Raw genomic sequence first — 72,089 nt, forward strand, 5'->3', positions numbered from 1 at the left:
AAAGTATTCCCCAACTCTTCACCTCCCAAGCATGCTTTTGACTTGGGCTTGTAACAATTACAAGGCCCATGGACTTTTATTTAAATGTCCAAAAATATTTGAGTCCATTTAAAGTTTACTTGATTTTACTCAAGCCCACTAGTTTAATTATTATTTCTAATTGGGCTCTACAAGGCACAATGTTATTTAATTAATCCAACACTTGAATTAATTTAATTATTTGGACTCTACTAGATTCACTAGTGTTTAATTAATTCAACACTTGAATTAATTTAATTTAGTCCATAATAATGTTTATGAAAATCACAATTTTCAAATACATTACTCGTTTGGCCAACTTTTAATTTAGGAACATTTCCTCAAATTAAAAGTTACATTCTCCTTATAGAAGTCATACTTCTATTTTTCCTTATGCTTATAAACTCCTTTATAAGCCGTTCAACACATTGAACTATTTTACTTCTCAACGGGATCTAGAAAGCTAGTACTTGTGTGGCCCTCAATGGTTCATTGATACAACTAACCGTGGGTTCGCATCTCCATGTGATTCGGACTAAACATGTCCTTATACGAGCATACCCCAATTGCTTCATTCTTAATTATCAACTTCTTGATAACAAGAATGTCAGAACTCAAGTCTGATAGTACCCAACCAATCATGTTAAACGCCTAGCAGCATCGCTTACATGATTTCCTAGGTATCAAATGATAGTGCCAGCAAGAACCATTCAATTATGGTTAGCGTACAGTACGGTCCCTTCATCTCATATATCCCGACCGATTCGACAATCATTGATATATCGAGAGTTGTCAATGAATCGATACTATGTGTCATATCGTAGTTGCATCGATGATGTAATATATAAACCCCTTTCATAATTACCACCATATTCTGATCAGAGATTTCATACTACATATACGTGAGATCACATAGGATATCCATACCCGAAGGTAAGCGGTGAATCCCCGACTACAATGCATCGACTCCTATATGTTTCGACAAAACACCCAACCTTGCCACATGATGACCCCATGAGAGTCGGTAAACAAGTCAAAGTGTAATGCTAGCACATAGAGTCTCAATGTTGTACCGGGTCATAAGGACTAATGGTGTACAACCATAAACTAGGACGTTTCCACTCGATAAGTGAGAACCACTTGGAAAGTCCTTTATGGAGAGCTGTTCAGTGCACTCTACAAGGATCACCTATCTGCATGTTCGGACATCACAATGTCCCCTGCCAATGAAACATCGTACTCACATCGCAGATACTAGTCTCGAACTCGAGCGGCCTATATCCTTCTTAGCGGCGGCTGAATCGACTAGGAACTATTTAGAATATACAGTATTACAAATATGAGTTTCATGATACTCATCATATGAGCATCTCATATTCTTTCTACTATTTGTATATTCAAGAACTTTATCTATGCAACTAGCATAGGTATACAGATAAAGAAGTGCCAAAAAAATAATTTCAAATATTATTAAAATAAAGATTGTTTTTACATAGAGTTTAAACATGAACCCTAGGCCAACACTTGGCTCGACGGGCACCTACTCTAACAATCTCCAACTTGCACTAGAGCCAACTACCCATATGCTTCAAACCCATCGATTCGCGATGTTTCTCGAATAATGGTCCAGGTAAAGACTTAGTTAGCGGATCAGCAACATTAACTGCGGAGCCGACTTTGTCAATCTAAACTTCTCCTCTTTCCACAATCTCTCGGAGGATGTGGTACTTTCTCAATACATGTTTGGACTTCTGATAAGACCTTGGCTCCTTTGCTTGAGCAATGGCTCCCGTGTTGTCACAAAACACCGGGACAGGAGCAACTCCATTAGGAATGATGCCCAATTCTTGGAAGAAATTCCTTATCCAAACAGCCTCATTTGCTGCAGCTGATACAGCAATCTATTCTGCCTCAGTGGTTGAATCCGTTGTACGGTCTTGCTTGGAACTCTTCCAAGAGACAACAGCACCATTGAGCATGAATATGAACCCAGAGGTTGACTTCGAGTCATCGATATCGCTTTGGAAGCTAGAGTCGGTATAGCCTTCCAATTTCAGTTCTCCACCCCCATAGACCAAGAACAATTTATTGGTGTAAGGCTTGAGATTATTAGTCTTCATTGATGTGAGACTCGGAAGATATGAGTATGCATGATATAAAATGAGAAGCACTAAGTGAGATGGGAATAGGAAAGACATGGAAAAAGATGAGAAAATATTCAAATAGTTGTGAAGGGCCGAAGCTATGACGCACATGCGCGAAGAAATGCGCGCATATGCGCGACGCGTCCAGAAACATTGGCGCACATGCGCGAGATAAGGCGCGCATATGCGCGACACCTCCAGAGACTTTGGCGCACATGCGCGAGATGAAGCGCGCATATGCGCGAGGTGTTAAGATTTGCATTGCCGAGACCAGTAGGTCTCGCGCATATGCGCGAGACGTGTTGCTTGAAAATGATAACACTTGTCCTTGCCATGATAAGGGATATGTGTCTTCTTTCCTTCCCATTTCAGCTGAGGAATACCGAGAAGCTCCAGAGAAATTCCTCAAAGCTTCAACTCTTTTAGGACTTTGATTTTACAAGATTCAATCATCCAAACGTTAATCCGATTTCGGTTTTGAGCTCCTCTCTTCAAGGGCTACAAGAGGATGTAAGTTTCATTCAATTCCTGCATGATTTGAGATATTGTTATTGAGGAAATTGTGAATTACACTAGATTATGTGTTCTTGTGAGGTTGGTGATCGTATACTCGTAGTCGGATCGAAGAAATATTATTGTATGCAATTATTATGATTTTCAGCATGTCTTGATTTGGAAATATGGAGGTTTCAGAATTGATATGAGTTTATGATGTATAGAGTATGAGGGATATGAGTTGATGATATTGATTCTTGTTGTGTGAGTTGATCGGTATCGAAATAATACGTCGTTATGCCGTCCAAAATGTACCGGGAATGAATATTGTTACGTACATGTATGGATTAAATAGAATGTTGATCTTGTATCTATTGAACATTACCATTTCAGATTTATTGTGCCTCACTTCGACTTCGAGACCTCAACATCGATAAAGGTTCAACAAGAAAGGTATAATTCATGTTACTTTGGGGAGACACAACTCAAATGAGATTCAATTTGAGTTTCCCAACAAAATCACATACTAGATTATGTTTATATTTTGAATGTTTATGCCTTGTTTATAGATTATATTCAAGCCTTGAGATAGGAGTCATTGACAGATTTGTCAAACTAGATGTTCGGTAGTATCGTCGCATTGGAGCAGTTCGACTCCATGTGTAGACACTCGATACAGACATGACCGAAATCTAGGAATGAGACGTACCGTTACCCCGATTGGGAGGGTAGGTAACAGACAGCGACGTCTTATTCACACCGGGATCCCTAGAGTAAAGTCGAATTGAGTCAGAACATGATTTGATTGATATTGCATGGTTATATTGATTTGGTTTCATAGATATTGGAACCTATTGCTTTTGATATTATTCATGATAGTTGTTTCATGATTTATATTTTGTTTATGCATGCATACCATGTTTTATACTGGGATTGGTTCTCACCGGAGTATCCGGCTGTTGTTATGTCTGTATGTGTTCATAACAACAGGTGGGGCAGGATCAGGGTCACGACCGAGATGAGATCGAGATAGAGTGGTGGCTTCGGGCACAGAGGACTGCTAGTAGTTATTGTACTAGACTTGTACTACTTATGATTTGGAGATTGTATGGTATGGAACTTTAGTTTGGTATGGATGTATTAGAACAAACCATGTATTTATGTTTGTTGTAATTAAATAAAGAGAATTCTTATGCTTGGTTTATATACATTTGATTTAAAGTTAAAAGCAAAAATTTGACCCACGTTTTCTAACAACGATCTGATTAATCCCGTAAAGAACTGAGTTAGAGCCCGGGTCCCCACAATTGGTCCTTCTCGAAATACTTGAGGATGTCTTTCACAGCTTTCCAATGTGGAAGACCAGGGTTCGATTGATATCTACTCACTACACTTAGTGCGAAAGCCACGTCAGGACGTGTAGATATCATCCCATACATGATGCTACCAATTGCAGATGCATATGAAATGCGTGTCATCGCCTCTATCTCTGCATCAGTCTTCGGAGACATAGACTTGGATAGGGACACGCCATGACACATTGGTAGATGTCCTCTCTTGGACTCATACATCGAGCACCTCTTCACGATGGTATCAATGTATGTGGACTGGGTGAGACCAAGCAATCTTCTTGATCTATCTCTATAGATCTATATTCCCAATACAAAAGATGCTTCACCCAAGTCCTGCATCGAGAACTTACTCGCTAACCATATCTTAGTTGATTGCAACATTCCTACATCATTACCAATGAGTAGAATGTCATCAACATAAAGCACCAGGAATGTCACAGCACTCCCACTGACCTTCTTATACACGCAGGGTTCCTCAGGATTCTTAGTAAAACCAAACTCTTTGATTGTACTGTCGAATCTAAAGTTTCAACTCCTAGATGCCTGCTTTAGACCATAAATAGATCTTTGAAGTTTGCATACCATATGCTCATTCTGACAGTTGTCAACCCTTTAGGTTGAGACATGTAAATCTCTTCCTTAATATCCCCATTAAGAAAGACTGTCTTGACATCCATGTAAGACTCGAGATTTATTAGTCTTCATTGATGTGATATTCGGAAGATATGAGTATGCATGCCATGTAATATGAGGCACTAAATGAGATTATGAAGTGTTGCATGAGATATAGACCGCACCCGCGCCTAAAGAAGGACTGCACCCGCGGTGCATGGACAGAAAGTTGAATAGAATTACAGTAGCAACACCGCACCCGCAGTTCCAGAGGCAGCGCACCCGCGGTGCAGCTACAGTGAGGTCAGCGCACACGCGTTACAGGATTGAGCGCACCCGCGGTCGAAGCTTTCGGAAAAGTTGATGTATATCATTACACTGAGCGCACCCGCGGTTATGGAATGAGCGCACCCGCGGTGCAACGTGCAGCATGAAAAATAAGCCACGTTTCCTGGTGTTGCATGCAGTATATATATAAGAATTGCACGCCTTTCCTTCACAAAATTCAGAAAAGGGTCGAAGCTTTTGAGAGAAAATCCTTACGCCTTTGTAGATTTGTGATTGTGAAAGATCAGACCGTTAGAATTTTAATCCGATTTCAGTACTGTGTTCCTATCGACGCAGGCTACAACTGGACGTAAGTTTTGTTACATTTAGACATGATTTGAACTTATGATATTGTCAGAATTGAATATGAATCAGATATGATGTTTCTGCTACAGTAGACATTGTATAACCGAAGTCAGATTAAAGAATAGACTGTTTATGAAATTGTTATGAATTTCAGAGTTGATTTAGTTGAGATTTTATATCAGAGTTGTGTTATTATTCAGATTATGAGTTGTACTGATACTGGTTATGAATTCTGGTATTATATCAGTGATGTTGAGATAGACGGGGTTATCGTGACTGTATTGTTATGCCATCGAAACATCAGTAGATTGATATTGATCAGATTCAGTAATGATTTCGATTGTATCGGGATATCATTGATATGATTTAGATTGTACCTTGTTCAGATATGGATCAGATTATATACCGATTTGAGTATTGATCAGAACAGGTCTTGAATTGAGTTATATGCTGATATGGTATTTATATGATTGTCATTATCAGATTTGGATATGGACAGATTGAAATACAAGACTTCGTCTTCATCAGACCGAGAAGAGAAAGGTATAAATCGATGTTAATTGGGAGATCGACTCGAGTTAGATTTTACTCGAGTTTCCCTGAACCACATACTTGCATGGTATTGTTTCTGTTGTACCTTTATGTTTCTTTAAATGATTGTGCTTATTCGATTGAATTAGAAGTAGAGAGCAGATAGCTATTAAGTGAGAGTCACTGACAGAGGGGTGAGATTATGACAGACTTGTCACTGACCCATTGCACATTGTCAGAATAGGTTTAGTCTTGGTAGATACGCCAAGGCACTGGACTTTTGGTGTATCGATGTGCTTAAGATACAGATATTGTTCTTATTGTAGATTATTCGATACAGCTAGACCAAAGTCCAGAAATAAGAACGTACCGCCACTGCGACTGGTGGTAGTAGGTGGGAGACTTGTTACGTTCTTATTCACCGGGATCCCTAGACTAGATTAGAATGAGAGATGAGTCGAGTCTTAGATATTGAGACTAGAATTTGATTTACAGATCCGTATTGATTTATGTTTCGTAGATTACGATTCATGTTTTATTTACAGACTGGTATTGATACATGTTGTTTGATTATGCTACATGTGATAAGATATAATTCATGCTTTTATGTTAATTCAGTTAACTGCATGTATACATTATTTATACTGAGATTTATTCTCACCGGAGTATCCGGCTGTTGTCTTGTTTGTATGTGTGCATGACAACAGGTGGGACAAGATCGGGGTCAAGAAGATGATGAGAGATCGAGATTAGAGTAGTGATTCCGGACTTGGATGTAGACTTGGTTTAATACTTGAAATTTATTAGTTAAACCTTAGACTAGTTTGAACTAGAAGCATGTTGTACAAGATTTGTATTATTATACTGGTTTGGATAATAGATTGATTCCATTACCTACGCATTTTAAAGAAAAAATTTTTAGACCCTGTTTATCTTAATTGATAATTAAATCCCAAAGATGATTAAGATGATGATTAGCGTCTGGATCCCCACAATCCATCTAGCATATCTCAAGTCATACCATGCAGCTATGGCTAGCAATATCCTTATCGACTTGAACATTGCAACTGGAGAAAAGGTTTCCTCAAATTCAACTCCTTGTCTTTGAGTATATCCTTTTGCCACCAATCGCGCCTTGAAGGTCAATACCTTCCCATCCGCCCCAAGTTTCCTCTTGTAAATCCATTTACACCCTATGGGAACAATTCCCTCAGGCAGATCCACGAGATTCTACACTTGGTTCGAATGCATGGAATTCACCTCAGATTCCATTGCTTCAAGTCACTTGGATGAATCTGCATCAGATAACGCTTCCTTGAAGGTCCCTGGATCACATCCATAGTTAGGCTCATCATGGTCCTCTTCAAGAAGCAGACCATACCTCATAGGTGGTCTCGAGACTCTCTCGGATCTTCTAGGAGCTTGTATCTCCTCTCTTGGCTCATCAGGTGTGGGTTCTACAATTGTGGGTGTTTCTCGAACCTCTTCGAGTTCTATCATCTCCCCTTTTCTATCCACTAGAAATTCTTTTTCCAAAAAGAATGCATTCCTAGAAACAAACACCTTTGTTTCTTGGGGATGATAGATATAATATCCAACTGAATTCCTTGGATGTCCCACAAAGTAACATAAAATGGATCGACTATCCAATTTATCTCCCATTACCTGCTTCACATAAGCTGGGCACCCCCATATTCTAAGATAAGAATATTTGGGAGGTTTACCCATCCATATCTCATATGGTGTCTTATCAACTGCCTTTTAATGGACATTGTTCAACAACAGTGTCTCTGTCTCAAGCGCATATCCCCAAAAGGATGACGGCAACTCCGTGAACCCCATCATAGACCGAACCATGTCCATCAACGTCCGATTATGACGCCCCGTAACACCATTCAACTGCGGTGTAGCGGGAGGAGTCCACTGCGGGAGAATCCCATTCTCCCTAAGATACTCTGTGAACTCGGCACTAAAGTACTCACCACCTCGATCCGATCGAAGTGTCTTGATGCTTCGTCCCAACTGTTTCTCTACTACTCTTCTGAATTCTTTGAACCTTTCAAAGGCTTCAGAGTTGTATTTCATCAAATACACATACCCATACCTCGAAAAGTCATCGGTAAAGGTGATGAAGTAGGCATGTCCATGCTTAGTAGTGTGATGCTAAGCGGACCGCACACATTGGTATGGATCAAATCCAATAACCCTTTGGCTCGCTCCACATGGCCCTTAAAGGGAATTTTGGTCATCTTTCTTTTTAGACAGGATTCACAAGTCGTGAGAGCATTAATATCAGACATATCAAACATGTCAACTCCCACTAGCTTGTTCATCTTTCTTAGGAAAAAATGTCCTAATTGAGCATGCCATAATTGTGCCGTATTAGGAGTAACTTGCTTTGGCTTGTATTGTTGTTGTTATTGTTAGGACATTGTTTAGTGAAATATCTTTCAATTTTAAGTTATAGAGATCGTTTTCAAGTTCTCCAGTACCAATTAAACATTCATTCTTGTAAATGTTGCAAACAGCTTTACTAAATAAACAAGAATATCCATCTTTATCAAGCATAGAAATGGAAACAATGTTTTTCACCAAATCAGGTACAAACAAAACATCTCTTAAAACCAACTTAAAATCATTGTTCAACAATAGATAAACATTTCCTATGGCCTTGGCAGCAACTCTTGTTCCATTGTCCATCCTCAAGAAGGTCTCATCTTCTCTAAGTCTCCTACTTCTTCCCATCCTCTGTAAATCATTACAGAGATGTGAGCCACTGCCGGTATCCAATACCCAAGAAGTAGAGTTAATTGAAATGTTTAATTCAATGTAGAACATACCATTTCCAGAACTCTTCTAGGCAAGATATTCCCTGCAGTTACGCCTCCAATGTCCAGGCTTCTTGCAGTAATGACATATGTCAACAGTTGTAACGCTCTGACCAGTTTTGATAAAATAGCAGCGGAATACTAAAATTTTACTTGAAGGGAGGAAGGATTAAAAATTTCTTGACATAAAAACATTTACAATCAAAAGTATATACATGATCAATGAAATGATACAACAAAATACAAAATATCATTTTTGTGATCATGTCCAAAATGCTAGCTAAAGTAGCCTTCTTCCTTCCCTCTCTTATGAATATGACTCCGGCCCCAATCAATGTCCTGGCCCGTCACTCTTATCTGCATCACATTAAATAACTGGAATGAGTATAAAACTCAGCAACTGAAACTCTTACATAGCAATGGACATATATATATATATCATACTCTGTAAAACATGGCTTTGAAATCATTAAATACGATCAACTCTTGAAACATGAATAACAGAGCATAATATAACAATAAGATGATATTTCTCTTTTCTCTGTTGGATTGATACCTATATAGTATCTCTGTCTCTTTACCTATATCCCATCGATATACATCGATAACTCTGAGGGATATAAGCCTATGGTCGTTGATCAACTAATTGCATGCAATATCTGACTATGTATCTATCAATCCAATAAATCATTTATACTCTCTCTTTGGCATTAAATCAAACACTTTGAATACTCTTTTCTCTTGTATTCCCTTTTTCACAATTGAGACATAAAATGCCTCCATAATATACAACAAAGTGTATCAATATATATCACGAATCAAATGAAGGGAATAGCACATTAAAACCATTGAAACACCATACATATATTCTCATGTGAGCACAAGTAATGAAATTCCACTTACAACCAATAGAACCCTTGAATATAATCTCTTGGTACACAACCTACAACAATAAACCATGTATTGCACTATTATCATCTCAATAATCACAAACTCATACCATTAAATCCATAAAACCAACACAATCCACAAACCCAATACTTCTCCCAACACCAAAACCAAGAAATAAACAAACCCATAAGCTTACCTTAACTCTTAGAACCCACAATAACTATGCTCACACTACAAAACTCTAACAAGATGCAAGAATCAAAGAGATGAAGTGAAAGGAAATGGAACCCTAGCCTTCACTTGAGCTGCAAACCGAGAGAATGGAGAGAAATGAGAGTAACTCTACCATTTATAACACTTAAATCTCGAAAACACGCTTCTACTGTTCACCGACCGCGGGTGCGCTAGCCCTTGTGTAAAGCTCGAGATTTATTAGTCTTCACTGATGTGATATTCGGAAGATATGAGTATGCATGACATGTAATGAGAGGCACTGAATGAGATTATGAAGGGTTGCATAAAGTCTAGACCGCACCCGCGTTACGAACAAGACCGCACCCGCGGTTATGGTTCAAGAAATATGGAAGAGTTACAGTAGCATGAGCGCACCCGCGCCTAGAGAAGCACCGCACCCGCGCTGCATGGACAGAAAGATGGCCATTTTTACAGTATAGTCACCGCACCCGCGGTCCAAGAAGCAGTGTACCCGCGGTTGATGGACAGAGAGTTGGAGATTATTTACAGAAGTGACACTGCACCGGCGGTGAAGAAGTACCGCACCCGCGGTGCATGGCCAGTAGGGCATGAAAGTTGCTACTGGAGATTGAGCGCACCCGCGGTGCTAGACAGATCGCACCCGCGGTGTTGTACCAGTAGGGTCAGTGCACCCGCGTTAAAAGACAGAGCGCACCCGCGGTCCAAGCTTCGGGGAAAGTTGATGCATATCAATACATGGAGCGCACCCGCGCTGCAAAAGTGAGCGCACCCGCGGTGCGACGTGCAGTATGAAAATTAAGCCACTTGCCTCCTACCTAAGGAACGTGTATATAGATATATATACCTACACGCAATCCAGGAGAATGAAGGAAAGAGCCGAGGGAAGTGCAAGAAAGAATTGAAATATTCTTACGCCTTTTGTGAAAAAAATACCACAACTAGACAACTCAATTATCCACATGTTTCTTTTTACGTTAAGAAGCAAATTCGGAGAAGAAGATTTTCAAAAGTGATGTGTAATATAATATATCATCGATGATGTCTTGTTTATAGATTTATATTCAAGCCTTTGAGATAGGAGAGTCATTGGCAGACTTTCCAAACTAGATGTTCGGTGGTATCGACGCTTCGGATCAGATTCACTCCGATTGTAGACATTCGATACAGACATGACCGAAGTCTAGGAATAAGACGTACAGTTACCCCGATTGGGAGGGTAGGTGACAGACAGTGACGTCTTATTCACACCGGGATCCCTAGAGTAGAGTCGAGTCGAGTCAAGACATGATTTGATTTGAATTGTATGTTTACATAGATTGGTTTCATAGACTATGGAGCCCATTATTATTGCTTTGATTCATGATTTATGATTATGTATCAGCATGTATACATGTTTTATACTGGGATTTGTTCTCACCGGAGTTTTCGGCTGTTGTTATGTCTGTATGTGTGCATAACAACAGGTGGGGCAGGATCAGGGTCGCGACAGAGATGAGAGATGGACATAGCGTGGTGATCACGGGCGTAGCAGATGAACTAGTAGTTGTACTTTTGATATGTACTGTATTTAATCACTGGTTTGTAGAATATGAATAAAACGAGGCATGTATATTATGTTTGTTGTAATGAAATGAATATAGAATTATCTTGTGCCTGAGTTAAAAACATTTGATTTAATGTTAAAAGAAAAATTTTGACCCGTATTTTTGAACAATGATCCGACTAATCCCGAAAAGAATTGAGTTAGAGCCCGGGTCCCCACAACAGGTGGTATCAGAGCTGTAGGTTCTGTAGACTGAGATAGAATAGAATGAGCGAGGTAGATCGAGTCTTCTTCCTTACTTTTGCTGTGCTAGCATGATTTATTGCTTTCCTTATTATATGTTGTGTTGTATCTGAGTTGATTTACAACATATAATTGCCAAGATTGAATCAGAACCGATTCTGAATCAAAGGTATATGATCAGAGGAGGGCTGAGAAAGATTGTATAGCCTGTGTACTAATTTGTTTGATAACCAGATATGCCGCCTAGAAGGATACCGCAACCAGCTGCAAGACAAGTGCCAGAACAAGGGAGTACGTCAAGTACCCAGATGGACGTAACCGCTACCCCGATGGAGACTCTGTTGAAGCGGTTTCAGTCATTCCGACCCCCGACTTTGAAAGGCAGTGAGAATGCAGCGGATTGCGAAAGCTGGTTGGATGATATAGAGATGTTATTTGAATCACTTGCCTATACAGATGAACGTAGAGTGAAGCTGATTGGGCATCAATTGCAAGAAGTGGCCAAGAGTTGGTGGATAACGGCGAAATGAGCCTTAGAACATCGAGGTATTGATATTACTTGGAAAGTCTTTAAAGATGAATTTTATCAACGTTTCTTTCCAGTGTCGTATCGAAAAGACAAAGGGGCAGAGTTCGCCAACTTGAGACAGGGGCAATGGAACATATAGGAGTATGTTGCCAAATTCTCGTCCTTGCTTCGATTTGCACCTCATGTAGCAGGGAATGATGAGGCAGTTGCCGATCAGTTCATAAATGGTTTGAATCCGGATATCTTCACCCTAGTGAACACGGGGCGACCCAACACTTTTTCTGAGGCGCTGAATCGAGCGAAGGGAGCAGAGGCTAGTTTGATTAGGCAGCGAGGAGCTTCCTATAGTGTTCAGGGTCATAGACCGCCACAGCCTACCGCACAGTTTCCACCACCTCCTCCTCGATTTGATAGTGGAAGCAGTAGTAGTGGCAAGAAAGATTCTTTGAAAGCTAAGGGTAAGCAGTTCAAGAGATCAGGGAGCAGTTCGTCGAGCTCCAGTGGATCCCGACAGAGAGGTCAGGGTCAGAGTTCAGAGTATAGTGGTGTTTATTGCAGTTCGTGTGGAGGCAGGCATGCCACAGAGAAGTGTCGGGGAGTGATAGGCAGATGTAACATATGTAGGCAACAGGGACATTTCACCAGAGTCTGTCCACAGAGAGGTGCACAGAGATTTCAGAGTGCAGGGTCATCAGCATCAGTGACTCAGCCTGAGAGGCAAGCTTCGTCTGTCCATTCCTTCCAGCCCACGCCTACACAGTCCCAACCTAGAGCCAGAGGTGGCCAGACAGTGAGCCAACCTCCCAGACAGCAAGCTAGAGTGTTCGCACTGACAGAGGAGCAGGCCCAGGATGCACCAGACGATGTGATTGCAGGTAACTGTTTTCTTTGCGGGTATCCTGCATATGTATTGATAGATACAGGTGCATCACATACATTCATATCAGAACGTTTTGCATTGACACATACATTGCCTGTAGAGTCATTGTCTACTGTAGTGTCTATTTCTTCTCCGTTGGGAAGTGGTCTGATATCTGTGACTTCAGTTAGACATTGCTTACTACAGTTTGAAGGGCATGAGATCGATTTAGAATGTGTTGTACTTGGTTTATATGATTTTGATTGTATTGTCGGGATTGACATGTTGACCAAGTACAGAGCTATCGTAGATTGTTTCCACAAGATCGTCAAATTCAAACCTGAAATGGCAGAGGAGTGGAAATTCTATGGGAAGGGTTCCAGATCTCGGATTCCCTTAGTATCTGCTTTGACTATGAGGAGATTGTTGCAACAAGGAGCAGAAGGGTTCCTTATTTATTCAGTAGATTTACTGAAATCGAGCCCGGCATTGGCAGATTTGCCAGTAGTACGGGAGTTTGCAGATGTATTTCCTGACGAGATTCCAGGGTTACCTCCAGCTCGAGAGGTAGATTTTAGTATTGATCTTATTCCAGGTACCGTTCCTATTTCGAGAGCTCCGTATAGGATGGCGCCGATAGAACTGAAAGAATTGAAAGCACAACTAGAAGATCTTCTAGCCAAAGGATATATCAGACCCAGTGTATCTCCTTGGGGCGCACCAGTGCTATTTGTGCGAAAGAAAGACGGTTCTATGAGATTGAGTATAGATTACAGGCAACTGAACAAGGCAACGATAAAGAACAAATATCCTTTGCCTCGTATCGACGACTTATTTGATCAGTTGCAGGGATCATCTATCTATTCCAAGATCGATCTGAGATCTGGATATCACCAGCTGCGAGTACGAGATATTGATATATCAAAGACAGCATTCCGAACCAGGTATGGACATTACGAATTTATTGTCATGCCTTTTGGTTTAACGAATGCTCGAGCGGTGTTCATGGGACTAATGAACCGTGTCTTTCAGAGGTATTTAGATGAATTTGTGATTGTTTTTATTGATGATATTTTGGTGTATTCTAAGAATCTGAATGAGCATGCCAATCATTTGAGAATTGTGTTGCAAACACTAAGAAATGAAAGATTATATGTGAAACTGTCAAAGTGTGAGTTTTGGCTGAGACAGGTTGTCTTCTTGGGTCATATCATATCTGGAGATGGTATTTCTGTGGATCCGAGTAAAGTGGAAGCTGTGATCAGTTGGCCGAGACCGACTTCGGTGCCTGAGATACGCAGTTTCATGGGTCTAGCAGGGTACTATAGACGATTCATCAAAGATTTCTCCAGCATTGCGAAGCCGATTACCCAGTTGACGCAAAAGAATACACCATTTGTGTGGTCGGAGGATTGCGAGTCTAGCTTCCTAGAGTTGAAGAAGAGGCTGACAAGTGCACCTGTCTTGATGATTCCTTCAGGTACTGGCGATTTCGTTGTATATTGTGATGCATCTCACAGAGGGCTGGGATGTGTTCTTATGCAGCGGGGTCATGTGATCGCATATGCCTCTAGACAGCTGAAGCCACACGAGATTCGATACCCCATTCATGATCTTGAATTGGCGGCTATCGTATTTGCATTAAAGATTTGGCGTCATTATCTTTATGGTGAGAAATTTGAGATTTACTCTGACCATAAAAGCATGAAGTATCTGTTTTCTCAGTCAGAGTTGAACATGAGGCAGCGTAGATGGCTTGATCTACTGAAAGATTTTGATTGCGAGATCAAGTACTATCCAGGGAAGTCAAATGCAGCAGCAGATGCCTTGAGTCGAAAGGTTTGTGCCCTATCCTTATCGACGATAGGTGTTTCGAATTTAGTTGAAGATTGTTGTTTGTCTGGTTTGGCATTTGACACAGATAGTAGACCATTAAGACTTGCCACGATTCAAGTTGAGCCAGATTTGATTATGAAAATCAAAGAGGCACAAAGAACTGATCAGAATGTGCAGAAGTCGATTCAGATGGTCAGATCAGGACATCAGTCTGAATATCAGGTACATGATTTTGTTCTGTATGTGAATAACCGTCTTGTAGTGCCAGATGTTTCAGACTTGAAACAACAGATTATGTCAGAAGCGCACTGTAGTCGGTTTAGTATTCATCCTGGAGGCCGTAAAATGTACAACGATCTGAAGACACAATTCTGGTGGAAACAGATGAAATCAGATATTTCATAATTTGTGTCTAAGTGTTTAAATTGCCAACAGGTGAAGGCTGAAAGAAAGAAGCCCGGAGGTTTACTTCAGAGCCTATCTATTCCAGAATGGAAATGGGATCACATTTCCATGGATTTCGTGACGAAGTTACCTCGATCATCCCGGGGCTGTGACGCGATTTGGGTCATTATTGACAGATTGACCAAATCGGCTTGTTTTATTCCATACAGAATGACATACAGACACGATCAGATGGCCGAGATCTATATCAGAGAAGTAGTCAGATTGCATGGTGTGCCGAAGTCTATCGTATCAGATCGTGATCCACGATTCACTTCACACTTTTGGCACAGTTTGCAGCAGGCTTTAGGTACGACATTGCACCTGAGTACTGCCTATCATCCCCAGACCGATGGACAGTCAGAACGGACTATCCAGACTTTAGAGGACATGTTGAGAGCTGTAGTGCTAGACTTTGGCACTAGTTGGCAGGATTCACTACCATTGTGTGAATTCTCGTACAACAACAGCTATCAAACGAGCATAGAGATGGCACCGTTTGAAGCATTGTATGGCAAGAAGTGCAGATCTCCGTTATACTGGGATGATATATCTGAGGTACCAGAACTTGGGCCTGATATGATTCGAGAGATGATTGAGAAGATGAAGATAATCCAGAAGAGAATGAAAACAGCACAGGATAGGCAAGCCAAATATGCCAATATCAGACGTAGACCACTTGTATTTGAAAAAGGGGACAGAGTATTCTTGAAGATTTCTCCTTTCAGAGGCATTGTCAGATTTGGCAAGCGTGGGAAATTGTCTCCTAGATACATCGGTCCATACGAGATTCTTGAGAAGATTGGAGATCGAGCATATCGACTGGCTCTTCCTCCTTCTCTATCCGGGATACATGACGTTTTTCATGTATCGATGCTGCGTAGATACATGCCAAATTATTCTCATGTCATTCGGCCTGACGAAGGTAAGCTGGATCAGACGTTGAGTTATGTTGAACAACCGATACAGATTCTCGATCGGAAAGAGAAACAGCTCAGAACGAAGACTATTCCACTAGTGAAAGTCCAGTGGAGTCGTCATGGCACCGAGGAAGCGACTTGGGAGACAGAAGCAGATATGAGACAGAGATATCCCGAGTTATGCTCATGATGTGAGTATTTATTCAGCTTTTGGATTTTAATGCTACTATTACTCGCTTTGATTAATTGATTTCAAGTTCGAGGACAAACTAATATCTAAGAGGGGGAGAAATGTAATGCCCTAGATTGTATGTGGATAAAATGAAAAGATGAAGTGTTGCTTGAAGAAAGAGACCGCACCCGCGCCCCTTTTGATACCGCACCCGCGGTGCATGGACAGAAAGTTGGCCAATTTTACAGTAGGGTCACCACACCCGCGGTCCAAGAAAGAGTGCACCCGCGGTTGATGGACAGAGAGTTGGAAAGTATTTACAGAAATGACACCGCACCCGCGGTGCAGAACTGACCGCACCCGCGGTCGACGTTTATGCAAATGTGGATGGATCGCCGAAGCTTGAGCGCAGCCGCGGTTCATGAACTACCGCACCCGCGGTCATACGTGTTACTTGAAAAATATGACACTTGCCCCTCAACATGCAAGATATATATATGATTTGTACTTCATTCCTTCATTTTTCAGCTGCAAGGAACGAGAGCAAGGTTCAGAACTCCTCAACTCTCATTATAGCTTAGATTTTGAATTGTGAAAGATCGAGCCATCCAAACTTTAATCCGATTTCGGTTTTGAGCTCCTCTCTTCAAGGGCTAAAAGAGGATGTAAGTATCTTTAAATTTCAACATGTTCTGAAATGTAAAAGTTGAGGAAAGATTGATATGATTGAAATTATATGTTCTTGAGATTATTGACATCGTAGAAACGCAACCGGATCGAAGAACGGACGTTGTATGCTATTGTAACTATTTTCCAGCATGTTTAGAGTTAAGTTATGCAGATTTTGAGTACTATCATATGCTTATGATGATGATTATGAGTTGAGACTTATGAATTGTTGATATATGTGAGAGTTGGATTGATCGGTATTGAGAAATTACGTCGTTATGCCGTCAAATGGTACCGAGGTCAAGTATTGAATTGGATATGTGTTGATTGAGATTAGAGATTGATAGAATATGTATCAACATTTCCATTTCAGATTTGATATTGACAGATTCGTCTTCGAGACTTCGACTACGACGACGATTATACTACGACGAAAGGTATAATGCATGTTTTGTTTGGGGAAGACACAACTCAAATAAGATTCAATTTGAGTTTCCCAATCAAATCACATACTAGAATTGTTGTTTATCTTTTGATATGAATTTGATTTGTTTATAGATTTATATTCAAATCTCTTGATATGATGATGTCTTGTTTATAGATTTATATTCAAGCCTTTGAGATAGGAGAGTCATTGGCAGATTTGCCAAACTAGATGTTCGGTGGTATCGACGCTTCGGATCAGATTCACTCCGATTGTAGACATTCGATACAGACATGACCGAAGTCTAGGAATAAGACGTACAGTTACCCCGATTGGGAGGGTAGGTGACAGACAGTGACGTCTTATTCACACCGGGATCCCTAGAGTAGAGTCGAGTCCCCAAGCACGCAGACTTCTCAAAGATTGCTCCAGAAACGTCTCTTCCCTTCGTAATTTGAAAATGTGGTAAACTTAAAAGTTGTAGCCCTATGTCTTGGCTTGAATCTTCAACTGGTTTCATGTAATTTAGAGGTCTGAGTAAAACGTTATGCTTATTCTCCCAACATGTGTCAGTGAAGGAATGACGATACACACGACACACTTCGGGGCACTTTTGGCTTGTCTTCCACAATGATTTTGACAAAACCCAAACATGAATATTGTAGCATTATATCTTAGCTTCCTAAGGGTGGTGGCCTCACATAATTTGGATAAATATTCTAATCATTATGCTAAAACCCGTAAAAACGGCCATATTTTCATCTCATTTCCTACCAATTTCATTACACTACTCTACCTACACATCTTACTTTCACTATTTAGACACATATTCATTCTCAATACACCATGGACAATATAAAAATCATGTTCAAGCTCAATATTGATATCTCAATCATCACGAAAAATCTAATGAGCTAAATAACTACATAATAAATGACATAAGCGCATTATTATCATTTCTACGAGTAATCGGGCATTAGAATTCTCCCTTCCTTCAAATAATTTCGTCCTCGAAATTTGACGTATCATATAGTTCAGGATATCTCTATTGAATCTTGTCTTCTCGCTCCCAAGTTGCTTCTTCGCTTGTATGATTGCGCTATAAAAGTTTTACTAAGGGTATTTCCTTGCCTCGTAACACTTTTGATTTTCTGTCGAGGATTTGGACCGGTCGTTCTTCATATGAGAGATTCGATGCAAGCTCTAATGGTTCGTAATGAAGAACGTGAGAAGGATTGGCCAAATACTTTCGTAGCAAGGAAACGTGAAAAACATTATGAACATTTGATAAACTCGGTGGTAATGCAACTCGGAAGGCTCTGTCTCCTATTCTTTCCAAGATTTCAAATGGACCGATATATCTTGGACTTAATTTTCCCTTCTTACCAAAACGTAAAATGCCCTTCAATGGTGATATCTTTACAAATACATGGTCACCAGCCTGAAATTCCAATCGACGACGTCGCACATCAGCATAGCTTTTCTGTCGGCTCTGGGCAATATGCATTCTTTCTCTAATCTTGGTTACTAATTCTGCTGTTTGTTGTACCAATTCAGGGCCTAATAATTTTCTTTCTCCTATTTCATCCCAATGTACTGGGGAGCGACATTTTCTACCATATAATGCAGTATATGGTGTCATTCCAATACTTGACTGATAGCTATTGTTATATGTAAACTCAGCCAATGGTAGTTTACTGTCCCAACTTCCTGGGAAGTCAATAGTACACATATCTTCTAAGATCTGATTCACTCGTTCTGATTGTCCATCAGTTTGAGGGTGGAATGCTGTACTAAATGCCAATCGAGTTCCTATAGCATGATGTAAACTCTTCCAAAATGCAGACGTAAATTTGGGATCTCTATCAGATACAATGGACACTGGGATGCCATGAAGTCTCACTATCTCTTTGATGTATTCTTCTGCATATTGATTCATCGTGTATGTGGTTTTCACTGGAAGAAAGTGAGCTGATTTCGTAAGTCGATCCACAATAACCCATATAGCATTGAATCCTCTTTGTGTTATTGACAAACCAAGGATGGAATCCATTGTGATATGTTCTCATTTCCATTCAGGAATGGGTAGTGGTTTAAGAAGTCCTGCTGGTCTTTGATGTTTAGTCTTGACATGTTGACAAGTTAGACATTGTGCAACAAATTGAGCAATGTCCTTTTTCATACCTGACCACCAAATTAAGGGTTTCAAATCCTTGTACATTTTTGTGCCTCCTGGATGGATCGAATATGGAGTAGCATGAGCATCAATAAGAATGTCAGTTCTGATCGTTCCTTGCTTTGGCACACACAATCTCCCTCGATATGTCAATATTCCTTCCCCATTCAATTCCAAGTTCATATTTCCTTTTTCTTCATCGCGCTGCCTCAGTTGTTGTAATTCATTATCTGTACTTTGTTCGGCCTTAATTTTGTCTGCAAGTGTTGGTCGAACCATGAGAGATGATAATTGGATTGCAGTGCCCTTTGGCATAACATCAATCTTCAAATTCTGTAAATCCCATAAAATTTGTTCTTGTACTTGCATTGCAGCAATAGAACTGGACTTTCGACTTAATGCATCTGCAACAATATTGGCTTTACCTGGATGATAGTTAATAACACAATCATAATCTTTCACTAATTTCAACCAACGTCGTTGACGCATATTCAATTCTTTTTGTGTGAATAAATATTTCAAACTCTTGTGGTCCGTATATATTTCACACCATTCGCCATACAGATAATGGCGCCATATTTTCAATGCAAATACTACTGCTGCCAGTTCTAAATCATGTGTGGGATAATTCTTTTCATATTCCTTCAATTGTCTTGAGGTATAAGCGATCACATTCCCGTGCTGCATTAAAAATGCTCCTAACTTGTTTCGAAGCATCACTGTATACCACAAAATCTCCTGGTCCTTCTGGTATCGCAAGGACCGGTGCTGATGTCAATTTTGTTCTTAACTCTTGGAAACTGCGATCACATGCCTCGTTCCATAAAAATTTCACATTCTTTCGTGTTAACGCAGTCAAAGGTAATGCTATCTTAGAAAATCCAGCTATAAACCGACGGTAATAACTAGCTAGCCCAAGAAAACTACGTACTTTGGTAACAGTAGTTGGTCGTAGCCAGTTATTAACAGCTTTAATCTTGATTGGATCCACAGATATGTCTTCTTTTGAGATGATATGGCCCAAGAATGCTACTTGTTCAAGCCAAAATTCACATTTCTTCCATTTAGCATATAAATTTTTATCTTTCAAAGTCTGCAAAACTAATTGCAAATTTTCTTGATGCTCCTCTACAGTTCGTGAGTAGTTGAGCTGTTCATCAAATCCATAAAAGCAACTGGTGCATTTGTTAGTCCAAATGGCATTACAAGAAATTCATAATGTCCGTACCTTGTTCGGAAGGCAGTCTTTGAGATATCATCTGATTTCATTTTTAGTTGATGATAGCCTGATTGTAAATCAATCTTCGAAAAGATAGCAGCTCCTTGTAATTTATCAAACAAATCATCAATTCTGGGGAGTGGATATTTATTTTTGATTGTCATCTTGTTCAACTTCCTATAATCAATACACAGACGAAGGGTACCGTCTTTCTTCTTCACAAATAAAACAGGTGCACCCCACGGTGAAAAACTCGGTCTAAAAAACCCTTTATCATGTAACTCCTGCAATTGTTATTTCAATTCTTTCATTTCTGTAGGAGCTAATCGATAAGGAGCTTTTGAGATCGAATGAGTTCCTGTCACAATATCAATAACAAATTTGATCTCCCTATCTGGGGGTAAGCCTGTTACATCATCAGGAAATACCTCTGGAAATTCACAAACAACATCTGTATCTCTTAATTCACGAACAGGTGGGTCAATAGTTAAGATAGATGCTAAATATCCTTGACACCCCTTCTGGTCGAGTACCCTTAATATCGGTCTTTTTGCCTTGTCCTGTTGCTTGGTTCCTTTGAAAGTACTGCTGCTTTCGTCGTTGTCTGTCTCTATCAATGTCTTGTTCATCCTGTTCAGCCATAAGTGCTCTTTCCACTATCTCCCCATAGGTAACAACTTTCGACATCCGTACATCTCGTTTAATTTCAGAGCGAAGTCCCCGCATGAAGTGTTCGCCCTTACTTGTGTCATCATGTGCAATATATGGTACATATTGGACTCCATCCTCGGATTGTTGTATGTATTCCGCCATTGACATGGTTCCTTGCTTCAGATTAAGGAAATCACTGGCTTTCTTGGCTCGTACATCTTTACTGAAATACTTGCTGTAAGACACAGTTTTGAAAGTTTCTCATGTCAATGGTATCACAGATAATGTCACCCTTGCACTCTCCCACCATATTCTTCCATGTTTTGTTAATAAAAAGATGGCATCTTCCATATGAAGGTAGGAGAAGAAGGACTCCAACGACTTAATCCATTCTTCTGCTACTGCTGGATCGGTGCATCCCATGAATTCCGGAGGATTCAGACGTCGAAAACGATCATACACATCTGTTTGAACTGGCCCTTGTCTGGGTATCATGGCTTGTGTGTGTGCCTGCTCATGAGTAGTCCGTTGCATCTCCATAATTGTTGTATCTGCTCCCCATGGACTTTCGTTTGTTGTTGGAGCAGTTGAGCAAAATCATCTGTAGGCCGTGGCGCGCTGCACTCACCTTCAACAGTTGGGGACTTGCCCTTAGATGACTCTCCTTCATGTACCTTGCGTTTAGGTGGCATCGTCTTTTATCTTAACCTACATATAGGTCACGTAGAAACATATAACTTAGCATAAACTATGGGATACAAAGATACTTACTTGCCGAGTTCCCCATGTGTGGATGAAGTGCAGTGTCTTCACTGTCGAAGAACCGTGGGCTCTGATACCACTCTAAAATGTCACATCCTTGCACTATACTTGACATGATTATCATAATAAAAATAGGATTTAAATGATATACCTATAGTATATCAATTTGAGGGTTTTTAAAATTTTTGGCATTATGTCCCTATATTTTGTAAAATCTAAACTCAAGCAACAATATCTATACATACATATAATTATACTCAAACATACACTGTATCGTTATACATATAATCATAAACGTCGTGAAACTTGTTTCAAACCCTGCCCTGACATATAATACACTATAATATATATGCGGAAACTACACAATAAGACGTCCAGGTTCTTGTCGAGGTGAGGCACGTCACAAGCATCCATTGGCGAACCGGCATCCTATGTATCTTTATTACCTGATCCTGTAATACATGAGCTACGTGAATTTATAAAACTCAATAAGTTGGCACTTATACGTATCAATATGCTTAGAAGGAACATACATATCAAGTCGTGAACAACAATGAATCTTTAAACCATGTCATATCATAGCATATATTCATGTTCATTTTTGTACTTGAGCCTCATTAATTGGCCTGTACTACTGTGCTTGCTTTATTATATAGCTACTACTGTGTTGGACGTCAGGGAGCAACCTTTGGCAACCTCACACCCCATGAACATATATTGGCCAATAGGTTTGGTGGACTTAAAATTACCTATGATGTCAACAAGTTTTATATCATGTAAAAATAAGTCATTTTCTTTTCATGTTCATGTTCATGCATAGCACCCATCTTCAATATTCATGAGTTTTTTTCATATTAAATACATAACAATGAAATATGGTGCTATGTTTTCATCAATGAGCATACTAACAATGTACATATAGCAATAATCAATGGAAGACATTTGAAATCATAATATTACTCATGTATTACTTCAAGAACATGCCAACTTACAGTCCAAGCGTAAGAACACTGGTTTGAGACGATGTTTCTCGCTCCTATACTGTCAAATATATCAAAATCCAATCACTATGTCTATATGGTCTTCTACATATATAACAACCATATAAAACGGTGAATACTTACAACCCTATGATGCTTTTGTGGTGAAGAGTTCAATTATATCTTCAATTTGAGGAAGAAGAAAAGATGGAGGATCACTTGAGGGAAGAACTTGGCAAACCCTTCTTTTCTCTCTTGGTTTCTCCTTAAGATTTGATGGTGAAATGGTAAAAATGGTGGAAACCCTCGACCCTTATCTATGTAAGTCACAAATATCAAGCTTCTAACTCAAACTTTTGTCCATGGGCGCTATGGCGGTGAAGTTTGGCCGCCCCAGCGCGAGCCCTACTGTAAAAACGCCTAAAAATTGGTACAGGGGCGCTAGGGCGGTCAAAATTGGCCGCCCCAGCGCGAGCGCTTCTGCCCCATGCAAGCAGACTTCTCAAAGATTGCTCCATAAACGTCTCTTCCCTTCGTAATTTGAAAAAGTGGTAAACATAAAAGTTGTAGCCCTATGTTTTGGTTTGAATCTTCAACTAGATTCATGTAATTTGGAGGTCTGAGTAAAAAGTTATGCTTATTCTCCCAACATGTGTCAGTGAAAGAATGACGATACACACGACACACTTCGGGGCACTTTTGGCTTGTCTTCCACAATGATTTGGACAAAACCCAAAAACATGAATATTGTAGCATTATATCTTAGCTTCCTAATGGTGGTGGCCTCACATAATTTGGATAAATATTCTAATCATTATGCTAAAACCCGTAAAAACGGCCATATTTTCATCTCGTTTTCTACCAATTTCATTACACTACTTCTACCTACACATCTTACTATCACTATTTAGTCACATATTCATTCTCAATACACCATGGACAATATAAAAATCATGTTCAATCTCAATATTGATACCTCAATCATCATGTGAAATCTAATGAACTAAATAACTACATAATAAATAACATAAGCGCATTATTATCATTTGTACGAGTAATCGGGCATTACATATACGTTGGGATTTAAGGTGTCAAGGGGCTAGATTCACAAGTTAGTTAGGTTTTGGTGAGAGCCGATCGGCTTTAACAAGGGAGATATGATTTATATTGTAGAACTGCAAATTTCTGTGTCACAAAACCCATCACCCTCTGTTATTTCGAATTATGCGACTTATAGGTTGGTTTCTGCAAATGTGTTCAATATATGATTTGTAGAAATCTGTGTTATCTTCGATTCAATAGCAAATTCGTAATTTTCTGATAAGAAACGAGGGAGATGTGATTTTTATCGTAAAACTCCACATGCTGTGAAATTTCTATATCACAAAAACTGTCACCCTCTGTTATTGTGAACTCTGCGACTTATATGTTGGTTTTCTTGAAATATGTTCAACGTATGAGTTGTATCACTCTATGTTATCTTCGATTTCATAGTAAATTTGTAATTTTCTGATAATAAACGAGGAAGATATGATTTTTATCGTAAAACCGCACAAATGTGAAATTTCTGTGTCACAAAACTCGTCACCTTCTGTTATTTCGAATTATGAGACTTATAGGTTGATTTTCTGGAAATGTGTTCAACATATGAATTGTATCACTCTGTGCTATCTTCGATTCAATAGAAAATTTGTAATTTTCTGTTAAGAAATGAGAGAGATATGATTTTTATCGTAAAATTGCTCAAGCTGTGAAAATTTGTGTGCATACGGTGTAGATTTCCAGCAACCTTTGGTCTTGTTTCGTGTGTCATAAGTGGTCTAGAACGGGTGTTTTAGAGGTTGGTCATGTAGGTTTAATTCACAGTTTAAGTTGGAAAAAATTTGGTTAAGTTTCAGGTTGATTCAGGCTAAAACGGGACCCCGGTCCAAGTTTTAAAATGAATCGATTAAGTTTTGAAACGGACTCGAGTTTACGTCTAAGAAACACTTTAAATTATGTTTTGGGATGTTTTAAGGAGTTTGGTAAGCTTCGGGTGAAAATTTAGAGGTCTAGGGGTAAAAACGGTCATTTTGGGTTTCCAGTGCCAAAATGGTCATTTTGCACCCGGGGTGACAGCTTTCAGCAGAAGAAGCAGGAGAAAGGTGTCAATTGGATTTTAACAAAATTTTTACTGCGATTTATTTTAAGAACCATTACAAATCTCTTGATATATACCATTAAATCCGTCTAACGGCACCTAGTCTCCGCCTAGGCAACCTATGCTCTTCATACCAGCCCTAGCGAATTTTAGAACCTCGATTAAAATCCTTAACCATCACCAAATAAAGAAGAAAACGTAAAAGCATCAACAACATGGAATTATTTTCGTACCATTAAAAAATCTCTAGGAAATAAGAAATAGACATTTATACCAATTAAGTAATCTTCAAATACTTTAAGGGTCACTAATCTTCTCATAAACTTGCCCTTCTTAATCTTAACTCTAATCAATTTACCAGAGTGAGATCGGCGGACGTGCCTAATAGCTACGCCCCCGGCCACAGCAGAGATTGTCCTCCACCTGGAATCTTCACAAAATGATCCTCAGAAATGACAGACGAATTCTGACTGGGAGACCTCGGACCTGGAGATTTCGATGACGAAGAAAACGACAATGATGACATGACCTCAAAATTTTGGGATGCAATTTTCAGCATCTCCTGCTGCCCCTCGGTTAGAAACCCCTCGTTGTTACCCATTATGTCCTCTTTTCACTAAAACCCTACAGAAAAACAAGTGGCGCTAAGTTTCGATCAATTTTAATATGATCCACATTACAAATAATATCTTTACCTCAGTGGATTGCAGAAATACTCCTCAGCTCTTGGCTCGGATTTCGAGCAAAGAGAGGAGATACCGAGTAGAGAAGCAATGTAGACTTGATCCTGACAGGACACCACACACGCCGATGATTTGCTGGGGAGAATGACTGCTGTGCGTATAGGTTCTCTGAGAAAAGAAATGGATTACGAGTAGAATAAATAGGGAGGCTTAGATGTCTATTACTAAACTATTCTAGAAATTTTATTTTATTTCATTTTTAAAAGCTTTTTTCAAAAATACTCAAAACATATGCATCCAATAAAATCAGTCAATCGTGCATTTTAAAAAGTAATGCAACCACTGAATAAAAATAATTGCAGTTATATAAATCTAATATCATCAACTCCTAGTCTATTGTTTTCAAAGAATTCAACACTTGTCAAAATCATCAACATATGAAAAGATGCAAAAAAATATAAAACATTGTTTCACCCCTGACTCATAAACATAAAGTGCGGAAGGATGCAAGGACCTTGGGTTATCGTGCGCACTCCCAATTCCGCCTAATCAGTCTTCAGTGCCTCCAGTCTCTACATCATCATGCTCACCTGCATCAATCACACACTACAAAAAAAAAAGGCTAAAGACAACGGTGAAAAATCGTTTTCGTATGTCTTGTAAAATCGTTGTTAAAGGCCATGTGGTTAAAGGATGGGCTCAAAGACAACGGTGAAAAAATCGTTGTTGCAGACGTCTAAAGACGACGGTGAAAAACCGTTGTCGTAGGTATTGTAAAATCATTGTTATAGGCCACGTGGTTAAAAAGTGCGCTCGATTATTTGCGATGGATTTTCGAAAACCGTCGTTAATTAGCGACAGTTAACGACGGTTTTTATACCGTCGCTAAAATTAGCTATAGTTTTAAATTAGCGGCGGTCGCTAAAATTAGCGATAGTCTTTGTATCCGTCGCTAATTTTGCGACGATATACAAACTTAATACGTCGCTAATATTTTCAGGAGAATAAAAAAAATTGCTTTTAGAATTTAATAAATCTAAAAAAAAATTTACAATATGACAATGCTAACAATATTCATGATCTTAAATAACACTTAAAATTTAACAAAAAAATGAAGCGAAAAACTATTAAAATCGTATAAAAGAGAAAATTTTTAAGTACTGTTATGAAGAGGTGTGGATGAAAATGGACCAAAAATGCGGATATTTATAGACAAATTGCGACGGATTTTGTTTAAACTGTCGCTATTAGCGACAGTTAAACCTAAACCATCGCTATTAGCGACGGTTGTTTATTAAATTGTCACTATTGACGACAGTTTGATCATAACCGTCGCCAATAGCTACGGTTTTAGCAAAATCCGTCGCTAATTTAAAAAGAAACCTTCGCTAATTTAAAACATGCAACTGTTTTGCTTAAATCGTCGCTAAATTTAACAACGGTTTTAATAAAATCGTTGTTGTAAGTGTGTTGTAGAACGAACAAAGACTTAAAACGGTTTTATTAATAGACAACGGTTTTAAAAACCGTTCTTAGCTACATAAAAACGCACTCATAGACAACGGTATTAGTAACCGTTGTCGTAGCTACTAAAAAACCCGCTCATAAACAAAGGTATAAAAACCGTTGTCGTAACCAATAAAAGACAAAGGTTTTAACAAAAACCGTTGTTTTAGCTAAATAAAAAACCAGCACAAAGACAACGGTTTTGAAAACCTTTGACTTAGCAACCAAAAACCACGCCCATAGACAACGATATGCTAAAACCGTTGTCGTTGACCCATAAAAGACTACAGTTTTTAAAAAACTGTTGTCTTTGACAAGAAAAAAATTCACAAAGACAAAGGTTTTCGTTAAAACCGTTGTTAAAAGGAAAAAGACAACGGTTTTCGATAAAACCGTTGTATTTTGAGTGTGGTTGAATGTGAAATTTCTTGTAGTGACACCTAGTGAGTCTACAGATTCAACACACCTGAACCGCTATATCAAGTACATATACATAGCATAGAACAGTGAAAAGTACTGTAATTAAAATAAATTTCACGATCCTTAAAAGTGTGAACTTAAACATAACGTAACATAAACATATTCAAATCATATCTCATCGTGTAATTGTATACTTGTTCATTTTCCTTTATTGAATTCTGATCATTAGTTGTGACTTTCGTATCAGCTCTAAGCCGATCGATTCATATACGTATAACTGCGGTACCAGGCGACGGGGACATCAGCGACAGTTTTACCCATCAATTGAGCCTTGGTCTTACATGTTCGTGTTCATATTAGTCACAACCAACTCACCTCCTTCAAAAACATTTCATCATATTTATCACTTAACAAATTCATGCATATACGTACATTTTCTTAAAAACAAACATGCAACATATTTTCCCGTATTTTCATAAAAATTCATATTCATTTTAAACATATACATTTTAAACATGAAATTTTGGTTATCAGGGCACTGCGAGGATTGTTAACTCGACCCGGGTGCAAAATGACTATTTTGCCTCTTGAAACCCTAATTGACCATTTTACCCCTGGATCTCAGAATTTCAACCCGATGCCAACCAAACTTATTAAAACACCTCAAAAAGTGTTTATAACCATTTCTTAGACGTAAACTCGAGCCCATGCATTAATTAAAAACTTGGACCGGGGTCTCGGTTTTAATCTGAATTAACCCGAAACTCAACCAAATCTTTCCAAACTTAAACCATGACTTAACCACACATGACCAGCCCTTAAATCACTTATTCCAAACCACCTAAGACCCTCGAAAACTCTCGACCAGCTGCTGGAATTTTGCCGCGCGTGACAACATTCAAACCCTAGTGCACCTAGCTCCCTAATCTCGACCCTAGGCCCGAAACCAACATGTCTAGCCCTTAGCCAACTATCCTAAGACCAAGACCAAGCCATGAGCCCCCTCCTGGACTAACCAATCCCATGCATGTAGCCTCTACACATCGGATCGCTCTATTCATCCATGAAACAACTTAATTTTTCACATAACCCTCGCATCGACACCAACCTTCCGTCCAACAGCTCATGGACCCTTCCCAGCCTTGACACGTACCCACCAAGGTCTGAACCATGGCCTGGACCGAGCCCATGCACGCTGCTCTCATCCCTTTCACCTGATCTAGCCTTATTGAGCCCTATCACTAGAAAAAACCCATCGGCCTTTGCATGAATCGATCCCAAAGCCTATCTTCACTCCTAGACGCCTTCCAACATGATGTAACACAGCCCTTACACCAAGGTCTAGCAGCCCCTTAGACAGAAGCAAGGAAACATGAGCTTCATGCCAAAGAATATGCATATTTTTTTTGTACAAATCATGTAAATCCAATGCAAAATTATAGATCTATGTAGTATCATACAAAAACCATTCAAAACACATATCATGATGTGATTGATGAGAAAAAGGAAGTATAGGGCATGCCTTTGCGTATTTACACTCGAAAACCTTGACAACAATCACGTAGAACGGGTACCGGAGGGACGGGGAAGAGTTCCTATGAAGGTTTATTACAAAATTTGACCTAAAATGCTGCTTCTGGACGTGAAGAGGCTGTTGGAATTTTGAGAGGGGCGGCCGTGTGGTGTGGTGACGAGATTAGGGTTTTGGGAGGGTAAGGTTTGATATAATAAAAGTATATATTGGGCTCTTAATTAAAATTGATAAGGATGTGTAGGAGTTTAGGCCCAACATATATTAAAATAGGCTCATTAAGCTCAATAACACACTCGTAAAATATTTCGTTTTGGTACGTTTTTTAAAATATTACCCGAACCTTAAAAGTCCTCTATTTTGCAAAAAATTGGATATCGTTTTAAAATATGACTCGATGAGTAAAAATACCTTAAAATGCTCATTTTCAAAAATCCTACATATTTACATCATATATTAAATAAATAAAAATAATTATTTAATAAAAACAATTTTCCTTAACTGTAAGGCCCCAGATTCGACGACTGTCCTCACTGTATCAAAACGGGTCTTTCCAGTGTTTTGTGTCCTCACTCACACGAACCTTGGGAAACTTCGTAGAGGGTCACCCATCCCAAAATTGTCCCAAGTCAAGCACGCTTAACTTTGGAGTTCTTATGTAATGAGCTACCGAAAAAAGTTGCACATTCTTGATATCAGTAGTACATATCAAATCTTTTAAGCCTTCCTCAACTTCACAGCCCCATACCTGAACAGTTTCAAAATCCCTCTCCTTCTGGTGTAAGATCGGTTCATTCATGTTCCATCCGCCTAGAAACTTGAAAGGAGCGGCTCATTGTCCGTGCAACCTCATGACACCGGCGATCAACCCCGGTTGGTCAACACTTTAAGAATCTAGATACTTATGCCTGGAGGTCCTGGGCTCAAGCGTTGAGGAAGGCGAAAGAAAAAACTTTCCAGTGGTGCGATATTCTATGAGTGACGGTGCATTGGCATGGGCTAGGGTTCATGTTGGACCATCCTAACGATCCATCATCAGTAGTGGTGCATGGGTATAGGCCGAGGCCCATGTTGGTTCAGCCTAATGGCCCATGATCATTACATTAACTGTCACCGGTCTCCGTTCTTCATTCGAGCGTGAAATACTGCTAAAAGTCATAATTAATGAAATCTAGTAATTTATGAAATAAAATACATATTCATGTCTCAATCATGAATTTAATACATTAGAAATAATTAAACACACATTCTAACAAAACCCTAGATTTACATGCAGTCAGGTTATATCTTTCGAATTTCTAAACCTTACAGAGGCTGCAGTTACATGTACAGGTCACCACCTTATGAGTTTATCCACGTGTTCTTGGCGTTCCCCTTCAGTGATGATCGCGGTTGTCCGAAGCATGCTTTTACAGGTTTTCTTGAAATGACTGGAACGAACCTAGTGATTAAGATAATATTTACTTACATTAATGTTAAGTAAGGGTGAAAAATATTATGATTTTGTAAAAGTGATCGTTGGGAAAGAAAAGCCAAAAACTAAAAATTGAAATTGATCATTGTTTATAAATGTTTTTAACATTAATTTTTTTGACGGACTAATTTTTGTAGAAACTAAATCAATATCACAGTGTCTTTTGAATTTCAATTATATTATAGAGAAATTATCATAAATCTGGTCGGACGTGGGTTTATGAAATACACAAAAACTAGGGATGGCAATGGGTAGGGTATGGGTCCGATTTCATACATCCATCTCCATACCCATCGGGTATTGAATTTCATCCTCATCCCCATACCCATCGGATTATCGGATACTCATACCCTACCCAAATATCCTACAAATTTAAATTGTTTCAATGAAGTTATGAATATTTAAAAAATTATTTAAATGAACAATAAGAAAAATTATTAATGATAAAAATTTGCAAAATAAACTTTATAGAAAAAATAACAAAATAATAAAAATAGTTTATATTAGTTGAATAAAAATACGCAATTCAACAAAAATATAATAGAAATTACTTCATATCCAAAAATTCATAATTCAATTGATTAATCATCTATGGGCTACCCCTAGTTTAATCATATGTAAACATTATCAACCCAAAATCAAACTAGATAGGTTTATCTCCGAACTAATCATACATGTCTTCATCACTTGAAATTGTAGTGTCCTACAAAATGATAAAGAACAACATAAATAATTGACCCAACAGTTTATTTTCAATGTCAAATTTAACAAAATTAAATTGTATTCAAAACTTACAACATCAACATCAATAGTGTCCTCATCATATTCAACTGAAGAGTAATATGCCTCCGTTTCTTGTGAACTTGTAGCTACAAAATTCAAAGAAAAAAATCATTACTATAGATTGTAAATTAATAATATTTTTGTTCAAAAACAATAAAAACTAAAAATGCAATTTATATTACCTTGTTTCTCATTCAATAACCAACTTTGAGTGCACATCAATGCTTCTATGGTTTTTGGATGAAGCCTGCTTCTATGGGAACTCACTAATCTGCCACCAGTACTAAATGCTGATTCTGAAGCCACTGTTGATATTGGAATGGCAAGCAGATCTCGTGCCATCCTCATCAAAGTGGGATATTTGATTCCATTGGTCTTCCACCACTCCAATATGTCAAAATCAACATTTCTAGGCAACACTTTGTCTTCCAATAATGATCTAGCTCAGTCTTCATATCAGTGTAAACATCACACTCAACTGCTACTTCTTTATCGAAACTATCCAAAAAATCATCAGTACTTGTATTCAATCTAGTCTCCGTTGATCTTTGTTCAACACTGGCATAACCATTATTATTTGTATAATCGTCAAGCAAATCATAACACATCTTTTTAATCTTTCTAACAGGTTCTTTAAAACCAATCTCTCCATGTGTTCTTTTGAAACAATACTCAACCAACTTTGTCTTATATCTTGGATCTAAAATAGTAGCTATTCCCATAACTCCATGAATATCACACCAATACTTCTCAAATTTGGAAAGCATCCTTTCAGTCATTGAAGAAATTACTTTGTTAGGAGATGCGGTCCACTTGAACAATGAAGCTTTAATTTCACAAACCTTGGGGAAAAAGATATTAGTTGTGGGATATTTTCTTCCAGAAAATACTTCAGTCACAGAATAAAACACTTGCAACATTTTAGAAACCTCTTCTGCTAACAACCACTCATCATCTGTTGGGAAACATTTATATGATGGATCACGAAATCTCAGACGAGCAAACACATCTGTAAAAGATATAGCAGTCATGAGCATCACATATGTTGAGTTCCAATGGGTTTTACAATCCAACACCAAATTTTTAGCATTCATATTGCGTACTACAATCCGTGCCACATCATCAAATTTTTGCTCTTTTCGGAGATGCTCTCAAATATGTGACACTTTCACGAATTTTCTCAACACTAGGTGCAATGATATCCAAACCATCTTGGACAACTAAATTCAAAATATGAGCAGTACAACGCATATGAAGTAAAGACCCTTGCAGCGTAAGTGTAGAGTGATCAAGCTTATGCATCACATAGTTCATAGGAGAATCATTAGTGGAACAATTATCAACAGTAATGGTAGATATTTTCCTATCAATATTCCAATCCATCATAGACTTAACTATCACATTAGCAAGGACTTCTGAGGTATGTGGAGAACGAACATAAGTAAACCTACATAATTCAATTAAAATAATGTATATATGTAAGTATCTATTTAACTGAAATCATAAAAAGTGTGAAAAATATTACATATTTGAGTGACAAATAGAAAATATACCTCAAAATACAACCTTGCAAAGTCCAATTATCATCTATGAAATGGGCAGTCAAAGCCAAAAATCCTTTCCTCTGATTAGATGCAGTCCACATGTCGGTAGTTAAAGCAATTCTGCCTTTATTAGATTCCAATAAACTCAATACTTTTGTCTTTTCATAGTCATACATTTTCAGTATATCACTCTTGATGGTATTGCGACTTGGAACCTTGAACAAAGGATGAAGACTTGCTAAAAGTTTATGAATTCCATGATGCTCCACTATTGCCAATGGATACTCATGTAAAATTAACATTTCAGCAAGAATTGACCTTGATGTTTCTTGATCAAAATGAAAACCTTTAATGGCAAATTCCCCCTTGTTTTGCTCTTTAATCAGCAGTTTCTGCCTTAATCCCTAACAGTTCTTCTTGAACAAATTTTGAAATGTTCACGTAAATGTATTGTCCCATGTTTGCTTTGGCCAGAAAGAGATTTTTTGCAGTAGTTGCAAATTGCCTTATCCATTCCATTAATTTTCTTCCTTTCAAAATGATTCCACGCATCAGAAGTTAACTCTCTCTTTCTTGTTTCACTAGGAGAGGCACCATCAACAGATGCTGTATTTTGTGGAACCTCGTGATTTATTTCAGATAGTGGTACTTCATTTTCTGTTAAATGATCTGTTGAGTCCATTTAATATACCTGAAAGTGGTGAAGTAATGTATGTTAAAAAAGACAAAATAAAATAAAATAGAGAAAATAACAATGTCTTTTTAGTTCAAACTTAAGAGGAATGAGAATAAATATTAGAAAAATCTTAGCCCTTTCTCATATTTGACGCAAGTTTACTAAGATCAAGAAGTCAAACGTAAACATCATAAAAAAAAGTAAATAATCACAAATACCTTGAGGATACACTCTCCTGTCACTTGTTGAAAATTTAGATTCACCTTCTTTTCATCGAAACACAAGACAAGTAAATCAAAAAGACAAAAAAGAGACATAATAAAAATAGCTACAATTAATAATCCACCAAATGAATCAAGGCATGGAATGCATAAAAAAATTCATAGAAAAATACTAAATACGATTAAATTGATCACTGAAAAATCCCAACATAAATTATCCACAATTATGTTGCAGCAAGGATCAGTAAACCCCTCAATCAAAGCAAATTAGTCAATAAACTTGGTAAACGTACAATTATTGAAATAATCAAAATCCAAAACCTAGAAAACTATAATTTTAAATTATAGTTATAACATAATATATTTTGCTATTATCTTCTTTCGGCATTTGAAATGAGAAGTGGTTTCTGTAACGCCCCGAAAATTTAAAGGTCCACGCGAACCACATGCATTTGAATTATTAAATTCTCCTGTATTTTGATTAAATGTTTTAATTGCATGAATTAATTATGTTGTGCATATTTACATGTTTAAAATATATTTTTCTACATGTTGCATTAAAATGGTATTTTTAAGGAATGTTCAAGTGACGATCGAGGAACAGAGACCGAGGGCTGTAAATGTAAAATGTTTTTGTTAAATAATTATTTTTAATTATTTAAAATAAAGTTTATGGTTTTTAGTATTTTTGAAAATAAAGGGTTTTGAAGTGATTTTATACGCCGAGACGTAAATTTTATCGGTGTTGGTTTTTCAACTAAAATACGAACTTTTGGGTAACCCGGCTAGTAAATTCACATATTTAATTAAAGAAAAACTTTTTTATTATTTTATTAAATCCTAATTAAAGCTAATGGGCTTAAATTTTGTGGCTTAATAGGCCTAAAGCCTAATTAACTATTTAATTAGTGTATTTAATATACTAATGCACACAAAACCCTTCACTTTGCAATCAAACCTCACGGCCACTTTTAATATTCTGAAAACTCTCCCCACAACTCCTCAAACCCCACGGCACACACACATCACAAGTGGAAGGTTTTTTCGAAGGTTCAAGTGAAAGCTAGCCAAGGTGTCCCTCCGTTCTTCGTCGTCAACGATTATTCGAGCGTATAATACGCAAAGACACGCCATACATCTCTTTTTTTCATCCATCATATCATATTAATGTTTAAATTATTGGATGCATGAAAAACATGAAAGAAAAACTAGTGTCACTTTTCTAGATTGTCGTTTTTGGATCATAGCATGATATGTTAAGTAAGGTTTTTGATTCTTAAATCATGATTGTATGTTGTTTAAGGACTGCCATGATCTAGGCCATGATTTACAAGGGTTTACACGTGAGTTAGGGTCCTGTAAACACACCACACACGCTGGAAATTGAAGAGAACCAAATAAAACACAACATGCTGTCATGGGAAGAACATGGGTTCGGTTAGGGGTCCTCATGGCTGGGCTTGGTGCGGCTCCTGTCCAGGGGCTAGCCGGGGGTGTGGGGGAGACAAGGTCAGAGTCCTAGCCATGCTAGGACTCAAGCTGAGAGGCGGCGAGGAGTCCTTCGCATGAGGGACAGGACCCGAGAGGGTTCTAGCCATGCGCAGGGGGCGCTGGTTTTCTGGGAAAAGGGGCTCGGTCCAGTGGGCTGGGTTGGGGCATGACGTGACCGTAGGTCCCTAGGAGAGTGCACCACAGGATGGTTTGAGGGCTGGGTGATTGGCTAGGTCCTAAGCTCAAGATTTAAGAGTCCTAGTGTAATGCAATGTCTCGGCCAGCACAGGTTCTGAATATTGTGCTTCGGTTTCGAGTCCAGGGGCTTGACCCATGTGTTCTTGTGGGTCAGTAGAGTACCTAAGCATGTTGGTAAGGTCGTAGTTCAATATGGTTCGGGGGTGACTCGATAAAATTAAGAGATGGCTCGGGGTCGAAGTTTAGGTGTCAAATAGGTTTTTTTTTAAAAAGAAAGATTGTAAAACGGCTCACGGGGGTCGAGTCGAGGTCCATAAGGGCTAAAATAATATAAAAAGACTAAATTTAGAATTTAGGAATTTTATATTAAAGTTTGGGATTTTTCGGGATTAAAACACCGTGAAAACAATTAATAAAGATAAATGAAAAAGTCTAATATTTAAGCTAAATAAAATTACGAAAAAAAATTCATGTAAGCTTAAATAATTATTTGGGACATGTTAGAGTCATGAAATCAAGGAAAAAATCGAAATCGTAAAATGTCGAGTCCAGGGGTAAAACGGTCTTTTTACACCTAGAAATTAGTAAGGTCATGGCAGTGCCCTAAATGCTATTTTTATGATATTATGGTTATTTTTAAATGTTTATGAAATGTTCATGATTAAATTATGATTTTTAAATGTCTAAGAGATTTTTATGATTTAAGGAAGACATTTAAAAGACATGTTGCATGCTTGGTTTCAAAAACAAAATGTTATGTTATGCATGATTTTTATTAAGTGGTGAGAATGTAAATGTTGAAGGAAGTGAAGTGATTGTGACTAATTCGTTAATGATGGCGATGTCGTGAGGGTGATGGTCCCAGTGGGAGCCCGACGATCGTGTTTCCATTATTGCGAATATGAGGTTATGAGGATATGAGGTTTGAGGTAAGAATGAGAATATCGTGAGGGGATAAGGCCCCAGAGGGAGCCCATTTATGGGAGAAGGCCCCAGAGAGAGCCCCGACGATCGTATTTCTATTCGATCATGATAGGCCAGGGCCCAGTTGACCGGTGAGAGTGTTGCTGGTGTCCCCTGTCGCCCAATACTGTGGTTACATGTAGATGGATCCATCGACTTTTGAGGTTTGAGGAAAGTCACAATTAACGATCTGAATTCAACAAAGGAAAAGGAAAAGAAAAATGTTTATGATCATGAAAAATGTTTATGTTATGCCATGTTGAGAAAAAAAGAAATGTTAAGGTTTATGTTATGCATGCCATGAAAATTTTTATACTTAAAGTTGATGCATCATTATGAAAATGTTCCTATTTAAAGTTCATGCATCATAAAAGGTTCACGAAAATATTCATGTTTGAAGTTTATGCATCTTCATGAAAACGATATTTTAAGTACAAATATTTTTCAATGTTATATGTTGACTGTATTACGTATTACTTGCTATAAAGATGATGGTGTGTTGAGTCTTTAGACTCACTAGGTGTGATGGATGCAGGTGAGTTTGAGGGAGGACTTGACGGGTGATTTGACTGGACTGAAGGTGCACACAACCCGAGGACCAGCGCTTCTACTTTTTCCGCATTATGACTTTTGACTCATGCTTTATGATTAAAGATTTTTAAGATTATTTATTTATGCATTTGAGAGATTTTTGAGAGGTTTAGTATGGGCTATTCTTTTCAAATTATTGTTTTTTAGGTTTGGTAAAATATGCGACGATTTCATTTTATCACTATTGCACTTGGTTTTTAAAATGCTAGTTGGTTAATGTTTAATTTTAAAGGGTAAAATATTTTATAAAAATATTTTCATGTGAGAAAGGGACAGGGCCGAAAATGGAGTGTTAAAAAAAAATTTCTAGTACTTTTAAAGCAATAAAAAAGGACAGGACGTTTCAGTTGGTATCAGAGCAATGGTTCCTGTAAAGGGTTGTGCCACCATCAGCGCCGGAAAGATCAGTCGTCAAGCCTCAAAGTTGTAAGTTTTACATGCTTTATATGATTTATGTGATGATACCTACATGTTTACATGATCTAAATGTTTAAGCTACATGTGCATACACATTTTGAAGTTGATTGACGTTATGTTTAAGGTTGCATGACAAACGATTTTTACCATGCATGGTTGCATGACTTTGTTATGCTAAAAGATTAGATCCTTCATGATTTTTATACATGATACGATATGAAATAAGAAATTATTTGATTTCAAGGCATGTTGGCTTTGTGGTGGAATTGGACGACGATGATTTTTGGGTTTTAGTATTGACATTTTACTTTTTGGGCTATAAGTTGATAATGAATATTATGAATGCTTTGGGACACGTAGATTTTCTAAGAAAATATTTATGATTTATGGTTACTAGTCGAATTAATTTTTGGGAATTAGACATAAGTGATAATTATTCAAGGACTGCGATTATCTTGGGAAGTAAGAAAATGTATAAATTGGGATTTTAAGTTTCATGAAAGGTAAGATTGGTGATAGGAAATGATTTTTTGGTAAATAAGTTTAAAATTTCGAAATTTATGTTATGGGAAACCCGTCGAAGGAAATTAAGAATGCAAAAAACTTATGGTATAATGGTAGGATTTTCGAAATTTTGGGACCAATGTGATATTTTTGGGAAAATTAAGAATCTATTTTGCAATTATTAAGGAATTTGGGGACTAGTTTAACAATAAGCGATAATTTGATGGTTTAATTGGTAGGAATTTTCGATGATTTGGGCTTGTAAGAATATTTTGAACCTTGGGATATCTTTGATATAGTGTTATAAGGAATTTTAATCAGGGGTTTTTAAGGATGAATCGATATTAGGCTTGAAAAATCTAAGCGTTAGCATATACGTTTGGGATTTTATAATTTAAATATGATAAGTCGACGAACATTTTTTGGTATAATATTGGGAAAGTAACATACGATAAGTGTGGTCATCCATTTCGAATATTGGGAATTTTAAGAAAAGTTGAAATTTGGGGTTATAATAGTATAGCACTAAGTCATTATGGGTTTTCTTAAGTTGCAAATTGCAAATAAGGATTTAGAAGACAAAATTAATTGGGATCAAAGAGACGTAAGGACATTCTAGAACTTAAGTTTGATCAGAGTAGCGCAGTGGAAGCGTGAATTTTTTGGATACTAGAACTAAGACTAAACTTTGGATTATCTAGGATAAGCAAATTTCGAGGATGAAATTCAATTCAAAGGGGGGAGATTGTAACGCCCGAAAATTTAAAGGTCCACGCGAACCACATGCATTTGAATTATTAAATTCTCCTGTATTTTAATTAAATGTTTTAATTGCATGAATTAATTATGTTGTGCATTAAAATGGTATTTTTAAGGAATGTTCAAGTGACGATCGATGAACGAGGACCGAGTGCTGTAAATGTAAAATGTTTTTGTTAAATAATTATTTTTAATTATTTAAAATAAAGTTGATAGTTTTTAGTATTTTTGAAAATAAAGGGTTTTGAAGTGATTTTATACGCCGGGACGTAAATTTTATCGGTGTTGGTTTTTCAACTAAAATACGAACTTTTGGGCAACCCGGCTAGTAAATTCACATATTTAATTAAAGAAAAACTTTGTTATTATTTTATTAAATCCTAATTAAAGCTAATGGGCTTAAATTTTGTGGCTTAATAGGCCTAAAGCCTAATTAACTATTTAATTAGTGTATTTAATATACTAATGCACACAAAACCCTTCACTTTGCATTCAAACCTCACAGCCACTTTTAATATTCTGAAAACTCTCCCCACAACTCCTCAAACCCCATGGCACACACACATCACAAGTGGAAGGTTTTTTCGAAGGTTCAAGTGAAAGCTAGCCAAGGTGTCCCTCCGTTCTTCGTCGTCAACGATTATTCGAGCGTATAATACGCAAAGGCACGCCATACATCTCCTTTTCTCATCCATCATATCATATTAATGTTTAAATTATTGGATGCATGAAAAACATGAAAGAAAAACAAGTGTCACTTTTCTAGATTGTCGTTTTTGGATCATAGCATGATATGTTAAGTAAGGTTTTTGATTCTTAAATCATGATTGTATGTTGTTTAAGGACTGCCATGATCTAGGCCATGATTTACAAGGGTTTACACGTGAGTTAGGGTCCTGTAAACACACCACACACGCTGGAAATTGAAGAGAACCAAATAAAACACAACATGCTGTCATGGGAAGAACATGGGTTCGGTTAGGGGTCCTCATGGCTGGGCTTGGTGCGGCTCCTGTCCAGGGGATAGCCGGGGGCGTGGGGGAGACAAGGTCAGAGTCCTAGCCATGCTAGGACTCGAGCTGAGAGGCGGCGAGGAGTCCTTCGCATGAGGGACTCCTACCCGAGAGGGTTCTAGCCATGCGCAGGGGGCGCTGGTTTTCTGGGAAAAGGGGCTCGGTCCAGTGGGCTGGGTTGGGGCATGACGTGACCGTAGGTCCCTAGGAGAGTGCACCACAGGATGGTTCGAGGGCTGGGTGATTGGCTAGGTCCTAAGCTCAAGATTTAAGAGTCCTAGTGTAATGCAATGTCTCGGCCAGCACAGGTTCTGAATATTGTGCTTCGGTTTCGAGTCCAGGGGCTTGACCCATGTGTTCTTGTGGGTCAGTAGAGTACCTAAGCATGTTGGTAAGGTCCTAGTTCAATATGGTTCGGGGGTGACTCGATAAAATTAAGAGATGGCTCGGGGTCGAAGTTTAGGTGTCAAATAGGTTTTTTTTTAAAAAGAAAAATTGAAAAACGGCTCACGGGGGTCGAGTCGGGGTCCATAAGGGCTAAAATAATATAAAAAGACTAAATTTAGAATTTAGGAATTTTATATTAAAGTTTGGGATTTTTCGGGATTAAAACACCGTCAAAACAATTAATTAAAGATAAATGAAAAAGTCTAATATTTAAGCTAAATAAAATTACGAAAAAAAATTCATGTAAGCTTAAATAATTATTTGGGACATGTTAGAGTCATGAAATCAAGGAAAAATCGAAATCGTAAAATGTCGAGTCCAGGGGTAAAGCGGTCTTTTTACACCTAGAAATTAGTAAGGTCATGACAGTGCCCTAAATGCTATTTTTATGATATTATGGTTATTTTTAAATGTTTATGAAATGTTCATGATTGAATTATGATTTTTAAATGTCTAAGAGATTTTTATGATTTAAGGAAGACATTTAAAAGACATGTTGCATGCTTGGTTTCAAAAACAAAATGTTATGTTATGCATGATTTTTATTAAGTGGTGAGAATGTAAATGTTGAAGGAAGTGAAGTGATTGTGACTAATTCGTTAATGATGGTGATGTCGTGAGGGTGATGGTCCCAGTGGGAGCCCGACGATCGTGTTTCCATTATTGCGAATATGAGGTTATAAAGATATGAGGTTTGAGGTAAGAATGAGAATATCGTGGGGGGAGAAGGCTCCAGAGGGAGCCCATTTATAGGAGAAGGCCCCAGAGGGAGCCCCGACGATCGTATTTCTATTCGATCATGAGGTCAGTGCCCAGTTGACCGGTGAGAGTGTTGCTGGTGTCCCCCGTCGCCCAGTACTGTGGTTACATGTAGATGGATCCATCGACATTTGAGGTTTGAGGAAAGTAACAATTAACGATCTGAATTCAACAAAGGAAAAGGAAAAGAAAAATGTTTATGATCATGAAAAATGTTTATGTTATGCCATGTTGAGGAAAAAAAAATGTTAATGAAACGTCTCCTCTTTTTCGTTTTCTTAAAAAGTACTAGAAAATTTTTTTTCCTCGTAAATAAATATACTTATATACAAACGTTTTAAAATACCTTGTCACCATTTTTAAAATAAAACATCCTACTAGTGCTTGAAAATCCAAAGAGAGAAGTCAAACATGAAATCGTAAATCGTTTACCAAACCTAGAAAGCAATAATTAATTGAAAAGTGTAGCCCATACTACCTCTCAAAAATCTCTGAAAATCATAAAGTAAAATGTCGTAGAAATCTTTAACTTAAAGTGATAAACTTAAATGCGGAAATAGAAGCGATGGTCCTCGGGTTATGTGCACCGACAGTCCAGCAAGTCACCAGGTCAAGACCTCCAATATCATTGCCATTAATCCCACCTGCATCAACACACCTAGTGAGTCTAAAGACTCAACACGTCCTATCTTTGGTAACAAGTAATACGTAATACAGTTAACATATAACAGTGAAAAATACTTGTACTTAAAATATCATTTTCATGAAGATGCATAAACTTAAACTTCAATATTTTCGTAAACATTTTCATGATGCATAAAAACATTTTCAAAAGACATAAACATATCACTTAAACATATTCATATTCATGTCCATATTCGTATTCCTACTCATGTTCGTGTTTGTTGAATTCAGATCGTTGATTGTGACTTTCATATACGTGTTAGGCGATGGATTCATCTACATGTAACCACAGTACTGGGCGGCGGGGGATACCAGCAACACTCTCACCGGTCAACTGGGCCTTGGCCTTACGTATTATCATATCATCATATACATATACATATACATATTCGTATCCAAGGAAATACGATCGTCGGGCTCCCACTGGGACCATAACCCTCACGATATCTCCAACATATCATCGTGTTAGTCACAATCCCTTCACATCTTTCAACATATTATCATCACTTAATAAAAATCATGCATATAACATTTTTCATTTTAAACCAAGCATGTCCATAGGCATTTAAAATGAACATTTTAACATTTTAAATCATAAACATATAAAATAATCATTTTACCCTGTAAACATTCATAAACATTAAAAATAATCATGTTAGCATATAAAACAGCAAATAAAGCACTGCCATGACGTTTACTAATTTTCCGGTGTAAAAAGATCGTTTTACCCCTGGACGTGACTTTTTACGTTTTTGACGTTTCCTTGATTTTCATGACTCTAATATGTCCCAAATAATTATTTAAGGTTAAATTAAAATTCCCATAATTTTATGTAGCTTAAAAACGAGACTTTTTAATTAATTCGTATTCGGACGTTTTTGAAGGCGTTTTAATTCCGAAAAATCCCAAACTTTAATATAAAATTCCTAAATTCTAAGTTTAGTCTTTTATATTATTTTAGTCCCCATGAACCACGAATCGACCCCCGTGAGCCGTTGTTCAAGTTTTAATGAGTTCCAAACCCTAAATTGACCCAAAATCTTCTACCCCGAGCCAACTTTCGATTTTCACGAGTTACCCCCGAACCATGTCGATTCAAAACTTGACAAACGTCCTAAAGTACCATACTGGACCCAAAGATCCCAAGGAAACCATCCCTAACACCAAAATCGAACCACCTCAGCAAGTATCTAAAGTGGCCGAGAATTGCTTAAGGACAAGAACTCTTGTTCTAGCTTCTAGGACTCTATCCGTTAGCCCAACCACCGAACCATCCTATCGTGCCCTGACTTAAGACCCTAAAGACTCAGTCAAACCCAGCCTTCGAACCCAGGCAGAGCCCCACACCCCCTGCGCCACAGCTGAACCCTGCGCACCCTTACTGCACTCTCGGGTAGGAGTCCTTGTCAACAAGGACTCCTCCCAGCCCACTTGGCTCGAGTCCTAGCATGGCTAGGACTCCTCCTTGACCCCTCACAGACCCTGGCTAAGCCCTGGACAGAAGCCACGACCCAGCCAAGCCCTTGGAGCCCAAAATCGAATCCCTTGCTTCCCACGACAGCAGGTTGCTTACAGCTTGTGTTTAGACTCGGTTTGTGCATGTTTGTGGCTTATCTTAAGACCCTAACCTCATGTAAAACAATGTCTAAACATGTCCTGATCATGGCAGCCCCTTTAACACAAATAACAACACAATTTGGATTGAAATTCATACTTGAAAAGTTCATGATGCATGCAAAAACGAAAATACAGAAAGTAATCCTTGACTTGTAAACTTTTCTTTCATGAAAACAATACTATGATGTGGTGATGGTTTGAAGAAAGAATAGGCGTGCCTTTGCGTAATTAACGCACGATTATTCGTCGACGATTGCGGAGAACGGAGCAAGACCTTGGCTAGACTCTTCCTTGCAAAAATCTCGATTTTTCTTCTTCAATATCGTGGTGTGTGTGAGCCGTGTGTCTTGGGGTGAATTTTTAAGTGAGAATTCAGACTTTGAGGCGTGTAAAAGTGTGATGGGGAGAAGGGTTTTAACATATTATATATTAACTCATTCTACTAATAGGGCTTAGGCCTATTAAGCCTCTAAATAAGCCCATTAATCTTAATTAGAATTTAATACAATATTTTCAAAGTTTTTTGTTTAAGTAAATTTGTGAATTTATTAGCCGGGTTGCTAAAATGTTCGAGTTTTTGTTTGAAAAACCAACACCGATAAAATTTACGTCCCGGCGTATAAAATCACCTCAAAACCCCCTTATTTTCAAAAATACTTAAAAGCATCAACCATAATTTAAATAATTAAAAATAATTATTTAATAAAAACATTTTACATTTACAGCCCTCGGTCCCCGTTCCTCGTTCGTCACTTGAACATTCCTTAAAAATACCATTTTAATGCAATATTGTAGAAAAATATATTTTAAACATGTAAATATGCACAAGATAATTTATTTATGCAATTAAAACAATTAATTAAAATACAAGAGAATTTAATAAATCATATGCATGTGGTTCGCGTGAACCTTTAAATTTTCGGGGCGTTACAGTTAATGTTTATGTTATGCATGTCATGAAAATGTTTATACTTAAAGTTGACGCATCATTATGAAAATGTTCCTATTTAAAGTTCATGCATCATAAAAGGTTCATGAAAATGGTCATGTTTGAAGTTTATGCATCTTCATGAAAACGATATTTTAAGTACAAATATTTTTCACTATTATATGTTGGCTGTATTACGTATTACTTGCTATAAAGATGATGGTGTGTTGAGTTTTTAGACTCACTAGGTGTGATGGATGCAGGTGAGTTTGAGGGGGGACTTGACGGGTGATTTGACTGGACTGAAGGTGCACACAACCCGAGGACCAGCGTTTCTACTTGTTCCGCATTATGACTTTTGACTCATGCTTTATGATTAAAGATTTTTAAGATTATTTATTTATGCATTTGAGATATTTTTGAGAGGTTTAGTATGGACTATTCTTTTCAAATTATTGTTTTTTAGGTTTGGTAAAATATGCGACGATTTCATTTTATCACTATTGCACTTGGTTTTTAAAATGCTAGTTGGTTAATGTTTAATTTTAAAGGGTACAATATTTTATAAAAATATTTTCATGTGAGAAAGGTTCATGGCCGAAAATTGAGTGTTAAAAAAAAAAAAATTTCTAGTACTTTTAAAGTAATAAAAAGGACAGGACGTTTCAGTTTCGCTTTCTACTTTAAATTTTTATGGATTGTTCGATTTCCATCTCTCAATCATATCTAACCTTAACGAAGAAATCTTGAGAAAAATACCTCAAGTTAAAATAATAAAAAAAAAAACAAAACCAATAAAAAAAAGTCATGTATATTCCAAACTTTCAAAATTAATTGGTTAAAAAAACCCTAAAATGAATTGGAAAATATGCAAACAAAAAAGAAATACAATGAACCATAATCAAGAAATAAAATATTTTTCAATTTTTGAAGTCAAACATGGAATAAACTTACCAGTGAAGAAGATGAGAAATTGAATGAAAAATAAAAGAGTGGTAAAATCTTGAAACGTAAAAATGAAAGGGAAAGGGAAGAGAAAAGAAAAAGTATTGATTTACTTGGATTTGAGAAGATGATAAGATGATAGGGTTGGGTATTCCGCCGGCTGCTTTGCTTGTTCTGCCAATCATTTTCCCAAATATCCCAACAAAGATATGAACACTCCATAACTCGGTCAAAAGTCAAACTAAATGGATTTCCGGTAGATCAACTCATCCAACGCTTGATAATGAGACACGACTTATTCTTTTACATTTACCGTCTTTTTGTTTTTCACTTTTTTGAAAATCTTTGTGCACATAAATTATATATATATATATAATATGAAGTTTTATATATTTTGTTCTCTTTTAATATACAAAGCATCGTTTTCTTTAATTTTCAAATTTATGATTATATATATTGAAAACTCCGAAAATCAGTCGATTGATTGATGAATTTTTAATATAAATAAATATAATTACTATATATATACATATATACATATATATATTTATATATATTAATTTAAACGGGTATTCGGTTCAGGTGTGGGTCAGATTATATCAAACCCGCCTCCATACCCGAACCTGAAAATCCCCATACCCGATTACCCTATTATTTAATCGGGTCTAAAAATCCTCCAATACCCTCTTCTGTTCCGGTCGGGTATCGGATTCTCCAACGGGTTCGGAGGAAATTGCCATCCCTAACAAAAACTCATTTTTTAAAACCTAAAACAATAATTATTTTTTTAATAATGGCAAACACTAGCTAATTATGTTCGATTATTTTCACAAGCAAATTGAAGTTCATTTTGCGTGAGACCATAAACTTTCGATGTCTTTTCTTAATAAAATTCTTGAATTCACATCCCAAGAAGAAACTGAAAATCATAAAAACTTTCGGTTAAAAAAAATTAATAAGCTAGAGCAAAGGTTTATTACAATTGAATCTTCAATCTGAGAACTTGTTCTAAACATCGAGGATTTTGGTGCTAAATACATGAGATGACTCCTGCAAGCGTGCATATCTTCATTCTACACTGAATAGAATTCTGTCAAGGTAGACGAACATTGTTCTGTTTCCGTAGATTCTGCCAAGCATCAATGCGCTTCATGCAGCATCCTGCACTAGTTGTCTATGATGTGTCGTAGGAGAGGGCAGACGGGTGACGAGCATTCAGGATATTAGTGCAGTAGAACATTTGAATAACCAAAATAATGCTCCGGCACAAAGCTTTTGTCAAGAGGGAGGAGGAACAAGCATCTCCTCCACACCTAAATACTCAGCAGCGAATTCCTCGTCATTCTTACCTAACATATCCTTCAAGTTAAATTCAATGTTCCTACCTTTTAGAACCCAATATCTTGGTTTTATCCTCTTCTCCAATGAGTAGCTGAAGTATCTTGGATATTCGACCACTTCACTTAAAGGGAATCCCATGGTGTTCACTAAGAATTCTATTTTGGGTTGCAAAACTTGTTCTACACTGTAACCGAGCAAGGGTGAGAACCTGCTCACCATTGATCTTATATCCTTCATAGACAGCCCAATCTTCTTCAGGTATCGCATTCTGTGACAAGAATTTTAGGAAAAAAAATGTCACAGAAAAGTTCGAACATAATAATTGGCTACTGTCATCAGGAACACAAAAAATGTAGCATCTTTACCTAGGAAGTAATGCTCGGTCAACATCACAAACAAATAGTTCCGGATATTTTCTAATAACCCTTGGAAGGTAGGTTTTGGAAATCCCGACACTGGAGAGGAATTCCAGCTTCTTCTTGAGAGTTTTGTCTATGCTTGCAGCAAAAATTTCGGGACAACGACCAAGTGTACGAGCAATGGCATCCTCATCCAGCCCGACATCTTTGAAGAAGGATATCACCTGGTCGTCAAGTCAAAGTAACCAAAATGCACCATTTTAATTGTCAAGAAGCTTCAATCCAAAGCAGTTCCTAGAAGAATTTAACCAACCTGAGTAATTTCCTGGGGCTTGCGAAGCAATAGCTGTGGGCTTGTAACAATAATTTGGCCAAACTTCTTATTGCTTATTCCCATTTCATTGAACTGATGCACCATCCAGTTCATCTTGTTCACAGAACAACCCAAAATAAGGGGCCAATTTTTTACTGCATTTGACGAACAGATCTTTGGAACCTGAAAAATAATTGAAAATCTATATCTTGTTGACAAATGTTAAGAAGCAAGACTCCGCATTGAAGGAATGTAGGAACCAACCCATTCAAATTTGTTTATTTACAACAGGTTCATCATTTACATAGCAACCACACCACAACAACTCACAGCTATATAGGTGATAGATAGAACTTATCTGCTAATGGCGGTTACCTTCTCCCCATCAAAGAAGTCTATGAATTTCTGAAAGTTCTCCAGAATACTTGTTGAAAGAATCCAGGGATACTTCACCAGCATCTTGCCAAGATCACAATCTTTTACACCAACCTACAAGACAAGACGCCCCAAAAGAAAAATTATTAGTTTCCAAGATCAAAACAAAAAATCTACCAACAATGCTCGATTAAAAACATACAAAAAGTGTAAGAAACAAATAGACAGGAAGACATCCAGCGTTTTCTATTACACATTCTTACAAAAGACACAACAGTTGCCTCAAATAGAAATGTTTCAAATCACTTTGTCACTGGTTTTATCCCTGAGGCCTAATCAGCAGAAGTTGTTAATCAATCTTGGGTAGTCAACCATCTGAAGCCCGTAGAATTGTTGGCATTATGTAATCTTTAAGTAGTCCTTTATCCCTGGTCCTCCCCTATAACTCTACTGTATGTTTACGAGGACAAAGTATGGTGCCAAGTTCAAACACTCAATTTTAGAAATATTATTAATGAGAATTACGGTTTTTAAGCTTAAGAAGGTAGATAGAGATCACCACATTTTTCAACTATAAATTGGTATGATCAATTCCACAAATAAAAAGAGAATTGCAGGTATGCAATCTTAAATGCATTACAAAAATTAAGGGATTATACCTTCGCATATGACTGGAGTCTCGGTTTAATGTCCTTGTCAATGTCATACGACAAGATGGGTGGAAATAACAGAAAAATGTTTCTTATGTAACCTTTGGGGACTCCAATATCATCCAAGAACTTCATAATAGACTGTATACGCGACTCTAGAGGTAGAAATAGAAGGCATGGAAATGATTCAATAAAATACGGGAAGCAGGCATTGGAACCCAAAAGATTCAAACCTCCACGCCTTGCTTGAATCTACAATAGGAGAAAGCACCACATTCCCATTATACATAGAGCTACATATAAACTTTATAACTAAAGAAATCAAGAAAATAGGGGTGTTAGCTAATAATACTCTATCGATGTTCTAACCTTCTCAAAGAATGCCAAAGTTTGTTGCACATCCTCATCAGCAGGGATGGAGAGGTTTGCCATCATGCGCAGAGCATTTTTCCCGGTAACCCCAAGATCATCACTGCCAGAAAATAATATTTTCTTCACAAACTTAACCTATAATCACAGGAACAACGCAACATGAGGGGAAGGAAAAGACATCTTGACGGCCAAAAACAAGGAGTAACCTGTTCGGATAATGTTGCATACATAGATTAACACGAATCATGTGAGTTAAAATACCTTGTGAATGAGCTGGGGAAGAGTATGCGAAGCGAAAAGATAGCGAGCTAAGTTGGTAGCGGAAGAGAGAGAAAGACCAAGGCTCTCCAAAAAGGGAAGAGCACCCCTGTCGCCTTTTCGCTTCGCCATTTGGCGAACTTTCTTCTTGAACTCCAAAACATTCGCAGAAACAATTTCTTGAGTGAAATCAGCGGCGGCCAATGAATTCCAATCGTCGAGATCATCAATGGATTCGATCAAAGAGTTCAAATAACCAGGGCAGCTTGAAGAAATAACAGAGGCGTCAGCTCTGGAAGCTCCAACTTCTTCCAAATACTCACTGATAGCTTCTCTTACCTCTTCTAAACGATTTTCACCTTCTTCCTCTTCTTGAAAATAAAAGGAAGAAGCTTGAGTGGAAACCTTTTGATTGTTCAGGAAAGATATTATGGCAGCGGGAAAGGAAAAGGATATGGGAACGGAGGTTTTTCGGAGATTTAGGAGATGTTTTGGTATTGGGAAGAGTTTATGGGTTCTGAAAGAGGGCGTTTGTGGCGAAATATGCGAGGAGGACGAAGAAACGGAGTACCGGCGCTGTAGGCTTAGATGCGCCATTGGTGTTGAAGGGGTGCCAGGCTGAGCCGGAGAAGACGATGTAGGGCTTTGGTTACAAAAAGTAAAAATTACTTTGGGCATGGGATTTCATTGGAAATTGGTGGGATTTAGAATCGAAAGAATTTCAAAACGGGAATATCATTGGATTTATTTCTAAATTGAAATTTAATTATACGATCGAATATTTATCGATTTATTAAAACAAAATTAGTGGTAACTATATAATTTTACGTTTAATATGTTATACAATTTTACGTTTAATATGTTCTAATAACGAGTCATTATTATATACCAACAATCATCATCTAATAATTCCATTTTTTTACACTACCTGATAATCCAACACGTAACCTTGAATTTAATTTGTTATTTTACCAAAATCTTTTTTTTTTTTTTTTTCGAAAGTGCTTTAGCCAAACCTAGACATGATTAATGTTCCCGGACCCAAAAATCCCGGAAATTGATCTAGGTTCGTATTCCATTTCTTCCTAACTCTGAAACGTTTTTGGAGTTTTCGCATTGGATCAAGATTTGACCGGCCTGGTTTCGGATCTATTTTTTATTTTTTAAAATATTTAATATAAAAAATAAATCTTTTGTCCCCAACTCTTTTCGCTCTATTATTAATTTTTACCTAAAACAGATATTGTAATATCTCGAAAGTTTGAGTTGTTTAGTCAAATAGAAAGGGTTGAAGTAGAATATAAAAAATACTTCTAAATAATAAAAATTTAATTATATGAAATGAATTTGTATTATCCAATAAAAGAAATTTAAATAAGTTTATATTAAACACTACAAATACGTAAAATATGCTTTTATAAATAAATAAATAATATATAACTATATTATTATATAAAAAATTTGTCACTTATAGGACATCATCTTTTGTTTACAAAATTGCCCTTATACAAATATTTTTTTTAATATTTTCATTGTAACTTATTTCAATATTACTCCTTCAAATTGCACTATTACCTCTTACTAATATATGTCAATTATTATTAAATTAAACATAAAATTAAGCATTTATTAAAATTTAAAAATATTATATAAATTACTATTATATCTTACCCACAACGTTGTTAGAGTAGATGACCTGCAAGCCAACTGTTGGCAGGGGATTTTATTGACTCAGTTGTAATTAACAATCTTTATTTTAATATAATTCATTATTTCATGGTTTGTTATTTCTTTATCTGTATACCCATGTGAACAACATAGATAAAGACCTTGATTATACTTTAATACAAATGAATCGTAATTCGATGTTGAAACTCGTTTATAAACACTGTGAAACGTCCTGCCCTTTTTATTGCTTTAAAAGTACTACAAATTTTTTTTTTTATATAAACACTCAATTTTTCGGCCATATATTTTACCCTTTTAAAATAAAATACCAACCATCTAGCATTTTAAAATCAAGTGCAATAGCCATAAAATGAAATCGTCAACTGTTGTACCAAACCTAAAAAGCAATAAGTTTGAAAAAATTAGCGCATACTAAATCTCTCAAAAATCTCTCAAAAAGCATAAATAATTAGTCTTAAAAGTTTTAACATAAATCATATGTCATAATCATAAATGCGGAAAAGTAGAAGCGCTGGCCCTCGGGTTGTGTGCGCCTTTAGTCCAGTCAAATCATCCGTCAAGACCTTCCTCAACCTCACTTGCATCCATCACACCTAGTGAGTCTAAAGACTCAACACACCATAATCTTGATAACGAGTAATACGTAATACAGTCAACATCTAACAGTGAAAAATACTTGTACTTAAAATATCGTTTTCATGAATATGCATGAACTTCAAACATGACCATTTTCATAAATATTTTCATGATGCATAAACTTAAGTATAAACATTTTCATGACATGCATTTCACAAACCTCAACCTTTTTCTTTTTTCCTCAACATGACATGACATAAAACATTTTTCATGATCATAAACATTTTTCCTTTTCATTTTCTTTTTCCTTTGTTGAATTCAGATCGTTAATTGTGACTTTCCTGATCATGACATGAAGGTCGATGGATCCATCTACATATAACCACAGTAATGGGCGGCGGAGGACACCAGCAACACTCTCACCGGTCAACTGGGCCCTGGCCTATCATTATTCGAATAGAAATACGATCGTCGGGGCTCCCTCTGGGGCCTTTTCCCATAAATGGGCTCCCTCTGGGGCCTTTTCTCCTCACGATATTCCCATTCTTCCGTTACCACAAAACCATTACCACATAACCGTTACCACATATTCGTAATGATGGAAACCCGATCGTCGGGCTCCCACTGGGACCATAACCCTCACGACGTCGCCAACATTAACGAATTAGTCACAATCACTTCACTTCCTTCAACATTTACATTCTCGTCACTTTATAAAAATCATGCATAACATAACATTTTGTTTTTGAAACAAAGCATGCAACATGTCTTTTAAATGTCTTCCTTACATCATAAAAATCCCTTAGACATTTAAAAATCATAATTTAATCATGAACATTTCAAAAACATTTAAAAATAATCATAATATCATAAAAATAGCATTTAGGGCACTGCCATGACGTTTACTAATTTCTAGGTGTAAAAAGACCGTTTTACCCCTAGACGTAAAATTCCTCGGTTTTGACTTTTATCTTGATTTCATGACTCTAACATGTCCCAAATAATTATTTAAGCCTACTTGAATTTTTTCATATTTTTATTTAGCATAAATCTAGGACTTTTAATTTAATCTTTAAATAAGACGTATTAACACGTTTTAATCCCGAATTAAACCAAACCTTAATATAAAATTCCCAAATTAAAAACTTAGACTTTTAATAATTATTTAAGCTTAAACCTAATTTTTCATAATTTTATAAAGCTTAAAACTAGGCGTTTCAATTAACTCGTTAATTAGCGTTTCGTGCGACGATTAAATTCCGAATAAATCCAAACCTCGTTATTTTGATCCCAAATTTTAAACATAACATTTTTAAGATTTATTCTACCCTTCCAAGTCATGAGCCACCCCCGTGGACCCTTGAATCAATTTTTCCTTCTTAAATTCTCGTTTTTGACCCTTCGACGAACACACCGAGCCATCTCCCAATTCACTCGAGCCACGCCCGAGCCGCCTCGAGCCAAAACCTAGCCAACCCATCTAGGGACCCTACCAAACAAGCCAAGCCCGAAAAACAACCCCTGGCCCGCTCAAAACCTTCCTGAAACTTGACCCAAAATCTGTACATGTGTGTGTGAGTTTCATAGTTGCTCTAGGACTCCTAGTTATCCTAAGACTCTACCAGCTGAGCCACTACCGAGCCTAGCACACCCTAACCCTCCCTGGACCACGTCCAGACCATGCCCAGACCAATCCAACCCAGCAGCGAAGCTTCTGAACCAGAAAAGCAGCCTGCGCGTTCCCTTGCTAGTTTCCTCACGTTTTCCTTATTTTGGTCGAGCCAGCAGCGAGCCAGCCGCACCAACCCCTAGCCCGACCCATGGCCATGACCCTTGGACCCTGATGAACCACCCTAGCTCACCCCAAGGCCAGCCGAGCGCCCCTCTTCTTCCTTGACAGCTCCTGTGCGTGATTATGGGAGGAGTCCCACTTCGGGTGGAATCCTTCCCCAAGCCTAAACTCGAACCCTAGCCATCCTAGGACCCAACCCAGCCCTATACCGAGACCACCCCTGACCCTGACCCAGCCCTGATCGAGCCCCTTGACCCCATGCACCAAAACCACACCCATGAAGACACACAACTCACGGCCCTTCTTGTCTAAACCCATCCTACGGTTCCAGCTTTCCTCTACTCCTTGTTGCAGCATTTTAGGGTGATTAAGGACTCCATAAAACATGTAAAAACATCCCTCAACCTATCCTAATCATGGCAGCCCCTAATCAACATAATATTCATGTTTTTGGAACAACAATTCACAAGTTTACCTCATGTACATGCAATATTTCGAAAATATTCATAAAAACCTCATGCTTTTCATTCAAATATAATTTAAACAATAATATGATGTGATGAACGAGAAAATGAGATGTATGGCGTGCCTTTGCGTAATTTACGCACGAATATACGTTGACAAATCGAAGAACGGCGACGAACGATCATGGCTTGAACTCCCTTGAAGCTTTTGAATTTCTCCAAATTATTTTGTGTGTGCCGTGTGATATTTTGCTAGGGAGAAAGAATTTGTAAATTTTAGGGAAGTGGGGCGTGCAAAGTAATAGGTTTGGGGAGGGTTTTTAATATATTTTATAGCTAATTATTTACTAATTAGGCTTAGGCCCATTAAGCATATAATTAGCTCCATTAGTGCTTAATTAGTATATTAAAAATAATTTTGGTAAAATAATTTTGTGAATTTAATAGTCGGGTTGCCAAGAAGTTCGTATTTTTTGTTGAAAAACCAACACCGATAAAATTTACGTCCCGGTGTATAAAATCACCTCAAAATCCCTTATTTTCAAAAATACTAAAAAGCAACAACCATATTTTAAATAATTAAAAATAATTATTTAATAAAAACATTTTCTAATTTTTCAGCCCTCGGTCTCCGTTCCTCGATCGCAACTCGAATAACCTTTAAAAAATACATTTAATACAACCATGTAGAAAAATATATTTTAAACACGCAAATATGCACCACATAATTAATTAATGCAATTAAAACATTTTAATCAAAATACAAAGAATTTAATAATTTATATGCATGTGGTTCGCGTGGCCCCTTTAAATTTTCGAGGCGTTACACACTGTGATGTTGTGTACTGCGTTAAATTTTCGGGGCGTTACACACTAGTCGATTCAGCCGCCTAAAACATTGATAAAGGTCGCTTGAGCTCGAGACTAGCATATGTGATGTTGTTTACTGCGTTTCTTGGTAAGGGCATAGAGATGTCCAAACATGCAGATGGGTAGTCATATGATGATTATATCGAACAACCCTAACTTTCCAAGTGGTTATCATTCATCGAGAGGATAAGTCTGTGGTTATGATTGTACACCATTAGTCCTTACGACCCGGGACAACACTGAGGCTCTATATGCTAGGGCTGTGCTTTGACTCGTTTACCGGCTCCAGGAGAGTCATCAGGTGGCGAGTTTGGGTACAGTTGCGACACATATAGGAGCCAGTGCATTGTAGTCGGGGATTCACCGCTCACCTGCGGGTGTGGATATTCTATGTGATCTGATGAAATTATAGTGCGTGGAATCTCTGGCCAGAGTATGAGATGTACGTTAGAGAAGGAGTTCTCCAACCGTACATGCGATGCCACTATTTATAGTTATCACATAGTTATCGAATTATTATGCAACCCTCGATGAACCAATGGTTGCAGATTCGATCGGGATATATGAGATGAATGGATCGTACTGTACGTTAATCATAATCGATTGGTTTTTGCAGGCACTATCAGTGATACCTAGGGGATCATGGGGCGATGCTACTAGACGCTCTTACCATGATCCGATAGGTGCAATCAGAAATGAGTTCTGACATTCTTGATCAAGGTGTTGATGAATAGAATGGAGCTAACTAGGGTAAGCCCGAATAAGAATAAATGTTATTCTGAATCACAAAGAGTTGTGAACCCATGGCTAGATGTATCCCTGAACCATTGAGGGTCACACAAGCACTGGATCGTTTGTTCCCGTTGAGAGAATAAATTCAAGGAGTTGAATTTATGAGATAGTAAATTCAAGAAGTTGAATTTATGAAATTTGGAGAGAATAAATTCAATGAGTTGAATTTATAAAATTTGATAATTTAATTTAATAAACTCAAAAGTTGGGTTTATTAAATATTAAATTTTGGAGGTGATAAATTCAAGGAGTTGAATTTATAATTTAATTATTAAATTCAAATGTTGAATTTATAATGGATTTAATTTATTAAGCTCAAAAGTTGAGTTTATTAAATATTAAATTAAATATAGTGGAAAGTGTGTTTAATGGACTTGTAGGAGTACAAATCCAACACACTAAATAATTAAAGTTCTTAATGGATTTTGATTAATTAATTAAACTAGTTGGACTAGTCCAATTAATTAATCAAGCTCATTAATGTTAATTAAGAGGCCCATGTATTATTTTATGATAATTAGGTCATGGAGGCTTTATTTAAGTAAGAGACTTAAACCCTAGCCTCCATATGACACCATAATTTCGAAAATTGCTCTCCCTTTTTCTCTCAAAATTTCGGCCTCCATCAAAGAAGTTTTGATTTATGCCGCCTCTCGATTTTTAATCTCCAACGAAAAATTCTTTTATACTTTCTAGTGCAAGTTAGAAGAGGAACAAGTAATCCAGTCGTGAACCAGATTAGGAGATTGAAGAAAAAGATTTGAAGAACGTACGTGAGATTTACAACAAGAGCTACGTTCGCTTATCCGGCGTAGTTGGAGCCAAGTGAAATTGTTCACCAAAGGTAAAAGATTTAAACTCCCTCTGAATGTTGATTCAATAAACTATACGAGTGCCCAAACTAATATATTTTGATTGTCAAAATAAAATAAAAATTTTTAAACTTCCGCTGCGAAACGGGCACGAAAAAATCGAGATCTAACACGTTGTGCATAATTTACTTATACATATTAAAAATAATATACAAACACCCTTTATATTTTATTTTTAGATTGACATTTGCTTAGTTAAATCAAGACACTTGTTTTTCTAAGCCAAAATCAAGTGTTGGAATAACATGACTCACCCCACCCAATTTTAACCTCATGTGACGCATCTTATCCCAAATTTTTTGTGAAATTCGCGGGTTTTAGGAATAAAAAAAAGTAGAACAAAAATAGTTTAAAATAGAAGAAAAATAGGAGAAAATAGCAAAAGACCTCCACAAATTCCAAAAATCTACACAACAATTCTTTTTCACCTAGAAACTAATGTGTATAGGTTGAAACGTCTACTACTTGTTTTTTTAAAATTATATTAGAAATTTTTCTCTTTCTTTTCTTAAAATACTTTTGGCCGAATACGAATATACTTACATATATATATATAAATACTTTGCAAAATTTAAAATAAACTCACCGACTAATTATTTGAGAATCCAAAATGCAGTGCAAAACATAAAATCGTTGGATGACAACCAAATCTAAAACTAATATTTTTCATAATAAAGTATAAGCATCTTAAATTCTCTCAAAACCACTGAAAAGCATAAAATTCATAAAAAATTTTAAAATCGTACTAACGCGGAAACTAGCAAATATTATCGGGTTATGTGTACCATCAGTTCAGCTAGTTCAACCATCAAGCCCTCCAACATCATCAAAATCATGCTCACCTGCATCATTCACACCTAGTGAGTCTATTGACTCAGCAAACCTTAACCATAATAACAAGTGATACATATACAAATTTTTTATGCCCAAACAACCCTCGTGAGCCATGAGCCACCCCGTGGACCCACAGTTCGAACCTTTTCCCATTAAACCCATAATATGAATCGTAGCCCATGTATGTGAAGTTACGGCTCGATTCCCTCGAGCCACCACCGAGCCATCTTGGACCTACTCTTGACCAGACCCTTGTGGACCCTTCCAGACCTAGTCCAGCCCAATTCACCAACCCCTAGCCCTAAAGCCAAGACGCGCGCCTCCCTCTTTTTATCACTAACTCGCGGCCCTCAACATACTGAGCCACCATCGACCACGGCTGTACCAGGACCTGACCCGACCCCTAGCCATCCTCCTTAGACCCTACTGGACCAACCCTCGACCACCTTGATCGAGCCACGAGCCACCCTAGCCGCAGCCTCCCTTGACTGTGCATGGGGGGGTCCTAACTCATGAAGACTCTTCCCCAGCAGCTATACTCAAGTCCTAGCCCTTCTAGGACTCTTCCCAGCCATTGAACAAGTACAATTAGAAAGATAAGACATGAGGCTATAACTTTCTTGTTTTGGGTTTTGTTCAAATCATTGTGAAAGTTAAGCCAAAAGTGCCCCGAAGTGTGTCGTGTGTTTCGTCGTTCCTCCAGTGACACATGTTGTGAGATTTAGCATAACCTTTTGCTCAGACCTTCAAATGACATGAAGCAAATTGGAGATGCAAGCCAAGACATAGAGCTACAACTTTCCTGTTTATCACTTTTCCTAATTCTGAATGAAAGAGGCGTTTCGGAAGCGATCTTTGAAGTGGCTGCGCGCAGAGCGCGCTCGAGCGGGAATAAATGTCCGCCCGGGCGGGCCTTGTTCGAAAATATTGTGTTTTGGCCGTGAGTTCCGCGCCCGAGCGGAAAAAGATGTTCACCCGGGTGGCCAGCGATGTTTAAAAAACGTGTTTTGGTATTTTAAGTGTTATAATAGAAGGAGTTGGCCCATTTTTCCTCATTCTTTCCCAATTCTCTCGGTTCTTCAGCTCAAGGGGAGGTTAGGGTTCTTATTTCTTCCATTTGTTTCTTTGATTCAAGCATCTTGTTGGGTATTTGAGATGAGAACAAGATCATTGTAGGTTCAAGAAGCTAAGGTAAGCTTGTGGTTTAGTTATTTCTTGGTTTATGGTGTTGGGGAGAAATCATGGAATGTGTGTTGGTTTTATGGGTTTATGATTGTTAAGTTGTTGATGATTCAATACATGGTTTATTGTTGTAGGATTTGTACCAAGAGATTAGAATCAAGATTTCCATTGGTTGTAAGTGGAATTCATTCCTTGTGCTCACATGAAGTATATGTATTGTATTTCAATGGTTTTAATATGGTATTCCCTTCCATTTGATTCATGTTATGTATAGATACACTTTGTTGTATATTCGAGGCTTTTATATGTCTCAATTGTATAAAAGGGAATACAAAAGAAAAGAGTATGCAAAGTGTTTGGTTTAATGCCCAAAAGAGAGTTTAAATGATTTATTGGATTGATAGAGAGATAGTCAGAGATTGTATGCAATTAGTTGATCAACGACCATAGACTTATATCCCAAAAGAGTATCGATTTATATCGATGGGATATAGGTACAGAGACAGAGATACAATTTAAATATCAATCCACCAGAGAAAAGAGAAATACCATCGATATGTAGATTGTTATGTAAGAGTTCCACTTGATGAGTTTTATACTCATTCCAGTTATTTCATGTGATGCAGATAAGAGTGACGGGCCAGGACGTTGATTGAAGCTGGGGTCATATGCATACAAGAGATGGAAGGAAGAAGATATTTTGCTAGCATTTTGACATGATAAAAAATAATATTTTTTATTTTGATAAAACACTTGATTGATCATGTATATGTTTTTGATTATAAATGTTTTATGTCAAGAGAATTTTAAATCCTCATTCCCTAAATAAATTTTAGAAAAATTCCGCTGTTATTTTACGAAATCGGTCAGAGGTGTTACATTTAGTGGTATCAGAACAACGTTCTTCGGACCAATGCATATGACTTCGTCTACTTTCAACAGTCCGGGTATGTCTTCTTCTTCATCTATTTATTGTTATGGTTGATATGTATTATGTGAGCACATTGTAGGAGTTATGCCTCCTAAGAGAAAGGCTTCAGAGTGTGAGGATAGCTCCTCATCGAGAGTTGTCGACGAGTTCGGAAGTTACTGAAAGAGCAAGCCAAGGTTCACAGCGAACAGATTCAATAGTTGCTACGTATGCAAGGATCAGGTCAAGGTAGAGGCCAAGTGAGAGGCCAAGTGGTTCAAGCAGTTGGGATTGATGTGATCTTTACTGCTTTCAAGAGGATGGATCCACCTGAGTTTGCAGGAAGCACTGATCCATTAATGGCTGTAGAGTGGATTAAAGCACTTGAGGCGATATTTGATCATCTCAAGTATGAAGATAATGATAGAGTTGGTTGTGCAGTTTTCATGCTAGTCAAAGCTGCACGTATTTGGTGGAATGCCACTAAGGTAGGTGTTGATGTTCCGAAATTAAAGTGGCAAGATTTCACGGATCTTTTCTACGACAAGTATTTCCCGGATGCACTTCGAGCTCCGAAGGTGACTGAGTTTTTAGAGCTTTTGCGAGGAGGTATGAATGTTGATGAGTACATCTTGAAGTTCGAGGAGGGCTGTCTGTTTGCCCCATACATTGCCTCAAATGACAAAGACAAGGGTGATCATTTTATTAGAGGACTTCGAGCAGAGATCAGGAGGGACATCAATATGTCTAAGGCGGTGACATTTAAAGAGATTGTGGCTAAAGCATTGTTAGCCGAGCAAGATGAGAAGGATATTGCTAGAGAGAGACAGGCGAGGCACCAGGCTATTGCTCAAAGAGGTCAAGGTTCGAGCCAAAGAGGACAAGGCAGTTACAAGGGGAAAGGCAAGATAGAGCCGAGTTCTAAGGCACCGACAGTCCCGTTTGACCCAGAGAAGTCATCGTGTCCCAAGTGCAGTAGGCCTCATAGGGGTGAATGCAGTAGGCCTCATAGGGGTGAATGCAGGTTTGGTACTCACACATTCTACCGATGTGGTACTGCAGGCCATATCACCAAGGACTGTCCGAGAGGATCGAGTAAAGAGAAGGTACAGGGTCGCATCTTCACCATGACGAAGGAAGGTATAAACTGTAAAGGGGCCTAAAACTCCTTTCTTGAAAATTTGCAGAAAATTAAAATTTTTTTTCTTTTTAAAAGAACTTAAATGGCCTCATTCATAAATCGACTGATGAATCAAGTTCAATGTTTAAAATAATAGCAGCGGAAGAAAATAAAGTTTTGCCAACAATAACAATTTAAAAATTATCCAACGATTGATAAAAATTGTTTGCGGAATAAAATAACAACTGCTGCACTGAGGTCCTCGGGTGCCACTACTGCCGACCCAAGCTGGCTCACTGGTCCCCGCCCTCGGCCCTAGCCTCATCAGTACCTACAACAATCAAGTCTAATGAGCCTAAAGACTCAGCATGCATATATCGCAGGTAACGAGTAAAAATCTGAATTTAAAATATGCATGGGATAAAATATCATGTCCTGAGGCATACTGAAAATAATCTGTACTGAGCAATTATAATACGTGCATAACTGAACTGATAATCACAGTAAAAATGTTTGCTCCTTGGAGCCTGTACTGAAATTACTGATAAAATTTTCTGTTGAGATTATGTTTTACGCCTGTGGCCCCTGCACTAAGCTGAACTGATCGGTAACTGGCTACCGGGGAGGCTGAAACTGAACTGAGCTGGCCGATCACTGGCGACGGGGTGGTACCATACTGAACTGATCGATCACTGGCGACCGTATAAAATAACACTCCCACATAGTGAATGAACCACAAGCCATATCGCATAAATCTCAAAAATAATCATTTTCTATTTAATGCACGTAAAATAATTAACTGGCGTAATGAAAATTCCTGTAATTTTACCAACTGGATTGGATTAGATCGTCCCCAGGCTCGCTGCAACCTAACTGTGCCATGAAAGATATGCAATAGCTTAAACATGACCAACTACGCAATTTACGTTCAAAAGATGCGACTATGACGCCTAATGACTTCGCATTTAATCATGACTCCGAGCCAACCTGAACCGACACCGAACCGACGTATAGTCATGATTAAAATACGCTGAAAAATCATAAAATAATGCTCCTAAAATGATAGGGTCGAAATCTAGGTGGAATGGAGGCCAAAACACGAAACGCTCTTTCGAGAGTCAATTTGGCACATTGCACCGTAAATTCTCGTACGACCTCGAAAATGATCTGAATGACGAACGGTCAAAAACATGACCTTTCCAACTCAATGAGGCACTGTCCAGTCCAAGGCCATGGGCTAAAAGCCAACCAAGAACTCAAACGAGCCTTCTAAACAACACAGCAACATGCTGTAGTTTCCAGCAGCTGCGCAACTACAAGACTTGCGTTGGTTTCGAGACTATCGGCCATTAGGGGCGTGAACCACCAACCAGAGACTCTTACCAACATCCCAAGGAATGATTTGAACCATGGCTAAGGGCCCTAGGCCAGCCACAATCCGCATCACACCAAAACTCAACCGAAGGGTCCAACCGAGAGCAACGTGCGTGCGTGTGTAGTGTTTATGCTATGATCGATGTCTCGTGTCATTCCAATGGCCATTTTATTGACCATGGCACGATCTAGACATCTAGGAGCATGATATGAACCGTGGCTAAGGGCCATAGGCCAACCAAGATTCACACCAAGCAAACACAAACCGAAACCATATGCTGAACAAAGGAAGAAGCCGAATGGGGAAAGGGGCTGTTTTGATGTTTTGATTAAAAACCGAGGGGCCATGGACCAAGCCCCCAAAAGGGCAACTTAGTCACGTCTTAGACTTGCTAGGGGAGTGATCCAACCATGGCTATAGGCCCTTGGGGCAGCCAAGATCAGATCCACAACCCTTGACACAAAACTGAAATTTCGAAACACAAATCTGCGCCTATGGGAACTTGCTGTCATTCTGAATTTTCAGCAAGCATGGGGTTGGTTTGAATGGACCAACATGGTCCCAATGCATCCTACTACATGTATATAAGCTGCCTTGGGAGCCTGGAGTCGAACCAATCACCTGAAACTCACAAACCAAGAAAAACGTGAAGCTTGCCAAGAAATATCAAAAATTCTGCATGTGTTGTTTTCAAAAGTTTTGGCATGGATCTCGATTTTTGCTTGAATAAACATGATCATGTACTGAAAAATAAATGATAATATGACTTGATTGAGGTTTAGAAAGAATCTAGACATGCCTGGTTTCGTTTCGAAAGAAAACGAACGAAACGACGACGACGCGGCACGGAGGAGATGGAGCGCTTCTTGTCTACCTTTCTTGCTCTCGATTTTTCTTGCCTTCCCTCTAGCTAAGACTCACGATTTTTCTACACTGAAAATGGATCTGAATGATGAGGTATTTCGGTGGTGAGGGAGGGGGAGTGATGGTTATGAAGGTGAGGAGAAGGGTGCACAATAATAGGATCATATCAAGACCAAGTCTTCCCAAATTTGAATTTTGAATTATGGTTTGATATCAAATGAGTTGGTGGATGCTTCTAGGAGGTAGTGGCCGATTTTTAGCTTGTTTTCTAGTCTAGGATATGTCCATTAATTAATTAAATTGTGCTCCCAAAAATCCTAGAATTATCCTACAACTTACATGCAAAGAATTGGTCAAAGTTGATGAGTTGGAATGAATTGCTTAATAAATCCAAGGGGCCGAAATCATGCTAATAAATGAGTGGGAAGTGTTGGTTATCTAGTCAACTAATAATCCTTGAAAGCCTTACTAATCCTTTAAACAATTTAGTGAGCTAACCCCTTAATTTAATAATTTAAATGAGTTCATTTCTTAATCACCTCAAATAATTAAATTAAAATCCTCAACTAACTTAAATAATTCCTTAAACTTCTTTTTAACTTAAATGAACTTACTTGCTAGCTAAATTAACTTCTGGAAATATTTCTCAAATCTTAAATTCTATCTCAAAACTCCAACTCCAGTCCGGCCTCACTGAAATAACTGAAATGCTAAAAATCAAACTACTGAACTGAAATAATGAATAATTAACTTCAAATAAATGCATTTAAAATAATTATGCAATGAAGTCAATTAAATTTAAAAATCTAGAATTATGCATGGCTTATACGTAGACTGATTTACGGGTTCTACATAAACCCTGATTCTTCTGTGATCTTTAGCACTATTTTAATTTCAGACAGAGTAGCTACGACATTGATTGATACAGGTGCTACTCATTCTTTTATGTCTTAACTATTTTTGAGATCTTTGGGTTTAGTTCCTTCTGTTCTTCCCCTTCAGTTTAATGTTGTATTGCCTTCTGGGGATGTGTTTTGCCCGATGTCTATTATGTATGTGTGTACTGTTCAAATTGATGAGCGAGTGGTCTATGCCGATTTGATTGTTATTCCGATGGTTGCGTTTGATATTATACTTGGCATGGATTTGCTATCAACTTACCGTGCAGTGATTGATTGTGTTGCCAAGACTTTGAAATTTGCAGAAGATGGAAATAAGGAAGGTATGCTCGCCAGTGCAGGTACTTCGCTGGTTCTTCCTTTTATTTCATGTCTTGAGGCTAAGAAGTTGTTGTTCAGAAGTTGTGATGGGTTTTTGGCTTCGATTGTTGATATTGATAGAATTGTGAAGTGTTGAATACTGATGATATTGATGTTGTGAGAGAGTTTCCTGATGTATTTGATGATGATGTGCCGGGTTTACCGCCGGACAGAGATGTAGAGTTTGTGATTGATCTAGTCCCCGGAACGGTTCCTATTTCCAAAGCTCCGTACAGAATGGCCCCTACAGAGATGAAAAAATTGAAGACGCAGTTGCAGGATCTATTGGATAAAGGTTTTATTCGGCCGAGTTTTTCGCCTTGGGGAGCTCCGGTTCTTTTCGTCAAGAAAAAAGATTGCGGCTTTGCATTGACTACAGAGAAATCAACAAATTGACGATCATGAATAAATATCCGTTGCCACGAATAGGCGACCTTTTTGTTCAACTGCAAGGGGCTACAGTGTTTTCAAAGATTGATTTGCGATCTGGCTATTATCAGTTGAAAGTTAGGGAGTCTGATATCCCTAAGACGGCGTTTCGGACCAGGTATGGTCATTACGAATTTCTTGTGATGTCGTTCGGTCTGACTAATGCTCCTTCGGTATTCATGGATCTTATGAATCGAGTGTTCAAGCCGTATTTGGATAGCTTTGTCATTGTTTTCATCGATGATATATTGATTTATTCCAATATCAGAGAGCTTCATGCAGAACACCTCAGAGTTGTTCTTCAGTTGTTGAGAGAGAAAAGGTTGTATGCTAAGTTGAAGAAATGTGAGTTCTGGTTGGAGCATATTTCTTTCTTAGGCCATGTTGTTTCGAAGGATGGTTTAGCTGTTGATCTAGCAAAAATAGAGGCGATTCAGAAGTGGCCTATCCCTACCACTGTATCAGAGGTACGCAGTTTTCTTGGTTTGACGGGTTATTATCGTCGTTTTATTTTAGACTTTTCCAAGATTGCCCTGCCGTTAACCAATCTGACGAGGAAGACTGTGAAGCTTGAGTGGTCCAATGAATGCCAGAGTGGATTCCAAGAGTTGAAAGATAGGTTGACGTCAGCTCCTGTACTTGCATTGCCAAGTGGTTCAGAGGATTTGTTGTTTATACCGATGCGTCGAAGAAGGGTCTTGGTGCAGTGCTGATGCAACGTGAAAAGGTTATAACTTATGCTTCTCGCCAGTTGAAAGACTATGAGAAGAATTATCCTACGCATGATCTGGAACTGGCAGGTGTGGTTTTCGCCCTGAAAATCTGGAGACACTACTTATATGGCGAAAAGTGTGAAATTTTCACGGACCACAAGAGTTTAAAGTATTTGTTTTCGCAGAAAGAACTCAATATGCGACAGAGACGGTGGTCAGAGCTTGTCAAAGATTATGATGTGACGATTAGTTACCACCCTGGGAAGGCGAATGTTGTAGCGGATGCATTGAGCCGTAAGTCAAGTTCCTCTTTAAGTTCTATGATTCAGAAGCCGTTGTTGTTAGATTTGCAACGAGAAGAGATAGTTTTGGTAGTACCAGGAACTATAGCTCGCTTTTCAGCGTTGATCATTCGGCCTACATTGACGGACAGGATCCGTAGAGAGCAGGCCAATGATGCACAGTTGATAGAGATGAGAGCCAGAGCAGAAGAGAGAGGTAATTCAGAGTTTGGGATGCATAGAGATGGTTTAATGACATTCAGAGGCCATATATGTATTCTTATTGGTGATGATATTCGGCGAGTCGTCTTGACAGAGGCACATACCGCGCCATACTCGATACATCCAGGTAGTACCAAGATGTATCAGGATCTTCATAGACTTTATTGGTGGCCAGGTATGAAGAAGGATATTGCCATGTTTATTTCTCAATGCCTAACTTGTCAGCAGGTGAAAATCGAACATCAGAAACCTGCTGGAACATTGCTATCATTGCCGATTCCTCAATGGAAATGGGAGCTCATTACAATGGACTTCATGACTGGTCTTCCCAAAACGCAAAAAGGCTATAACTCTATTTGGGTTATCATTGATCGATTGACCAAGTCAGCGCATTTTCTCCCAGTCAAGACAACGTATTCCATGAACCAGTATGCCGAAGAGTACATAGCAGAGATTGTTAGACTTCATGGTGTTCCTATGTCGATTGTGTCTGATCGTGACCCTAGATTTACTTCAGAGTTTTGAAAGAGTTTGCACAGAGCCTTGGGTACACGGTTGGCATTCAGTACATCATATCATCCTCAGAGTGACGGTCAATCTGAGAGAGTTATTCAGATTTTGGAGGATATACTTAGAGTTTGTACTATAGACTATCCTGGTAGTTCGGATTCCAAATTGCCTCTTGTTGAGTTCACGTACAATAACAGTTACCAAGCAACGATTGGCATGGCACCATATGAAGCACTTTATGGCAGAAAGTGTAGATGTCCCTTATATTGGGACGAGATTGGTGAGAGGGAGATGTTGTGTCCAGAGTTGGTCCAACAGACAACTGATGTTGTTGCTGTTATCCAAGAAAGGATGAAGACAACACAGTCGAGACAGAAGAGTTATGCTGGTGTCAGACGAAGGCCGTTGCAGTTTGAGGTTGGCGACCATGTTTTCTTGAAGATTGCACCTCTTAAGGGTGTAATGCGGTTTGGCAAAAAGGGGAAAGTTGAGTCCAAGGTTTATTGGCGGCCCATTTGAGATCTTGGACAGAGTTGGTGATCGAGCTTACAGGTTAGCCTTACCGCCAGATCTTGATAGAGTTCATAATGTTTTTCATGTCTCCATGCTCAGGAAGTATATTGCGAATCCTTCCCATGTTCTTCGTCACGAGCCATTGAATTTGACACCGAATTTGACGTATCAAGAGATTCCAGTCCAGATACTGGATCACAAAGTTAAAGTATTGAGAAACAAAGAGATCGGCATTGTTAAAGTCCTTTGGAGGAATCAATTGATTGAAGAAGCCACGTGGGAACCAGAGGATGAGATGAAAGTAAAGTATCCTGAGCTTTTTGCGCAGTAACGTCAATTTCGAGAACGAAATTTCTTTAAGGAGGGGAGATTGTAATATCCAAGCCTGGTGAACAGTACGGTTTAAGATTTCATACGTTTATTGACTACTTGGTCAAGTTTAAGTATAGTTTGGATGTTAAGAGTTTCGATTTATAATTTATAGTATGGTTGGTTATAGATGACGTGTAGTGTTATAGTAGCGGCGTTACGATTAAATTCATGATAATTTATAAATTGATCCAAATAAGGTGAGGCCACTTCCATTAGAAAGATAAGACATAAGTCTATAACTTTCTTGTTCTGAGTTTTGTTCAAATCATTGTGGAAATTAAGCCAAAAGTGCCGCGAAGTGTGTCGTGTGTTTCGCCGTTCCTCCAGTGACACATGTTGTGAGATTTAGCATAACTTTTTGCTCAAACCTTCAAATGACATGAGGCCAATTGGATATGCAAGCCAAGACATAGAGCTACAACTTTCCTGTTTACCACTTTTTCTAATTCTGAATGGAAGAGGCGTTTCGGAAGCGATCTTTGAAGTGGCTGCGCGCAGAGCGCGCCCGAGCGGGAATAAATGTCCGCCCGGGCGGGCCTTGTTCGAAAATATTGTGTTTTGGCCGTGAGTTCCGCTCCCGAGTGGAAAAAGATGTTCGCCCGGGCGGCCAGCGATGTTTAAAAAACGTGTTTTGGTATTTTAAGTGTTATAATAGAAGGAGTTGGCCCATTTTTCCTCATTCTTACCCAATTCTCTCGGTTCTTCAGCTCAAGGGGAGGTTAGGGTTCTTATTTCTTCCATTTGTTTCTTTGATTCAAGCATTTTGTTGGGTATTTGAGGTGAGAACAAGATCATTGTAGGTCCAAGAAGCTAAGGTAAGCTTGTGGTTTAATTATTTCTTGGTTTATGGTGTTGGGGAGAAATCATGGAATGTTGATTGTGTTGGTTTTGTGGGTTTGTGATTATTAAGTTGTTGATGATTCAATACATGGTTTATTGTTGTAGGATTTGTACCAAGAGATTAGAATCAAGATTTCCATTGGTTGTAAGTGGAATTCATTCCTTGTGCTCACATGAAGTATATGTATTGTATTTCAATGGTTTTAATATGGTATTCCCTTCCATTTGATTCATGTTATGTATAGATACACTTTGTTTTATATTAGAGGCTTTTATTTGTCTCAATTGTATAAAAGGGAATACAAAAGAAAAGAGTATGCAAAGTGTTTGGTTTAATGCCCAAAAGAGAGTTCAAATGATTTATTGGATTGATAGAGAGATAGTCAGAGATTGCATGCAATTAGTTGATCAACGACCATAGACTTATATCCCAACAGAGTATCGATTTATATCGATGGGATATAGGTACAGAGACAGAGATACTATTTAAATATCAATCCACTAGAGAAAAGAGAAATATCATCGTTATTGTTATGCTATACCATGTTATTCATGTTTCAAGAGTTGGATGATATTTAATGATTTCAAAGTCATGTTTTACAGAGTATGATATATGTAGATTGTTATGTAAGAGTTCCACTTGCTGAGTTTTATACTCATTTCAGTTATTTCATGTGATGCAGATAAGAGTGACGGGCCAGGACGTTGATTGAAGCTGGGGTTATATGCATACAAGAGATGGAAGGAAGAAGATATTTTTCTAGCATTTTGACATGATCAAAAATAATATTTTGTATTTTGATAAAACACTTAATTGATCATGTATATGTTTTTGATTATAAATGTTTTATGTCAAGAGAATTTTAAATCCTCCTTCCCTCTAAATAAATTTTAGAAAAATTCCGCTGTTATTTTACGAAATCGATCAGAGGTGTTACATTTCCCTTCTTAGACCTAGTTAACATCACAAAAATTTCTACACAAGTGCACAACCATAGTTCACTAGGAATAAGAATTACTTCATGCCACACATAAGAATTAAATTTAAGTGCCTTTTCCCTATATGCAATGCATCTTTCACTACACAACTTAACATACCTCTTTATATGCAACCAACACATATAATCATGACTCATATCAACGATCAAACCACAGTTATGCGTCTCAAGAACAAGTCGATCATGAAATGAGTATAGACCAAATAGTTTATTCTCTCTAAACATAAATTCATCATGAATGAAGTAATTATCATGTCCAACCATCAACCACTCAAATCCATCACCAACCAAATATAAATCATGCAAATAGAACACACTAGATGTACTACCCATGTAAACATTTAACTCGTCACAAAGATTCGAACTTAATGCATACAATTCATTGTCATGACAAAAACTCATCAACTTGACAACTCTTGAAAAATCACAATGACTAACATTTAAATTTGATCTATTCAATATGTCATCATTCTCAAATCTATGACTTCTAGGCACAAAGTTTAATTCACAGTTAGACCCTTTAGACATCACACTCTCAACTCTCTCACCAAAAGCTTGAATGCAACACAACAATGAAGTAAGATAAGGTCCAAAGTCATACCTCATGGTTGTTGCGTTGGCAACTAATCTTACCTAACCTTGAATACTTCCAAATTCATATGGATCATCCCATTGTATTCTCACACCATCAACACTTGCTCTCCTCCTCATCATGACATCACCATCATCCTGTAAAGAAAAAGTAACAATGCTCGGGATTGAACCGGCTATATCATCATAATGAGAATAAACCACTTTGTACAAAGGTACATGAAGAGGTTTATGCAAAAACAAGTAACTCTCTACCTCACTCTTTTCATTCTTTTGGGCCTTTAATTCATTTTTCTTTTCTTTTTCTTTGGCCTCTTTTTCTTTTTCATCTTTTCTCCCTTTTTTCTTTTCTATGGCCATCTCTCTCTTTTGTTCACTCTTTCTTTCGGCCATTTCACATTTCTTTTCACTCAATTCATGAATAAATTTCAATTGATCCTCAAGAACACTTGGATTCAATTGAACCAATGAAATATTTTGTCCTCAAGAAATGGATGTACAATAATTGCTCCTTGCCTACTCCCCACGTCTATATTAGACAATTTAAACACTTATCCTCCACCTAATGATTCAGCTCCCACTATACATAGTTTAACACCATTCGACTCATCAACTAGTGGAATACTATCATCAACAATTTTAATAACCTCAAATTCAGATTCAGGTTCCATAACAACCTCATCCTCCTCTTTAGACTCAATAACAACCTCATCCTCCACATGAGATTCAAGCTCACCCACAACATCAACCTCCATTTGAGATTTAGGCTCAACCGAAGATTTTATTACAGTCACCTCCTCACGTGGACATTGGCTGATATCATGCCCGACCTCTAGACACCAACAACATATAATATCACAAGTATTAGAATTTGAGTTGTTAAATGTACCTTGATATTCATATTTGCTAGCTTCACATCTCGACTCCTTCTTTGGCCTAGCACCGATTTTCTCTCCCACGCTCCTTCGCCAAGTGGATGTCAAAGACTCCCTAGGCACATCACGTTCACTTTTTCTGCCAACTCCTCTATCCTCCTCACATCGCTTATCATCATCTCTGTGGGGACCCGGACGCTAATCATGTTCGTAATCATCATTGGGACAATTTAATCGATTATAATAAATATGGTCTAATTTTTTTTAAAAATACAGTATTAAATGCGGAACGTAATGGAATACATTCTAATATACATGTCAGTATTAAAGTACAAGTCTTGTACTATATACAATCATTCAAACTAAGGTTTAACAACTAATATCAAGTGTCCAAATCCTATCTCTAATCATGGTCCGTAGTCTCCACTCTAATTACGATCTCTCTTCATCTCCTCGACCCCGATCCTGTCCCACCTGTTGCCATGCACACATACAAACACGACAACAGCCGGATAACTCCGTTGAGAAATATATCCCAGTATAAATCAACGAAAAATGTAATCATATAAACAATGTAAAAGCATGTAACAGATATCAATAACATGTATCAAAATCTGAAACATAACCAATATATAATCGTCAATCAGACTCGTGACTCCACGTCTCAGACTAGACTCAATCATAGTCTAGGGATCCCGGTTTTCAGACATTGGTATTCCATATCGAATATCAGTAATAGAAGAAACTCTAATTCTATTCAACATCGATATAAACAAACATCCGGTGTCTTGACCTATCCGTCACAGACTTTGGCACTTTTGCCAAATCACTATCCTGTGACAATATGCAATGTGCCAGTGACGATTCCATCACTATCTGACACCTATGTCACAAGATCACTCGTCTAATACTCGTCTAATACATGCTTTCTGTAAATCAATAGAACAAGCATATCAATTCAAATCAATGCACACAATAACAAAAAGTATGTGATTTAGGGAAACTCAAGTATATCATACTCGAGTCGTTCTCCCGGTACCACATTGACTTATACCTTTCTTTAGTTGCAGTTCTGACAATGTTCAAGTCTGGAATTCGAAGTCTGTCAATACTCAATCTGGCAACGACAATATCAAGAGGTACAATATCAATATACTGCTCAAATCAATACCGAATCTGATCAATCTGAATCTAACTCAAAATCAACGGCATAACGAAACAATCTGAATATCTTCTTCAATACAATATCAACGGATATCAATTATCACAACTCATAATCGATACAACACAAATCTGATATCAATCTCAATCAAATCAACTCTAAAAATAATAACAATTTCATACGGTATCTGTTCTTCAATCCGATTCCGATTATACGATGTCTAGCATGTCGAGAACACCATATATGAATCATATCCGATTCTTACAGTATCATAATTTCAAATCATATCAAAACTTAATAAAACTTACGTCCAGTTGTAGCCTGCGTCGATCGGAACACAGTACTGAAGTCGGATTCAAAATTTGATAATCGAAACTCACACAATCAAATTCCTAAAGAAAATGATACTTTGAGGGAATTTGCTCTGAATCTCTCGGTTTTGCTGAGAAAGAAATGAAAGAGAAACCAATATATATATTGCATGCAAATCACACGCGCCATCCTCCAGATTTTCGTCAAGAGCCTTACAATTCTCCCCCTCTGAGACATGATTTCGTCCTCGAAATCGCAGGCAATCAGATCACATAAGATAAGAAGATATAACAGAAGCTAAAATAAAAGACTCACATCAGTTAAATAACTCTGGGAATTCCTGTCTCATATCTGATTCAGTCTCCCAGGTAGCTTCCTCAATGCCATGACGACTCCACTGGACTTTCACAAGCAAAATAGTCTTTGTTCTGAGCTGCATTTCTTTACGATCAAGAATCTGAATAGGTTTCTCAACATAACTCAGACTTTCATCAAGTTCGGCCTCGTCTGGCTGATTAATATGAGAATCATCGGGGAGATATTTTCGCAGCATAGATACATGA

The 72,089-nt window shown here is 37.8% G+C and overlaps 2 protein-coding genes and 1 long non-coding RNA gene across 3 annotated transcripts; all 3 read right to left on the bottom strand.

Annotated features, from left to right (window-relative positions):
* Window positions 1-21,234: 21,234 nt before the first annotated feature.
* LOC142538663 (uncharacterized) lies at window positions 21,235-21,900 on the bottom strand. Its single transcript, XM_075643969.1, has 2 exons — window positions 21,713-21,900; window positions 21,235-21,640 (listed from the first exon to the last, which is right to left on the bottom strand). The coding sequence occupies exons 1-2, from the start codon at window positions 21,898-21,900 to the stop codon at window positions 21,235-21,237; spliced, it is 594 nt and encodes a 197-aa protein (XP_075500084.1).
* A 3,600-nt stretch (window positions 21,901-25,500) lies between these two features.
* LOC142539117 (uncharacterized) lies at window positions 25,501-26,116 on the bottom strand. The gene is made up of 2 exons (XR_012818822.1): window positions 25,983-26,116; window positions 25,501-25,911 (listed from the first exon to the last, which is right to left on the bottom strand). It is a non-coding gene; the product is annotated as an uncharacterized LOC142539117 (long non-coding RNA).
* A 20,312-nt stretch (window positions 26,117-46,428) lies between these two features.
* On the bottom strand, window positions 46,429-49,796 carry LOC142541055 (uncharacterized). The gene is made up of 7 exons (XM_075647593.1): window positions 49,113-49,796; window positions 48,849-48,986; window positions 48,489-48,731; window positions 47,830-47,943; window positions 47,455-47,637; window positions 47,148-47,365; window positions 46,429-47,050 (listed from the first exon to the last, which is right to left on the bottom strand). The coding sequence occupies exons 1-7, from the start codon at window positions 49,785-49,787 to the stop codon at window positions 46,720-46,722; spliced, it is 1,902 nt and encodes a 633-aa protein (XP_075503708.1). The 5' UTR covers window positions 49,788-49,796; the 3' UTR covers window positions 46,429-46,719.
* Window positions 49,797-72,089: the final 22,293 nt, after the last annotated feature.

Source organism: Primulina tabacum, chromosome 3 (genome assembly GCF_025594145.1).
Source record: "Primulina tabacum isolate GXHZ01 chromosome 3, ASM2559414v2, whole genome shotgun sequence".
In the NCBI taxonomy this organism is placed as follows: domain Eukaryota; kingdom Viridiplantae; phylum Streptophyta; class Magnoliopsida; order Lamiales; family Gesneriaceae; genus Primulina; species Primulina tabacum.

What these genes read in the sequence shown, in the direction of transcription:
- LOC142538663 (XM_075643969.1), bottom strand. Translation starts at nt 21,900, where the DNA reads ATGATACCCAGACAAGGGCCAGTTCAAACAGATGTGTATGATCGTTTT. An exon ending in ACAAAACATGGAAGAATATG is followed by an intron (nt 21,641 to 21,712) that starts GTGGGAGAGTGC and finishes TGTGTCTTACAG; the next exon opens with CAAGTATTTCAGTAAAGATG.
- LOC142541055 (XM_075647593.1), bottom strand. Translation starts at nt 49,787, where the DNA reads ATGCCCAAAGTAATTTTTACTTTTTGTAACCAAAGCCCTACATCGTCT. An exon ending in CTTTGGCATTCTTTGAGAAG is followed by an intron (nt 48,732 to 48,848) that starts GTTAGAACATCG and finishes CTCCTATTGTAG; the next exon opens with ATTCAAGCAAGGCGTGGAGG. An exon ending in ACTTCTTTGATGGGGAGAAG is followed by an intron (nt 47,638 to 47,829) that starts GTAACCGCCATT and finishes ATTATTTTTCAG; the next exon opens with GTTCCAAAGATCTGTTCGTC.